Here is a 72089-nt window from a genome sequence, read left to right as displayed (position 1 = left end):
GATCACAGCACCCCTGAGATTGCAGAAGACACTGCACCTGTCACCTCCACTCCTTCAGATCACAGCACCCCTGAGATTGCAATAGACACTGCACCTGTCACCTCCACTCCTCCACATCACAGCACCCCTGAGACTGCAATAGACACTGCACCTGTCACCTCCACTCCTCCAGGTAACACAAACAAGCAGTGTGCAGGCAGTGCACTTGATGTGTCTCTTGCTTAAGATGCAAGGTGCATAATTAAGTCAGTGACTATGAAACATTCATCTGCAGGAACCTCAGAGCAGAGCGTGCCAGATGCATCAACAGCTGATGAGAGGACACAAGAGACTGAACTCCAGGCAGAGGGTCTAAATCCCACTCATCCAGGTAACCATATCCCAGAGATTACAGCAGACTCTTCCCCTGTCCCCTCTGCTGCTCTAGGTCACATTATCCATGTAAGGGCATACAGAGAGATACATGGTACTAGTCCACGCTGTCCCTCTCAGCCAGGCCTCTGTTTGGAGGAGTGTTTTGAAAGGTACTGCACAGTAAGTGAGTACTGGCAGGACTAAATAAACCCCAGAACAAACCACCATGACACGTGCTATACCAGTACCTGAGGTAACAGAACCAAAGTAGAACAAATCACTTGTCTGTAGTCACGCTACAGCATTACCTGGGGCTCAAGAAGGATTATGGGTAGAAAACCATTAGAGCGAGATGTTATGATACCTATTCATGAAATCCTTATTTTGTGCAGATTAAAAAAAAAATGTATACTTGTGCCAGGGTATCTCATTCTGTGATGGTGTACTGGACACAGGAAATTAAGGTTGGTGATATAGGGACTAAATGTGATGTAGCTGTAATACATTTTATGAAAATGTAGGATTTTGATTACAGTAATAGCTGTATTCTGTGGCCACATGACCACAACCCCCCCCCCAACCACACAAACTTTGTACCAATGAAAACTTTAGAGGCTGAACAAAAAAGACAATATAGTTTGCCTGGGGTACCTGAAAGAGAACATATAGTAATGTTGATGTAAAACAGCCGACTCCCAAAATCACAAAATTCCTGCATCACAAGAGCCTCAGCAGAGAAGGGGTTAATAATAATAATAATAATAATAATAATAATAATAATAATAATAATAATAATAATAATAATAATAATAATAATAATAATAATAATAATAATAGGAGGCTGTGTGGTCTAGTGGTTAAAGAAAAGGGCTCGTAACTAGGAGGACCCCAGTTCAAATCCCACCTCAGCCACTGACTCACTGTGTGACCCTGAGCAAGTCACTTAACCTCCTTGTGCTCCGTCTTTCGGGTGAGACGTTGTTGTAAGTGACTCTGCAGCTGATGCATAGTTCACACACCCTAGTCTCGTATCTTGTAAAGCACTTTGTGATGCTGGTCCACTATGAAAGGGGCTATATAATAATAATAATAGAACAATGAAGCCAGCTCCCAGTTGCTGTTTTATACATGCGGCCAGTCCCTAATTGTTACCCAGCTAATCAACTAGAACCTGACCACATTCTGCATGTTTTAGGAATGGAAATTTTAACACTATCCCTGCCAAATGTAACTAAACACCTTCAGAAACTTTATTTACAAAACGAAAGCAAACTGTAACAAACTCGGTGCTGTATTTGAACCTAGGCCTGCAATTGACACCAGCTTTATTTCTTTTTTCTTTAGGAAAGGAGCATGTGGATGATAAAGACATGATCAATAAAGAGGTTTGTCTTCATTTAAACAGCATTTAAAGGGCTGGTAATCAATTATTTCAAATTTATTTTCATGCCTCTTATTAGCATGGCTGTATTTTTATTTTTTTCACGGTTATCGCAGATTTCACGATGTAGTTCCCCATGAAAATTCAGATTTCTGAAAGAATAGTGTAAATATACATATTTTATATCACTTGAAAATAAATACACCAAACGTTACGCTGCATTTAGAAACCTGGCAGGCAGTAAATGATTCCGGTAAATGATTGAACACACAGAGCTGCACAATTTCTTTCAAATGTAAAAGACACCAACTGCAGCAAAGATTGAAAATATTTCCATTAAAGATCACTCTGTCCAGTCCAAGAAGGGGACATTTCACGCATCTGTTATCTTTATATTTATTTATTTATTTATTTATTTAAAGAATGTCTTTAAAAGGTGGACATATAAATAGAAATATTCTACAGCTTTGTTTTTTTAGCAAAGAATTGAAATATTTACATTTGTTATATAATTACTAGAGAAAATTATCCATTTTGAACGTGACCTTGCTACTTTTTCTGCTTTAATAATGTTTAAATCGTGAACTATCTTGAAATACCTATTTTTAGACCTTCAAATAAGTGAAAAAAATACAGCCCAACTTATGAGTTATGTGTGAAGAAGTGTCTCCTACCTTCTGTTTTAAGTCTAGTGGTCCAGTGGTTAAAGAAAGGGGTTTGTTACCAGGAGATTCCTGCTTCTAATCCCGGCTCAGCCACTGACTCACTGCGTGTGACCCTGAGCAAGTCACTTCACCTCCTTGCGCTCCGTCCTTCGGATGAGACGTAGAACAAACGAGGTCCTATTGGAAGTGACTCTGCAGCAGCAGCAGCAGTTGTGATGCATAGTTCTCCCCCTAGTCTCTGTAACTTTCAGTAGGGAAAAAATCATCTACTAAATGACTAAATAATAATAACAATACTGTGGTGTCTCACCTGTGCATTATACAACCTCCTCATAACCTCCTTGGATTTGTACTCTACACTTTTCACTATATTCACACGTATTCTGTTGGGCTGAAGAAGAAGACATTGTTAAGATAGCTGTAACATACCCATGGGCAGCAGTGTGGAGTAGTGGTTAGGGCTCTGGACTCTTGACCGGAGGGTTGTGACTCCAATCCCAGGTGGGGGGGACACTGCTGCTGTACCCTTGAGCAAGGTACTTTACCTAGATTTCTCCAGTAAAAACCCAACTGTATAAATTGGTAATTGTATGTCAAACATAATGTGATATCTTGTAACAATTGTAAGTCGCCCTGGATAAGGACGTCTGCTAAGAAATAAATAATAATAATCCCTAATTGGTTATGAGGTGATTAGGCTAGGCAGTGTGGATGTCATTCTGTTGCCACAGTCCTGCTCACTATTTTAGTGACAAACTTCAACACGGTAAAGCCAGGAATGGGTTTGGAACAAGAAGAACCTGTTCTTCTAGTACTGTACTTTCAGAGAATGTTCAAAGACTGCTAATTGAGAGAGCGGGTAGAGAAGGAGGCTTGTTTGTTACCGGGAGGTTTCCAGTTCAATCCCAGCTCAGCCACTGACTCACTGTGTGACCCTGAGCAAGTCACTTAACCTCCTTGTGCTCCGTCTTTCGGGTGAGATGTAAAACAAGCAAGCTCCTACTGGAAGTGACTCTGCAGCAGCAGCAGTTGTGAAGCATAGTTCACCCCCTAGTCTCTGTAAGTCACTTTGGGTAAAAGTGTCTGCTAAATGACTAAATGGCTAAAGGGCAGCAGTGTGGAGTAGTGGTTAGGGCTCTGGACTCTTGAGAGGAGGGTCGTGGGTTCAATCCCAGGTGGGGGGACACTGCTGCTGTACCCTTGGGCAAGGTACTTTACCTAGATTGCTCCAGTAAAAACCCAACTGTATAAATGGGTAATTGTATGTAAAAAATAATGTGATATCTTGTAACAATTGTAATTGATAAGGGCATCTGCTAAGAAATAAATAATAATAATAATAATAGACTGTGGATTACTGCTGCCTTACAATACTTTAAATAAATCTCTTCTTTCTTCAACAGAATAATGATGGTTGTTGCTACGCTGACGAAGGTGAGTTATATAAGAAGAAAAAAAAAACGTCTTATAAACGGGTCTCGCGACATCACCATGTATAATAAAACTGTAAAACTCAGCAGTTTATAGGGGGAAAGTGTTTTGCAAACCATTGTGCATTGTGTGAGCAAAATCGTAATCCAGTGTATATTTTAGTATTTCCTCTAGGTGTCACTGTTGCCTCATTTGCTTTCATATCAACGTTTTTATGAATAATGTAAGTTGTGTGTGCATTATGCTGTTCAAGAGTGCTGTTAAAGAACTCAACAGCCATCCATAATGTTTATAAAAGTCCATTTGAATCATAATAACCCGTGAATAGGGATTATTGCGTGTGGCTGTGTGTTAAACAGTCTTTGTTAATATAGGATGGGATGACTGCAATTCGAATGAAGTTCTCACCGAGGAAGAAGAAATTAAGTAAGTTTTTACCTCGGCTGCTTTTTATTTTGAAATTTTGAAACTATTTAAGTTCTCAAAATAAAACACTGCATGAAAACGAATACAGATTTTGTTTATCGGTAAATGGCACTTGCTGAGAGATTTCACACCCTTATCAGTAACAGCACCCCATTAAACAAACCCCTGTCTCTCTCTCTCTCTCTCTCTAGACAAAATATCAACACAGTCTGCAAAGTCTACAAAGGCATTAACCACTTCCTGGAGCTGTACATGGACCGCGATGAAAAGCTGCAGAAGCACGTGAATGAGCTGCAGAGGATCGCAGATGGAGTCGACCGTTTCCACAAGGGGGCGATCATTGGCAGCATCACCGGAGGGGCAATAGGTGTGGCCGGGGGAATAGCCACCATCACCGGCCTCATCCTGGCTCCCTTCACATTCGGGGCCTCGGTTATAGTGACCGCAGTGGGGCTGGGGGTCGCCTCAGCCGGGGGGCTTACCAGCGCATCGGCCAGCATTACAGACACCGTGAAAAACAACTCGTACGACCGCAAACAGGTGGAGGAAATCCTTGCAGAGTACCAAAAAGACATGGCCCCCATTACGGAGTGTTTAAACTACATTCAGACTGGGATGGAGAAGGTGAAAAGCTTCGACATCTCTTGCAAGGCCTACTCCAAAGTGGAGGGCGTTTTCCAAGCCGGGGCACGAGCTGGTAAAGGGTTGTCCAATATCGTCGAGATCGTAAGAGTAGTGCAGATGGCTAAAGTAGCAGGAGGGGCGGTGAGGGCGGTCCGCATTGCGGGAGTGGCCACGGGGATACTGTCGGGACTGTTTCTGGGTCTGGACGTCTTCTTCATCGCCAAGGATGCGATGGAGCTGCGGAAGGGCGCCAAGACAGAATTTGCAGCTAAAATCCGTGAAGGTGCAAACGAATTGCAGGCAGGATTAGATGAGCTGAATAAAATAAGAGATGAGCTCCAGGAAACAGTGGAGCGGAATTAGCTAGTCATCTGCTTCTTGAATGTTGTTGAAGCTGACACCCTGGGATCCTTCAAGAAGCTGCTTGATGAGATTCTGGGATCAGTAAGCTACTAACAACCAAACGAGCAAGATGGGCCGAATGGCCTCCTCTCGTTTGTAAACTTTCTTATGTTCTTATGTGTCCTAGAACTTTACCGTTGGTTTATCTGAACTTGCATCCAGCACCAAACTGAAGCGGGATAAGATCACATGGCGAATACATCTGGCACTGAAAGATTTGAATATTTGCAACAGCAATAAAGGAAAAACGCATCTGGTACGTCCTCAAAAACGCTCGCGCAGTGCTGCCTAACTACCAAGTACGTCCTAATTAAAAACATGTTAAAATAAATAAATAAATACCTTCGATGTGACACAGCTGGTAGACCTAATTTACAGCTTGCTTGAACACTAGCGCTGGCCAGATGCCAGATGATGCATCCAAAGCAAATTTAAAACAATCTGCGTGTAACTTTTGTTTCTCTGCAATGAGGTTCGATGATAAAAAAAAAAGAAGTTCTGCTTTGATTAGGATCTGTTACCGGCTTGTGTTTCATGGAATTGGCTGCATTTCTCTGCACTGTACTGAATTCTCTTTTGTTGATGTGACGATACAGAAAGAACCTCCTGCTTCTGTGGTTGTCATGTCGACATTATTGAAACTACAGGGAGGCACATGAAACACGTGGCCAAAGATACTCCATGACAGAGTTGCCAAGTCCGCTTATAATAAGCAGGATTGGGCATGTTTTTCTGAGGGTCGCGTTTGGAATTTGCATAAACACCCATTCTCTAACATGGGTTGCGCTTGTTTTGAAGAACGAGATCGCTATTTTTCTGTCACAAATCTGGCAACGCTGCTCTAGATGTGGCTTCATTTTTTCTCCAGTGACATTTGAGGTCAGTGATCAGAGGCTCAAAGGAACCAACGGTGCTGAAGTTGATTACTTATTCGCCAGCTTCTTATTTGCATTCCATCTTCTTATGGGCATTCAGAACAGAAAATAGGAGGCACTTTTTTACACAGAGAATTGTGAGGGTCTGGAACCAACTCCCCAGTAATGTTGTTGAAGCTGACACCCTGGGATCCTTCAAGAAGCTGCTTGATGAGATTCTGGGATCAATAAGCTACTAACAACCAAACGAGCAAGATGGGCTGAATGGGGCCTCCTCTCGTTTGTAAACTTTCTTATGTTCTTATGATATTACTTGAAGCTAAAACAATATACTTATCCGTTAGTCGGACACATTAATGCTTAGTGTGTTAACTATGCAACCAACCTGTTATGTAAACAATTGTGCTGATTTGAAAGTAGCCTTTTTAATATATTTTTGGATTTCAAAACTTGAACGTAAATAATCACGGAAGTTTTCTAATGAGTAATGTGAGAATTAATTTAATGTTGGGGCTCTGTGCCTCGTGCTATATGTCTAGAATAAACAGGAGTCATGTAAATGATATTAAAATGCATTATCTATTAGATATAATGTTATTGTTTACAGATATTTGTTTCTATGTTTATTTTATATACAGTGCACACACAACACACACAAGATTGATATTGGATGTATATACAGTAAGAAACATGGAGATACCAAATTAGACAGCTGACAATATCATAGTCTCCGTTATTGAATCGTATTTTGTCATATACTTGTACCTGCTAGAACTGAAGTGATTGTATTTTATCTTGCTCTTAATTGTATTAATACTTGTACTGTGATTCTTGAAATGTATTTTTGTTTACGACTGTAAGTCGCCCTGGATAAGGGCGTCTGCTAAGAAATAAATAATAATAATAATAATAATAATAATAATAATAATAATAATAATAATAATAATAATAATAATAATAGTCTATGGCTGTATTATTTGGTACCCCCTATATATTCCATGCAGTGGTACTGCTAACTCACACAGTTATGTTACAAACTCACACAGTATGTCTATCTATGCCCCATTGTCACACACATGGTTTGATTGACATTGGGTGTATTTATAGGGAGAAACGCAGGGGATTTTCCAGTTAGCCAGAATTGAATGTGTTGATTCCTTAATTATGCTTTTGATCAGTTATACTGGAGTGGCTACACTGACATCTGGAGGTTTAGGACTGAATTGCAGGTTAGTCACATATTGGATAATAAACTGACAAATTAATACATGAATCACAAGCCCTGTATAAATAAGACAAATACTGGCTAATGACCAAACACGCTTGTCTTGAAAGTGTCACCGCTAGACTTCAAGACACATATAGAATTTGATAATATTTTGAATGCCTTTTTTTAAAAAATCTCCATAGGATTATTATTATTATAGATTTGCAGGTGCCTTTATCCCAGGGGCGACTCACACAGGTGTCGCAGGGCAGCACAGGGTTACAATGCAAGCTTCATATTTAAACACAGTGGAGTTTACAGCAAGGGCTAAATCACAATACTGCTAGAATACAATATGAACTAGGATAGCAAGTTTATAACAAGTTATATCTACAATGACAAAGTGCAAGGATAGCGCATCAGCGGGCAGCAGTGTGGAGTAGTGGTTAGGGTTCTGGACTCTTGACTGGAGGGTTGTGGGTTCAATCCCCAGTGGGGGACACTGCTGTTGTACCCTTGAGCAAGGTACTTTACCTAGATTGCTCCAGTAAAAACCCAACTGTATAAATGGGTAATTGTATGTAAAATAATGTGATATCTGTATAATGTGAAATAATGTGATATCTTGTAACAATTGTAAGTCGCCCTGGATAAGGGTGTCTGCTAAGAAATAAATAATAATAATAATAATAATAATCAGCTGAGGGTCCAGTAACGTGGTGCTGAATTATAAAAAGTAAAAACTATTACAATAAAAAAAAACTAAGAAGAAAAGAGAACTGATAATCGGGGGCACAGAATTCATGTCTAATAAATACTGTTTGAATTCTCAATCATTAAGATTTACACAGAGGTGTCTTCTTGCATGGCTTTCACTCTGTTCCACTCAAGATCACACAACACAACCACCAACGATATCAATAAGGCTACCAGACGTCCCGGGAAAACTGGGATTTTCCCAGTTGTCAGACTTCATTTGTCCCGGTCAGAAAAAGTTCCTATTGTCTCCGTTTTGCTATTTTGTATTCACTGTAGCAGTGTGTGCTGAGCCAGTAAACAGCAGAGTAATGGAATTAATGGAGGCTTGGTGGGCCCTTGGTTAAGAAAGGGGCTTGAGACCAAGAGATTCAAACCCAGCTCAGCCACTGACTCACACTGCGTGTGACCCTGAGCAAGTCACTTCACCTCCTTGTGCTCTGTCCTTTGGATGAGGCGTAAAACAAACAAGCTCCTATTGGAAGTGACTCTGCAGCAGCAGCAGCAGCAGTTGTTGATGATGCAGAGTTCACCCCCCTAGTCTCTGTAAGCCTCTTTGGATAAAAGCGTCTGCTAAATGACTGATTAATGATATTAATAAAGATCGGAGTGTGAGAGGATGTGTCGTGGGTATGGAGAGACAGCGGCTCCAGTATTTCAAAGCAGCAATTTACACTTCCGGGCTCTATTCCTGTTCCAATGCTCCTGGAAGCTGGGGAGACCGCGACAGTGAAGAGGAACCTGCTTACCTGTTCACTGAATCCCAGAGAAATTAAGTGTGTTCCTGTCGATTTGTTTTTTAAACAGATGGACGTTGAAGGGGGCAGAGAGTTCATTGGGAGGAATAAAGTTTCAATCACTGGTCTGTTTGAGAGATTGCAGAGGAAGAGTTGAATTTATATGATAATCAGAGAGCAGCTTCGAGACAGAACTGAAGGGAGGGGGGGTGAGAGGGGGGGCGAGAGGGGCAGGGATGAGGGCTTTATCAGAAAAGAGTTTAGTTTCATTAAAGCTGCAGACAGACAGACAGACAGACAGACAGACAGACAGACAGACAGAGCCCCACAATCCTGTTCAGTTTGACGCTACAATATAATCCCTTCTTCTTGGGGTCTGTGTTAGTTTACTACATTCTGAAAAGAGTTTAGTTTCATTAAAGCTACATTATCACTGGTCCCTTTTTACAGGAGTGCTAACCAGGAGTTAATTATCACTGTAACTTTTAAAATCCAATGTACGCCTTGTAATATCTGCACCAAGACCTCAAGCTGTAAAACTAAGTGTAAGTAAATGTTTTTTCCCATTAGCGTTGTAATGACGTAGTCCTGGAGAGAGGCTGAGCTTCCACTGGACATTCAGAAGGACTGTCAGAGGGAAGGGAGAGCAAGTGTTAGAGCGAGCATTGTTAATGTCATCTTACCAGACAAAGGGAGGGTTAAGTTAGATAGTTAGCCACAGAAGGTAGTTTATGTAGGGCAAGTTCATTACTAAATATTAAAGTTCACCTCAACAGGCGCACAGCGTGCTTAACTGGACACGTCCTTCTATCCTAGACACCACGAGGAAGAAGGCAAGATACAGCAATTATTATGATGATGATGATATTTGTTCTTGGTGACTTATTTTAAGATGCAATTCCCACTTCAAGCACTAGATGGCAGCGCTGCACTACACAAATATTGTGCAGTTCCCATTGAAGCCACAGTGTGTCAGTGTTGAGTTGGTAGAACCAGGTTCCCTTCTAATGTTAAACTGCACCACGCAATGATCTTAAAAACGAGATCAGGACTCTTACTCTATTATTAAATATATAATCACTGCAATACGGACAATACACGATACAGCAAGTAATGCATTTCTTCTCACTTTCACTAAAGCTGCAGACAGACAGACCCACAAACCAACAGGTGAAGAAACAGACTCTTACAGTATCTCACACACACACACACACACACATACACACACACACACACACACACACACACACACTACACTACACTACACTGATGAAGGCATTCGTAGAAACGCTGGGCTGCTGCTCGACTTTCTCAGTTTCTTCTAGTTTTTACCTGCATACGTATTTTAAACTTCAGTAAAGAAGTTGACTTATTTGAAGAGCAGCGCTCTGTCCTTGACTCGGAGGTTAGTGGGGTGAGGTCACTGTAGACCTGAGGTTCAAACGCAGTCTTTATCGAAATAATTAAACGCGGCGCGATAAGCTCCGAATCTCATTAGCGCCGAACAAAGACGTCAATTAACTCACCGTCTTAACATTATGATAGCATATCGGACAGCGACTCTCCTCCTTCTCTCTCTCTTTCTCTCTCTCTCGCTCTCTCTCTCATTCTGTCTCTCTCTTTTGTCTATCTTTCTCTCTCTCTCTTTCCGACTCTACCTCTCTCAGTCTATCTCTTTCTCTACCCTAATAAAAGTTTCCCACAGTAAAAGCACAGCAAAGTGTAATAAACGACAGTGAAAGCTAAACCATAGGGAAGCATTGTAAAGCACAGAGAGGTCTGGTAAAGCATAGGGAAGCACTGTAAAGCACAGAGAGGTGTGGTAAAGCATAGGGAAGCATTGTAAAGCACAGAGAGGTGTGGTAAAGCATAGGGAAGCATTGTAAAGCACAGAGAGGTGTGGTAAAGCATAGGGAAGCATTGTAAAGCACAGAGAGGTCTGGTAAAGCATAGGGAAGCATTGTAAAGCACAGAGAGGTCTGGTAAAGCATAGGGAAGCATTGTAAAGCACAGAGAGGTGTGGTAAAGCATAGGGAAGCATTGTAAAGCACAGAGAGGTCTTGTAAAGCATAGGGAAGCATTGTAAAGCACAGAGAGGTCTGGTAAAGTATAGGGAAGCATTGTAAAGCACAGAGAGGTCTGGTAAAGCATAGGGGAGCATTGTAAAGCACAGAGAGGTCTGGTAAAGCATATTAAACATGGCAAGCCAGGGTAAACTGTGATATGTGCATTGTATAACCTTGGGGAAAGAAGTCATGAAATAGAATATTTATATTAAAATCCAAAAATGTCAATATGATACGAAATGTAAGCGAGACATAGAGACGGAAGCATGAAGCGCAGAGAGAGACGAGAGAGAGGAGAGACAGGGTTAAGAAATCTCAAACTGTACCATTTCAACAATGAATACAATGTCAGAGAGGGGAGAAGGGGAGAGAGTAGGGGAGGAGAGGGGAGAGAGAGGAGAGGGGGAGAGAGCAGGGGAGAGAGAAGAGGGGGAGAGAGTAGGGGAGGAGAGGAGAAAGGAGAGAGGGGGGAGACGAGAGAGGGGGAGGGGAGAAGCAAAGTAATTTCAAATTCCTCTAGCTGGAACCAAAGCTTCTGAATATTTATACCAGCTGGAAGCTGGAAGCTGGGCTGCTGAGTTTTAAGCTGAGTGTCAGTGACTGGCCAGCTGCTGATTCGAGGGGGGGGGGGTCTCCTGAGTGCTACTGAAAGGTGTTACTGAAATTAATGAAGTTTCATTGCAGAGGAGAGGAGAGGAGAGTAGGGGAGAGGAGAGGAGAGGAGAGGAGGTGAGGAGAGGAGAGGAGGGGAGAGGAGAGGAGAGCAGGGGAGAGGAGAGAGGAGAGGAGAGCAGGGGAGAGGAGAGGAGAGAGGAGGGGGGAGGAGAGGAAAGGAGGGGAAAGGAGAGGAGAGAGGAGGGGGGAGGAGAGGAGAGAGGGGAGAGGAGAGCAGAGGGGAGCCGGGGGAGAGGAGAGGAGAGGAGAGAGAACAGATTTACACAGGAAACTATCACAAGAAAACTAACGGACAGAACTTGAAAATAATTTACTGGTAATGGAATTTATGAAAGAAAAACAAACAAATTGCTTCCTGCTCCCCTCTCTCCCTCCTCTCTCTCCTCTCTCTCCACTCTCCTCTCCTTTCCCCTATCTCTCTCTCTTTCTTCCTCTATATTGTAAAATAATTACTCTCCATTTTCTCAGTGGCCAGCAAGACATTTTAAACACAGAGAGGACTGGGTGGGGGGGGGGGGGGCGGGGGCGGTGGGGGGGTCTCCACAGTCTTACTGCAAGAAAATACAGGGAGAGAGAGAGGAGAGGGACAGAGGTGCTAAACTACACAGACACCAGGAAGAAGGAATCATATTTTAGTGTAAAACTGAACAGGATTGTGGGGCTCTGTCTGTCTGTCTGTCTGTCTGTCTGTCTGTCTGTCTGTCTGTCAGTCTGTCTGTCTGCAACGTTAAACAAAACTATTTTCATAATGTAGTAAACTAACACAGACACCAAGAAGAAGGGATTATATTGTAGCGTCAAACTGAACAGGATTGTGGGGCTCTGTCTGTCTGTCTGTCTGTCTGCAGCTTTAATGAAACTAAACTCTTTTCAGAATGTAGTAAACTAACACAGACCCCAAGAAGAAGGGATTATATTGTAGCGTCACACTGAACAGGATTGTGGGGCTCTGTCTGTCTGTCTGTCTGTCTGTCTGTCTGCAGCTTTAATGAAACTAAACTCTTTTCAGAATGTAGTAAACTAACACAGACCCCAAGAAGAAGGGATTATATTGTAGCGTCAAACTGAACAGGATTGTGGGGCTCTGTCTGTCTGTCTGTCTGTCTGTCTGCAGCTTTAATGAAACTAAACTCTTTTCAGAATGTAGTAAACTAACACAGACCCCAAGAAGAAGGGATTGTATTGTATTCTCTTTCTTTCTTTCTTTCCCTCTCCCCCTCCTGTGTCGCTGATAAAGCCCTCCTCCCTGCCCCTCTCGCCCCCCCTCTCACCCCCCCTCCCTTCAGTTCTGTCTCGGAGCTGCTCTCTGATTATCATATAAATTCAACTCTTCCTCTGCGATCTCTCAAACAGACAGGTCAGGAATGTAAACTTTATTTCTCCCAATGAACTCTCTGCTCCCTTCAACTTCCATCTGTTTCAAAAACAAATCGAGGAGAAAAATACTAAACAGAGACCAGAGAATTGGGCCCACAGTGTGCTAACTACATGATCTTCAATGGCAGATAGACAGACAGCGGCACTGCAATAGCAATAATGGTTCTGTATTACACTGAGGGGCGATGGTAGCACAAGTATAGGGCAGCTGCAATGGGGTGAGGCTGGTAGAATGGGACCACAGTGTGCTGACTATACCCTACATGATCTTCAATGGCAATGCAGACAGACAGTGGCACTGCAATGGCAATAATGGTTCTGTATTACACTGAGGGGCGATGGGAGCACAAGTATAGGGCAGCTACAATGGGGTGAGGCTGGTAGAATGGGACCACAGTGTGCTGACTATACCCTACATGATCTTCAATGGGGTGAGGCTGGTAGAATGGGACCACAGTGTGTTATTGTGTTGAAAGTCAGGGTTCAACTTTGTTGGGGGGTCCGCAGCAATGCTGTAGCAATGCTCCCTCCCTCTCTCTCTCCCTCCATCCCCCTCTCTTTCCCTGCCTTTCCCCTCCCTCTCCCATTCCACTCTCTCCCCCTCTCTCCAACCCCCACCATTTCTCTCTCTCTCTCTCTCTCTCTCTCTCAAATTCAAAGGTTGCTTGGCATGACAACATTGGTGGTGTTGCCATTCCAGTTACAAGTACAGTATAATATAAACATGACAAACATTTTGAACACCAATATAAAAAGTAAATGATGAGGGGGCTCCCGAGTGGCGCATCCAGTAAAAGCACTCGCTAGAGTGCAGGATGCGCTCTATAGCCTGGACGTCGCCGGTTCGAGTCCAGACTATTCCACAGCCGACCGTAGACGGGAGCTCCCAGGGGGAGGCGCTCAATTGGCCGAGCGTCGCCCGGGGGGAGGGAGGATTAGGTCGGCCAGGGTGTCCTCGGCTCACCGCGCACCAGCGACCCCTGTAGTCTGGCTGGGCGCCTGCGGGCTTGCCTGTAAGCTGCCCAGAGCTGCGTTGTCCTCCGACGCTGTAGCTCTGAGGCGGCTGCACGGTGAGTCTGCAGCGTGTAAAGAAGCGGGCGGCTGACGGCACACGCTTCGGAGGACAGCGTGGGTTCATCTTCACCCCTCCCGAGTCAGCGCAGGGGTGGTAGCGGTGAGCTGAGCCTAAAAAATAATTGGGCATTTCAAATTGGGGAGAAAATAATAAAAAACTAATTGGCAACGACTAAATTAAAAAAAAAAGTAAATGATGAAAAGGAATAATTAAGGAGGTCGGAATGGAACATTGGAACACTGGTAAATAACCAAACTACCCCCCCCTCTCTCTCTCTCTCTCTCTCTCACTCTCTCTCTCTCTCCCTCCATATGTAATTTTTTCTTCCCAGTAAAAAATGTTTTTTTTTTTTTTTTTCTTCTTTCTGTATATATTTTTGTATTGGCTCATGCAGCTCAGGGCCAAAATGGACAGAAACACAGAAAGAGTCGATTGAACTACTGCTGGAGCTCTCCATCTGTCGAGGAGAGAGGAGAGAGAGAGAGAGAGAAAGAGAGAGAGAAAGAGAGAGAGGCATCAAATTACGGGTTTAGATGTTGTATTTCAATACAGAAGCTGTGTGTGTGTGAGGAGGGAGGGAGCGAGGAAGCTGTGTGTGTGGAGAGGGAGGGAGTGAGGAAGCTGTGTGTGAGGAGGGAGGGAGTGAGGAAGCTGTGTGTGTGTGGAGGGAGGAAGCTGTGTGTGTGAGGAGGGAGGGAGGGAGGAAGCTGTGTGTGTGAGGAGGGAGGGAGCGAGGAAGCTGTGTGTGTGATGAGGGAGGGAGGGAGGAAGCTGTGTGTGTGAGGAGGGAGGGAGTGAGGAAGCTGTGTGTGTGTGGAGGGAGGGAGTGAGGAAGCTGTGTGTGTGTGGAGGGAGGGAGTGAGGAAGCTGTGTGTGTGAGGAGGGAGGGAGTGAGGAAGCTGTGTGTGTGAGGAGGGAGGGAGTGAGGAAGCTGTGTGTGTGTGGAGGGAGGAAGCTGTGTGTGTGAGGAGGGAGGGAGGGAGGAAGCTGTGTGTGTGAGGAGGGAGGGAGTGAGGAAGCTGTGTGTGAGGAGGGAGGGAAGGAGGAAGCTGTGTGTGTGGAGGGAGGGAGTGAGGAAGCTGTGTGTGTGAGGAGGGAGGGAGTGAGGAAGCTGTGTGTGTGATGAGGGAGGGAGTGAGGAAGCTGTGTGTGTGTGGAGGGAGGGAGTGAGGAAGCTGTGTGTGTGAGGAGGGAGGGAGTGAGGAAGCTGTGTGTGTGTGGAGGGAGGGAGTGAGGAAGCTGTGTGTGTGTGGAGGGAGGGAGGGAGGAAGCTGTGTGTGTGATGAGGGAGGGAGTGAGGAAGCTGTGTGTGTGTGGAGGGAGGGAGTGAGGAAGCTGTGTGTGTGAGGAGGGAGGGAGTGAGGAAGCTGTGTGTGTGTGGAGGGAGGGAGTGAGGGAGCTGTGTGTGTGTGGAGGGAGGGAGTGAGGAAGCTGTGTGTGTGAGGAGGGAGGGAGTGAGGAAGCTGTGTGTGTGAGGAGGGAGGGAGGGAGGAAGCTGTGTGTGTGAGGAGGGAGGGAGGGAGGAAGCTGTGTGTGTGAGGAGGGAGGGAGTGAGGAAGCTGTGTGTGTGAGGAGGGAGGGAGGGAGCGAGGAAGCTGTGTGTGTGTGGAGGGAGGGAGGGAGGAAGCTGTGTGTGTGGGCAGGGAGGGAGGCAGGAAGCTGTGTGTGTGAGGAGGGAGGGAGCGAGGAAGCTGTGTGTGTGGGGAGGGAGGGAGGGAGGAAGCTGTGTGTGTGAGGAGGGAGGGAGTGAGGAAGCTGTGTGTGTGATGAGGGAGGGAGGGAGGAAGCTGTGTGTGTGATGAGGGAGGGAGGGAGGAAGCTGTGTGTGTGAGGAGGGAGGGAGGGAGGGAGGAAGCTGTGTGTGTGAGGAGGGAGGGAGGGAGTGAGGAAGCTGTGTGTGTGAGGAGGGAGGGAGTGAGGAAGCTGTGTGTGTGAGGAGGGAGGGAGCGAGGAAGCTGTGTGTGTGAGGAGGGAGGGAGCGAGGAAGCTGTGTGTGTGAGGAGGGAGGGAGGGAGTGAGGAAGCTGTGTGTGTGAGGAGGGAGGGAGCGAGGAAGCTGTGTGTGTGAGGAGGGAGGGAGCGAGGAAGCTGTGTGTGTGTGTGGAGGGAGGAAGCTGTGTGTGAGGAGGGAGGGAGGGAGTGAGGAAGCTGTGTGTGTGAGGAGGGAGGGAGTGAGGAAGCTGTGTGTGTGAGGAGGGAGGGAGTGAGGAAGCTGTGTGTGTGAGGAGGGAGGGAGTGAGGAAGCTGTGTGTGTGAGGAGGGAGGGAGTGAGGAAGCTGTGTGTGTGAGGAGGGAGGGAGTGAGGAAGCTGTGTGTGTGATGAGGGAGGGAGCGAGGAAGCTGTGTGTGTGTGGAGAGGAAGGGAGTGAGGAAGCTGTGTGTGTGAGGAGGGAGGGAGCGAGGAAGCTGTGTGTGTGAGGAGGGAGGGAGGGAGGAAGCTGTGTGTGTGTGAGGAGGGAGGGAGGGAGGAAGCTGTGTGTGTGAGGAGGGAGGGAGTGAGGAAGCTGTGTGTGTGGGGAGGGAGGGAGTGAGGAAGCTGTGTGTGTGAGGAGGGAGGGAGTGAGGAAGCTGTGTGTGTGGGGAGGGAGGGAGGGAGGAAGCTGTGTGTGTGTGTAGGGAGGGAGTGAGGAAGCTGTGTGTGTTGGGAGGGAGTGATTGGAGTTCTGATTAAGTAAGAGGTTTGTCCCCAGTCCTTTTACCTTCTCCTTTAATTTTATTTTTTCCCTTTCTATGGTTGTTTTGTTTGACTGTTACTTCTGATATAAAATGTGTGGAAGCAGAGACGGCCGTTATGGCCACAGCAGGGGGAGTCCCAAGAGGGCAAAGCTCCTGTTTTGACAACATCACACGCAGACACGGCATTAAAATCATACTTGATGCTATTGTGAGTGTTGAGAAATGTGCAATTGAGCTTGGAAAAGTAGGATGTCAAAATATACCATCGGCTTCTCGAATGAATAAGGCAGTGGTGGTGTCTCTGAACAGTGAAGATTTAGTTCAAGAGGGTTTAGTAAGCAAGGATGTTTTGCTCTCTATTTTGCCTCCCGCCATTTTATAAAGAATGAATTACTAATCAGAGACTTGAATCTTTCAGGTTTCGGGTAGATGGCAGTGACTATGTAGTGTTTGCCACCTCAGAATAAATGAAGTAATGAGTTCTGGTTGTAAATCTCCCTCCCGACCTGTGAGGGCGCTAAGCAGCGAGGACAGAGTTCTTTTGACGGGCTGGACTGACAGTTCTTTCCCGGGTCGGGGAGTTGGCCAGTCTGGAAGAAGGCGAGTCTCTGTTGCAAGAACGTATTGACCCGGAAGGTAAACTATGTAGCAGCCGCTGATTGTAAAGGCAGCTGCATTAGTTTACCAAGGGGTCATGCGTGCCAGCATAAAAAGGGGACGGAGACTCATAACCAGTTCCTTCGCTTGAGTTCAGAGACGCACGGAACTGGAAGGACCAGGAGAGTTATCAAAAAGTTTAAAAGTATTCGTGAGTGTTTTGTTTGTTTGTAGCACTGTTAGTAATTGTCTTTTTTATATATATATATATATAAATTTAGTCGTTGCCAATTATTTTTTATTATTTTCACCCCAATTTGGAAATGGCCAATTATTTTTAGGCTCAGCTCACCGCTACCACCCCTGCGCTGATTCGGGAGCGGTGAAGATGAACCCACGCTGTCCTCCGAAGCGTGTGCCGTCAGCCGCCCACTTCTTTACACGCTGCAGACTCACCGTGCAGCCGCCTCAGAGCTACAGCGTCGGAGGACAACGCAGCTCTGGGCAGCTTACAGGCAAGCCCGCAGGCGCCCGGCCAGACCACAGGGGGTCGCTGGTGCGCGGTGAGCCAAGGACACCCTGGCCGACCTAACCCTACTAGCAACACTCGACCAATTGAGCGCCGCCCCTTGGAAGCTCCTGTCCTCGGTCGGCTGTGGAATAGCCTGGACTCGAACTCGCGACGTCCAGACTATAGAGCACATCCTGCACTCCGCGTGGAGCGCCTTTAATGGATGCGCCACTCGGGAGCCCAGTAATTGTCTTTTGTTTGTAAATTCACTAGACGGCTAACACGTCTCCGGAGCTGTCGCCTTGGGCCAGCACTACCCGGAACAACAACACCACAGTCACTGTTATTTGTTATCACCCACCTTGAGCACGGCTGCACGCACCCGGACTGGTGATTTGTGTTCGTAGTATTGTGGGAGCGGATAACGTGTTATTTGTTTTGTTTACAAATCATTATTATTATTTTCCTGCCAAGCTTTACACCTGGGGTGCATTGCCAGAGGATTATTGTTTGGTCGCCAGACCAGGATTTGTATCATAATGAAAAGAACATTTCCAAATTGGATTACAGTTTTTCACTTGTGATTATTTCTGCACTGCATCACCTCTGCATCTGTTGTTAATCAGCAGCCGCTTTGCCGCAAGGGCATATAGCAAAACATTGTAAAAGATCTAGGCAAAAGCGTGCAGAGGGAATCGCAGAAGAAAGTACCGCTGAGCCGGTGTACTTTCAGAATATGCCTCCCGCCAGAATTTGCTGCCAGTAGTAATTTGTGAAGATATAATTGCCACCCGTGTATATGTTATAGGAAAGGAAGGTAGTAAAGATGGTAAATCATACTGCAGTGTCAGAAAATACCACACCTCCATATTTTGTAGGGAAAATTAGGTAGTGATTTGGCGGGGCGGTGGGGTGGGGAGGGGGGGGGAATTTGCCACGACACACAACTTTATAAAACACTGCCATTTTCTTCTCCATTTTTAAATAAACAAAAAAAATTAGGTTTAAACTATTTATAATATCAAACCGGGGGCACGCAGGACTGTAACCTTCAGACCTCTCTATATCTTTGCCCACACTAGCCCCTCGCCCAATAGCCATAAGCATTTTCAGTTCCCCTTTAGACTGAAATTCCTTATTTTAAAACATTTGGGTTACTTCAACTTATTTAACTAATGCATGCATTGCAGATCACATACACCATGATTTCATTACACGAGAGTAGATGTTAAAACTTCATGCTGATTTGAACTCGGCTCTCGCCAAGATAAGCACCAACTAAGATGTAGCTTTACAGTAAACTAATGTGATCCATCTGTGTCTCCATCCATTTGCGCTTCCTTCCATATGATGATGTAGATATCCTTCTGTCTGGTGTTAATGGCTGAAGTGTAATGCTGGCTAAGTTTTCATTACCTCATGTACTTGTATTGGGCAGGCTCCTGGCTAGATGAAAGCCTTATGTTATCACTAAAGCTGTATTTAAAAATATTATCCAGCGATTTTAACCTTTTCCTTTAACCTAATATTATTATGAGCTTAAAATGTATAAACTTGCTTGTAACTGATTGTGTCATTGCCAAGCATATGTGTAGCTGGTCTCAGCATGAATTGAGATTAGATAAAGGGGCATTCAGAACAGAAAACAGGAGGCACTTTTTTACACAGAGAATCGTGGGAGTCTGGAACCAACTCCCCAGTAATGTTGTTGAAGCTGACACCCTGGGATCCTTCAAGAAGCTGCTTGATGAGATTCTGGGATCAATAAGCTACTAACAACCAAACAAGCAAGATGGGCTGAATGGGGCCTCCTCTCGTTTGGAAACTTTCTTATGTTCTTATGTTTCTTTTTACAGATTTCAGTCAAACTGGAGTGGGTTTCATTCCGGGCAGATTCTCCATCACACGGTTGCAGAATTTAAAGTATCTTACCTCTTAAATCTTTTTCGTCTCTTGGTTAGCTGTTTCTGGCATAGTAAATGCGTTGAGCGTGCGCATTGTGCACAGGTAGAAAAGAGCACGCGCTGAGCATGCACAGTTCCCAAAGGAAGCAAAAAGTGGCAAGTGGCAAAAAAAGGCCAAACACTGCCCAGCCAGGAATCTGGACTTTCGAATGCTAACATTACTGGGGTGATGTGACAGAGACAGAATGATTCTTGGAGATAAATCTCCATCCCGACCTGTGAGGGCGCTGTGTAAATGGAACAGAGTGCCCTGGACTGGGTGGCCTGACAATTCATTCCCAGGGTTAGAAGGAAGTCGGTCATCTAGAAAGGGGGTGGAGCTACAAATCGTGTAATGGCAGACAACAGATTTGTTTTTTTTACCACATTGTAGTACTTTGCAACTTAGCAGTCAAATTAACAATGTTGAATCTCCTTTCAAATGAAACCACAGCCGTACTGGTGTGTGTTCCCTTTCTGTTGGACGAGCTGCTGACATCGAGTGAGCGTTGAACGCACATGGCTAAATTACATATTTAATCAGCAGGGCGGTGCTTCTGCAGTCTGTAGCCTAAAAACAGGATGCTGTGTGGTCCAGTGGTTAAAGAAAAGGGCTTGTAACCAGGAGGTCCCTGGTTCAAATCCCACCTCAGCCACTGACTCACTGTGTGACCCTGAGCAAGTCACTTAACTTCCTTGTGCTCCGACTTTCGAGTGAGACGTAATTGTAAGTGACTCTGCAGCTGATGCATAGTTCACACACCCGAGTCTCTGTAAGTCGCCTTGGATAAAATCGTCTGCTAAATAAACTAATAATAAAAAGAAGGAAAAAAATAATTGTATGATGTTGCTTCTTTAAAAAATGTGTAGTATTTTGGTACATTTATGGAGTTGAATCAGTTCAGAGTTTTCACTGTGACTAATTCGTTGACATCCTTTGTTGAGTGATCGCATTAGCCTACATGTGTACGCCGCTAATTATTAAGCTAATAAAAAGCAAAAGCATGGTATTATTATTATTATTATTATTACAAAAATGTAATCGCAGGATTAAAAATTTAAAAAATCAATCCCTAACTCCTGGGACTGGGAAGTGTCTGGAATTGGATTCCCTGCTCCAGACCTATTGAGTGTGTTTATATCATACAGCGAGTGCCCATCAACAAGCTGTCTGACAGCTGATTCACATGAACAGACGACTGCACTAAACACAAGCATAGAAGCATTTTGCTAAAAGGCATTTTTGACTGCATGATATAAATGTCACCTTTCTACTTTCATCAAATTTAGCGTTTGGAAATATTCACTTCAGAACAATGTGTTTATTCTGGCTGGATACTGCACAAGACACACACAGCATTTTAAATATCCAGCTCAAGGGTTCAACGATAACATTCGAGTTAAATAAATAAAAAAACACACGTATTCAATGTGCTGTTCAATATTCACACAGTTCTGCATGCACCTGATTTTTTTAAATGCCTGTATTTGTAAATTTTAAATGGTTTTTATGCAAAATGCCCCATGTTTTATTTCTACACTTCTGCATTTGTTGGAAGAAATGCAAGACTTTTGTTGAGAATTGCTTTCTGATTTTGTTTTTAATTAGAACCCTAGGTTTGTTTTTCAAACGCATAACCTGTTTTTGGACTCGTTTTGCCATAGTCTGGATTTTGAAAAATTTTACATATCATTTTTTGTTTTAATTTAATTCAATTTTATTAGTATAACAGCATTTTTTCATTAACAGTAATTGGCTGAACTCTAGCCCCTCCTCCTTCCCTGTGCGTCTTCTGAGCCAGCCAATCAAGGCTTGTTTAATTTTTTTTTTAATGATCCACTTAATTTATTTTGTAACTTGAAGTCCTATTGGTTCATTTTAAAATACAGACTAACATACCCTTGTGTATGGGTTGCATTGTTTACTAATCAGGGTGTAGTTTTACTGAAATCTGTGATAAAAAGCCGGAACATCTATCACATTGGTAGGTAAGCATTTTTAAAAAATATATATTTTCAATTAACATCAGTAAGTACTTAAGCTTAGTAATTAGAAAATACCATTTTTTTCTGTTTTCATAGGCATATTATGACCCTATCTCAGATGGGGTTACGCAGTAGACTAGATTTTTTGTAAAGGGGTACGGGGCCTAAAAAGTTTGGAAACCACTGCACTAAATCATCGACCCGGAAGTGAAACGACGTGGCAGCCGTAGATTGGAGGAGCGGTTGCACTCGGTAACCAAGGGGTCATGCTTGACGGTACAAAAGGGGTTGTAGTGAGGTAATCTGTTCCTTTGAACCGAAAGGAAACCTGTGTTATTAAAAATACTGTTTGTTATTACACATGGGACAGCACATATCCGGACATCACGATAAACTGTATTTGCACCGCGAGCACTAAATCACTCACTGTGAACTTAAGAACATAAGAACATAAGAAAGTTTCCAAACGAGAGGAGGCCCCATTCGGCCCATCTTGCTCGTTTGGTTGTTAGTAGCTTATTGATCCCAGAATCTCATCAAGCAGCTTCTTGAAGGATCCCAGGGTGTCAACTTCAACAACATTACTGGGGAGTTGGTTCCAGACCCTCACAATTCTCTGTGTAAAAAAAGTGCCTCCTATTTTCTGTTCTGAATGCCCCTTTATCTAATTTGTGACCCCTGGTCCTTATTTCTTTTTTCAGGTCCCCTGGGTCGACATTGTCTATACCTTTTAGGATTTTGAATGCTTGAATCAGATCGCCGCGTAGTCTTCTTTGTTCAAGACTAAACAGATTCAATTCTTTTAGCCTGTCTGAATACGACATGCCTTTTAAACCCGGGATAATTCTGGTTGCTCTTCTTTGCACTCTTTCTACAGCAGCAATATCCTTTTTGTAACGAGGTGACCAGAACTGAACACACTATTCCAGGTGAGGTCTTACTAATGACTTGTGTTTGTGTTTTGTGTTACATGTGAGTGTTTAGGACCGGGAATGTTATTATTACAGGAACAACCCAGGGATTAATAACATAGCAATACATGCCGCTGTATTGCCTGTTTTCAATTTTAGTCAGTCAAGAAACTGGTCTCAGTTTGAACTGCCAATGATCTTTAGCAGTACACATGGGCGCTGGGTAGCGCTGGGGATATTTACTTCACTAGGCTGGATTCATTCTACATTTGTAATCCCTTTTTAAACCTATTTATTAGGTCAGAGAGTACTCCCAATGGATTCTCAGACCACAGCATGGTTGTTTTAGACATTCCCCAATTGAAAGTTCATTCCTCATACTGGCTTTAATACCAAATTGCTGCAGGATGCCCATTTCTTCAAATGTTTTAGATTCTTTTGGGAAAGGTGGAAAGGAGAGAAAAAAATAGCTTTTTATTCATTTAGAAAGTGGTGAGATGTGGCTATAGTTCAGATCAAAAAGCTGTGTCAGCAATACACTAAGCACATAACACAGAGCACTAGTGTAGCGATGAAAAAGATGCAAGCAGATATCGAGTCTTTAAAATTGATGATTAAAGGTTACCTATAAAACCTGCTGGATTGTGGCTCTCCAGGACCAGGGTTGGCCAGCCCTGGGCTACAGCAACAGGCTGGTTGAAGACCTGAAAACGAAGAAAAAGAGATGAGCTGGTCTGTTGGACACACAAGTACAGGGGCCACTGGTACGGTCAAGATTTCCGAATCTTGCTCAGATGGATGCATCAACAAAACATTTCTTTGCTCTTGAAAAGAAAACAGCTCAAGGGTAAACCGTTCCGTTGTCTGCAGACAGTGACTGGGCAATTGTTATGTGAGCCTGGGCAGATCCGGAGGTGCGCAGTGGATTTCTTTTCAGAATTGTTCACAGCGGAGGGGGTGGATGAGTCTGAGGAGGCACAGCGTTATCCTCAAGGAGCTGACTCAGGTTCGAGAAGATGAGAAAGAGCAGCTTGAGGGAGAGCTGACATTGCAGGAGCTGTCTGAGGCTCTGGCTGGGCTGAATACTTGAAAAAGGCACCAGGCCTTGACCACTCAATTTTACAAAATGTTGACATTACTGCCAAAAACAGGAGGCCCGTGTAACTTTAAGAACTGGCGCCCCGTCAGTCTCATCTGTTCAGATGACAAGATTTTAGCTAAGGCCTTGTCAATCAGTTTGTGTTCGGTCATTTATTTTATTGTACAGCCCGAGCAAACGTACTGTGTGTCCAATAGGTCAATTTTTGACAATATCTTTTTAGTTCAAGATCTTTTAGACGCTTCCAGACTTTTAATGCAGGTCTTATTTCCATGGATCAGGAAAAAGCATTTGATAGAGTAGACCATAAATATCTATTTAGAGTGGTGAAGGCATTTGGCTTTGATCCCAGTTTTCAGGGACGCATTCAGTTGCTTTATAGCAATGTGTTTAGTGTGTTGAAACTCAATGGTGTGCTTAGCTCTCCTTTTTCAGTGCAGAGGGGTATCCGTCAGGGCTGCCCCCTGTCTGGAACGCTGTACCCTCTTTCTATTGAACCCTTTGTGAATAAATTACACACTTTACAAACTGGTTTGTCTATTCCAGGTGCGTCTATGGAACCTGTGAAACTGACGGCCTACTGTGACAGAGAGCGAATGAATCCTAGTCAATAATCTCCCTCCTGACCTGTGGGGGCGCTGTGTAACAGGAACAGAGTTCATTCCAGGGTCAGCCGGAAGCCAGCCAGCCAGGAAGGGGGCGGAGTCACAATGCCCTAAAGCGGTATGCAATGTGTCAGTCATGGATTGGAGGAGACGTGACTGGACTAGCTATCGCAAGGGGGCGTGACTAAGGGTATAATTGGGGATGTGACGATGTAATCTGTTCCTTTGATGTGGTTATGAGAATGACCAATAAAGGAAACGGACTGTGCAAAGAGTATCGTGAGAGTTAAGTGTTTTGTTTCTTTATGGAAACTAACTGTCCGTGTTTGTCACTGCTAGACGGCTAAAGCGAACCGGGAGCTGTCACTACAGGCCAGCATCAAGCCCAGACTACACTGCACGACTGTCACTGTGATTACCTTTCACCGCACCTGCACTCAGAGCACTCACTGTCGGGAGAAGCGCCTGTGTTGTGTGTTTTTCTTTGCATTATTATTGCAAGACTGAACCCTGTGGTTTATACGCTGGAAATACATTGTTGTGTAGAGCCAGCATTATTATTTAACGGTCTCAAGCAGAAAAGAGAAAATAAAGAACTGTTTTGAACTGTGAACTTTGCATCTGTCGTTGTTGAGACCTGCATCACCTGTACACCTGCGCACTGCAAACTACACGATCACACTTATACAGATGATATCACAGCGACTGTGACAAACACTCAGGACGTGTTAAATGACTGCCAACGAAAGGGTTTCCTCTTCAAAAGTAAACTGGGCCAAAAGCAATGCTTTCTTAAAGAAGCCTGCAGTGGAATTGGCAAGTTTTTAAACATCTGGGTGTTTGTTTTTCGGAGGAGAGGGGGTGGCAAAGGAAAACTGGAGTGGGGCTATTGAACAGGTAAAAGGAAGGCTGCAGAGCAGGAGCTGGCTAATCAACAGCCTGTCACGTCAAAGCTCAGGTGTGTCGACCCCCCCACCGTCGCTGGTAAAGGAGATCCAAAGACCTAGCAGGTTTTCTGGGACGGTATTCACTGGGTTAGTGTCAGGATGTGGGGGGTGATGTGGTGTAGGTGCAGTCCAAACAAACAAAAGGTCTCAAAATACGTTTTTAACCCACAGGGCCTTTTGGGTGACGTGCGGGTCGGGGTGGTGAGGTAGGGTTGGGTGGCGTGCGGGTCGGGGTGGTGAGGTAGGGTTGGGTGACGTGCGGGTCGGGGTGGGGAGGTAGGGTTGGGTGGCGTGCGGGTCGGGGTGGTGAGGTAGGGTTGGGTGGCGTGCGGGTCGGGGTGGTGAGGTAGGGTTGGGTGGCGTGCGTGACGGGGTGGTGAGGTAGGGTTGGGTGACGTGCGGGTCGGGGTGGTGAGGTAGGGTTGGGTGGCGTGCGGGTCGGGGTGGTGAGGTAGGGTTGGGTGACGTGCGGGTCGGGGTGGTGAGGTAGGGTTGGGTGGCGTGCGGGTCGGGGTGGTGAGGTAGGGTTGGGTGACGTGCGGGTCGGGGTGGTGAGGTAGGGTTAGGTGACTTGCGGGTCAGGGTGGTGAGGTAGGGTTGGGTGGCGTGCGGGTCGGGGTGGTGAGGTAGGGTTGGGTGGCGTGCGGGTCGGGGTGGTGAGGTAGGGTTGGGTGGCGTGCGGGTCGGGGTGGTGAGGTAGGGTTGGGTGACGTGCGGGTCGGGGTGGTGAGGTAGGGTTGGGTGGCGTGCGGGTCGGGGTGGTGAGGTAGGGTTGGGTGACGCGCTGGTCGGGGTGGTGAGGTAGGGTCGGGTGACGCGCGGGTCGGGGTGGTGAGGTAGGGTTGGGTGACGTGCGGGTCGGGGTGGGGAGGTAGGGTTGGGTGACGTGCGGGTCGGGGTGGTGAGGTAGGGTTGGGTGGCGTGCGGGTCGGGGTGGTGAGGTAGGGTTGGGTGGCGTGCGGGTCGGGGTGGTGAGGTAGGGTTGGGTGACGTGCGGGTCGGGGTGGTGAGGTAGGGTTGGGTGACGTGCGGGTCGGGGTGGTGAGGTAGGGTTGGGTGGCGTGCGGGTCGGGGTGGTGAGGTAGGGTTGGGTGACGTGCGGGTCGGGGTGGGGAGGTAGGGTTGGGTGGCGTGCTGGTCGGGGTGGGGAGGTAGGGTTGGGTGACGTGTGGGTCGGGGTGGTGAGGTAGGGTTGGGTGACGTGTGGGTCGGGGTGGTGAGGTAGGGTTGGGTGACGTGCGGGTCGGGGTGGTGAGGTAGGGTTGGGTGGCGTGCGGGTCGGGATGGTGAGGTAGGGTTGGGTGGCGTGCGGGTCGGGGTGGTGAGGTAGGGTTGGGTGACGTGCGGGTCGGGGTGGTGAGGTAGGGTTGGGTGACGTGCGGGTCGGGGTGGTGAGGTAGGGTTGGGTGACGTGCGGGTCGGGGTGGTGAGGTAGGGTTGGGTGGCGTGCGGGTCGGGGTGGTGAGGTAGGGTTGGGTGACGTGCGGGTCGGGGTGGTGAGGTAGGGTTGGGTGGCGTGCGGGTCGGGATGGTGAGGTAGGGTTGGGTGACGTGCGGGTCGGGATGGTGAGGTAGGGTTGGGTGACGCGCGGGTCGGGGTGGGGAGGTAGGGTTGGGTGACGTGCGGGTCGGGGTGGTGAGGTAGGGTTGGGTGACGTGCGGGTCGGGATGGTGAGGTAGGGTTGGGTGACGCGCGGGTCGGGGTGGTGAGGTAGGGTTGGGTGGCGTGCGGGTCGGGGTGGTGAGGTAGGGTTGGGTGACGTGCGGGTCGGGGTGGTGAGGTAGGGTTGGGTGGCGTGCGGGTCGGGGTGGTGAGGTAGGGTTGGGTGACGTGCGGGTCGGGGTGGTGAGGTAGGGTTGGGTGGCGTGCGGGTCGGGGTGGTGAGGTAGGGTTGGGTGACGTGTGGGTCGGGGTGGTGAGGTAGGGTTGGGTGACGTGCGGGTCGGGGTGGTGAGGTAGGGTTGGGTGGCGTGCGGGTCGGGGTGGTGAGGTAGGGTTGGGTGACGTGCGGGTCGGGGTGGTGAGGTAGGGTTGGGTGACGTGCGGGTCGGGGTGGTGAGGTAGGGTTGGGTGGCGCGCGGGTCGGGGTGGTGAGGTAGGGTTGGGTGACGTGCTGGTCGGGGGGGTGAGGTAGGGTTGGGTGGCGTGCGGGTCGGGGTGGGGAGGTAGGGTTGGGTGACGTGCGGGTCGGGGGGGTGAGGTAGGGTTGGGTGGCGTGCGGGTCGGGGTGGTGAGGTAGGGTTGGGTGACGTGCGGGTCGGGGTGGTGAGGTAGGGTTGGGTGACGTGCGGGTCGGGGTGGTGAGGTAGGGTTGGGTGGCGTGCGGGTCGGGGTGGTGAGGTAGGGTTGGGTGACGTGCGGGTCGGGGGGGTGAGGTAGGGTTGGGTGACGTGCGGGTCGGGGGGGTGAGGTAGGGTTGGGTGGCGTGCGGGTCGGGGTGGTGAGGTAGGGTTGGGTGACGTGCGGGTCGGGGTGGGGAGGTAGGGTTGGGTGGCGTGCGGGTCGGGGTGGTGAGGTAGGGTTGGGTGACGTGCGGGTCGGGGTGGGGAGGTAGGGTTGGGTGACGTGCGGGTCGGGGTGGTGAGGTAGGGTTGGGTGGCGTGCGGGTCGGGGTGGGGAGGTAGGGTTGGGTGACGTGCGGGTCGGGGTGGGGAGGTAGGGTTGGGTGACGTGCGGGTCGGGGTGGTGAGGTAGGGTTGGGTGACGTGCGGGTCGGGGTGGTGAGGTAGGGTTGGGTGGCGTGCGGGTCGGGGTGGTGAGGTAGGGTTGGGTGGCGTGCGGGTCGGGGTGGGGAGGTAGGGTTGGGTGGCGTGCGGGTCGGGGTGGTGAGGTAGGGTTGGGTGACGTGCGGGTCGGGGTGGGGAGGTAGGGTTGGGTGGCGTGCGGGTCGGGGTGGTGAGGTAGGGTTGGGTGACGTGCGTGACGGGGTGGTGAGGTAGGGTTGGGTGAAGTGCCTCTTGGTTCCAGCTGCAGTGGTTGTCCGTGTATTTCAGTTCCAGCTCCAAGGGCTCCCGCTGCCATCTGTGTACAAGGGATAAGAGAACAGCTTCCAGCCAGTTACGCACCAACCTCCCAAAGGACAAGAGAGATATTCAGCAAAACTGTGTTCCCTAAATACTACCAGACTCCTCCCTGTGATCAGCGTGTCACAGCCTCCAGTCCAATCGCTGCAAACAACACAGCTGACCACAGTAAAGAAATCCGGGTTCTCCACAGATTTGCCCCTACGGTGACCTTTGAACCGGTACATCTCCTGTTGGGGATACCTCTAGCCTTGCCTAGCGCCCTCTCAGGTCGGGAGGGAGATTTGCAGCTCAGATTCATTTTCTCCCTGTCACAGTCAGACAGAGTGTGCTGTACCTGCCTGTACAGGAGGGTGGGCAGGGCTTGATGGATGTGTATAGCAGGGTTGTAGCATTTAGACACCAGTCTCTGCAGAGGCTGCTGTTTGCCCCTGAGTCTCTCACTGGTGTTTAGCTTCCTTCATAAGGTGGAGAATCTGCACTTTGACAGACAGATGTTTTTAATGAACACTGAAAAGCTCAACCTGCCAGTTTTACCTGGTTTTTATAAGTTGGTGCTGATTGCATGGAGGTGGCTTAGGATCCAGCGAGATTTTAGCAAGGCGGTTTTTAGAGGAACCGCTGGTATATATTCAGGCTTTGACCTGTCTAATTTTAGAATCGTTTTATACAAATTTGAATGTCTAGAGGAGTCGTCAAAATTTGGACAGGCGAGTCTGGAAAAGCCCTGAGTTCCTGTCGGATCAGTTGGGGGGGGGGGGGGGGGTCCATGAGATTTATCGATGTGTTTTTAATGCAGCTGTCAGGAGAGGGTCTGGCTGTACCGAAATCATTCTTGACAGGTCAGAGCCCCCAGGGTTTGAGTTACAGGCTAGACCAGCTGTAGAGCAGAGCCCAGGGAAGCTTTTACAGTTTGGGGACAACTATACCATACACTCCAGTGCAAATGACAAGTAAGAACTATACAGACTGTGTGTGAAAATGAAACACTTTAAAAACATCAAGTTGGTGTGAAAGGTTAAACACAGACGAGACCATTGTTCCAGCCTGGAGGGCTCTGCATAAGCCAGCGCTGCACAAGCAAGCAGGAGACTTACAGTGGAGAGTGTTACACACTAGCTCGTTCCTTACAATTATCCAACAAAGGGTTTTCTGATAAGTGTATTTTCTGCAGTAGCAGAGAAACCATATTCCATTGTGATTTGCACTGTTCAAGGCTACTGCCTCTCAAGGTTTTTAAAGCAACAGTTCACTGGTCTGCAGTTAACTTTTTCTCAGTCTGTCTTTATATTTGGGGTTATGTCCTGCAAAGGTAAGAACTATAGAGTGTAGCTGGCCAGTTTCCTACATTACCAAAGAGCCGGAAAAACCGGGAGAGAGGGGTGCTGACAGGGGATGTGGTGCTGGTGTTTAACATTACTTGTACTGTAACACTTGAAATGTATTTGCTTACGATTGTAAGTCGCCCTGGATAAGGGCGTCTGCTAAGAAATAATAATAATAATAATAATAATAATAATAATAATAATAATAATAATAATAATAATAATAACATGCTGGTGTTGTCTCGAGTCAGACTCCTATTATAGACTGGTGCACCAATTAAAAATGCTTCAGAGGGTATATATATTGTAAGATAGCAGGGAGGGGGTTAATATCCTCCCTGCATGGGTTTGATTTAATTGTTTAATTTAATTGGTTTATTGTTTTGTTAATTGTTGTATTAGTGATTATCCCCTGCACCTGGTGATTATTGTAAATTAGAGCCAGGAGCAGGGTATAACAGGAAAGCAGCCAGTCTGTTCTGGGCTGCTGTGTGGAGAGCCCGCTGGTTAGTGTGCATAAGAGTATCAGAAGAATGGTAGTGTAAAGCCTTTTTGTGTTGGTTGTTTAAAAACAGTTAAGAAGATAAGAACATAAGAAAGTTTCCAAACGAGAGGAGGCCTGTGGCAATGTGCTCCGCCCCTGTGTGCATGTGTGTGTTAAGTGTTGTATGTTGCGTGTGTTAATGTTGGTGTATAGGCATTGGTACACGGGATATAAACGGGTCTGTGTTTCACGCGTATTTAAAAAGGTATAATTGTATTTAGGCACGGGGATTGCACATCACTGCACGTGCATTTAAAGTAAGTAATATGCGTGCACGAGGTTGCACATAATTAATTCACGTGCTGGGATTCAAGTGAATAATTAATTAGTAATTGAATCCCAGCACAACAGTATAAATAGATGCACATTTCATTCACTCGGGGTTGGGTGTTCGTGAGTGGAGAACGGGTGAGAGAGAAGGAGAAATAAAAGCTAAAGTAAAGAATAACAATTGCTACAGCGTGCTGGAAGTGCCAGCACGGTACTTGTTTAAACGTTCGTCCGCTTGTTTTGTGTGTTAGTGCGTTTTGTTTATATATTTATTTTGGCGTAAGTGCCGTGTCCTGTTTTGTGTTTAAAACCTTTTTATTTTGCAATAAACCTTCTGAACGCTACCATTGCGTCTCAGTTTCACTCACCACTACTGTCTGTCTGTGTTTCTTCCAGGTCTGACGTGTCACCACTCAGCCAGCCTTGTGACAAGGCCCCATTCAGCCCATCTTGCTCATTTGGTTGTTAGTAGCTTATTGATCCCAGAATCTCATCAAGCAGCTTCTTGAAGGATCCCAGGGTGTCAGCTTCAACAACATTACTGGGGAGTTGGTTCCAGACCCTCACAATTCTCTGTGTAAAAAAGTGCCTCCTGTTTTCTGTTCTGAATGCCCCTTTATCTAATTTGTGACCCCTGGTCCTTGTTTCTTTTTTCAGGTCAAAGAAGTCCCCTGGGTTGACATTGTCTATACCTTTTAGGATTTTGAATGTTTGAATCAGATCACTACGTAGTCTTCTTTGTTCAAGACTGAATAGATTCAATTCTTTTAGCCTGTCTGCATACGACATGCCTTTTAAACCCGGGATAATTCTGGTTGCTATTCTTTGCACTCTTTCTAGAGCAGCAATATCCTTTTTGTAACGAGGTGACCAGAACTGAACACAATATTCTAGGTGAGGTCTTCCTAATGCATTGTAAAGTTTTAACATTACTTCCCTTGATTTAAATTCAACACTTCTCACAATATATCCGAGCATCTTGTTGGCCTTTTTTATAGCTTCCCCACATTGTCTAGATGAAGACATTTCTGAGTCAACATAAACTCCTAGGTCTTTTTCATAGTTCCCTTCTTCAATTTCACTATCTCCCATATGATATTTATAATGCACATTCTTATTGCCCGCATGCAGTACCTTACACTTTTCTCTATTAGTTTAGCTGTCCCGTTTGTTCGTTTAGGTTCCTGTGCTGTGTTTTAGTTTAGTGTTTGTTTTGTTTATTTTGTTTTTGTCTATTAAAAAAAAATAGTGGAAGAGCGTTTTAAAAACCTCCATTTCAGGATGCTCCCGAGTGGCGCATCCAGTAAAAGCACTCACTAGAGTGCAGGATGCACCCTATAGTCTGGACGTCGCGAGTTCGAGTCCAGGCTATTCCTTTGCTGACCGAGGACGGGAGCTCCCAGGGGGGCGGTGCTCAATTGGGCGAGCGTCGCCCGGGGGAGGGAGGGTTTAGTTCGGCCAGGGTGTCCTCGGCTCACCGCACACCAGCGACCCCTGTGGTCAGGCCGGGCGTCTGCGGGCTTGCCTGTAAGCTGCCCAGAACTGCGTTGTCCTCCGACGCTGTAGCTCTGAGACGGCTGCACGGTGAGTCTGCAGCGTGTAAAGAAGCGGGCGGCTGACGGCACACGCTTCGGAGGACAGCGTGGGTTCATCTTCACCCCTCACGAGTCAGCACAGGGGTGGTAGCGGTGAGCTGAGCCTAAAAAATAATTGGGCATTCCAAATTGGGAAAAATTATACAAATAATGTTACCGACAGGGGGAGCTATAATGCACCCTGGAGGTAACAATAGTCTTCCTTAGGGGTATTGCTTACGATTGTAAGTCGCCCTGGATAAGGGCGTCTGCTAAGAAATAAATAATAATAATAATAATAATATTTCATTTTCCACTATGGCTGAGTCTCAGTACATATTTCATAAATGAATCAGTCAAGAAAATAAGTGAGGCAAGGTTGGGTAGTAAATACAGCTTTATATATTTGCTTACATCTAGCCGAGACAGCATAAGTAAATAACAGAAAATGTTTTGGAAGCTCAGTTATCAGTTTTTTTGGCACACAGCTCTCCGTCTGGTTTGCTGGCTGCTGCATAATCCTGTTTAAATCCTGGCCGTCCTATTCGTTTACATCGTTGAGTTGAATTTGTTTGAATTTCAGAAAGTCAGTAAACAGTGCCAGTGACATTTCAATCACCGTTTCAGTGTTTGGAGCATCTTTATTTTGTAGAATGTTCTGTTTCTTCACATTCAGCCGTTTCCTCTTGTTGGGAGGAGTGGAGATGAAAGGAGTTCCTTTGAAAGGGGGCGGGACTGACAGTGATGTGAACCAATCACGTGACAGAGGGAGACTAGAGCCCTGTGGTGTAAGGATGTTAGGGCAATAATTCAATCTATTTTTGCTCCTATGATGAGGTTCTAACCAATCACATGCCAGGATTTCTAACCACTGATTCATATATATATGGCAGCAGTGTGGAGTAGTGGTTAGGGCTCTGGACTCTTGACCGGAGGGTTGTGGGTTCAATCCCAGGTGGGGGACGCTGCTGCTGTACCCTTGAGCAAGGTGCTTTACCTAGATTGCTCCAGTAAAAACCCAACTGTATAAATGGGTAATTGTATGTAAAAATAATGTGATATCTTGTAACAATTGTAAGTCGCCCTGGATAAGGGCGTCTGCTAAGAAATTAATAATAATAAAGTAAATAATAATGATTAAATTTATTATTTTCAAACTCCAATATAAAAGCATTACATACAACACAACATGACAAGTTAAACTAATTAGCCACAAATTATACACTCGCGAGTGTACTGAAATTAGCTAGCTGCTTAAAAAAAAAAAAAAAAAATGATAACACTAAGTGTGAGAGGATGGCTATTAAAATAGCCTATGTTTAACAGATCTAATTAGTCTTATCAAATATTTAACAATGTGTCCCGGTTTTGAGCTTTGAAAATCTGCTCACCCTAAGTGTTTGAGATGTGGCAGTGAAGGGCATATTGTTCTACATTGTGCTGAGAAAGAGAGAGATGAAAGGGGTGAACAATCAGAACAGAGGAAAGTGTGTGTGGGGGGAGGGGGTAAAGGAAAGGAGCCCGATCGAGCTGCTGGAGGTACTAGTAGCATCGAGACACCGGAGGGGGGGTCTCATATGTGGACGTCCCTGTAACCCTGTAATGTATGTGTAAAAAAAAATAATATTTGTATGTAAATATAATCTTGTAACAATTGTAAGTCGCCCTGGATAAGGGCGTCTGCTAAGAAATAAATAATAATGTAGATATAGAAGAAGGGAAGAGAAGAGGAATTTTAAGTACCGAGAAAAAAAGAGACAGAAGAAATTAGGTGATAACAGCGTTACAAAAAAATGAAGTAACACTGCTGTAGAGAACAGCAATGAAAAGATTGAAGTACCGGTTTCAATTCCCTGGAGCGTCTGTGTCACTCCAGAGGGGGGGCTGAGGACAGCTCATCCTCGGAGGGTGAAGAGGGAGATGAAGGCAGTCTCACTGACTCTTCTGTTGCCTCTGAAGTAGTGGATTTGCCTGCAATCAAGGGTGGATACAGTATAGAAAATGTCAAGAGTTTTCTTGATCAGACCAAAGGAAAAATTTGTCAGATTTTTTTACAGACCTCAATCTTTTTTTGGAGCTCTGTAAGTACTTGAATCCCAGCTGGATTAGATAGATTTTCAACACAGGAGCTTGTAAGGCTCAAAAATGTGTCCAAGTAAAGTATGCAAAAGTGTAGGAAAGAAAGTGTCAACATGAATAGTTTCTTACATGAGTAGTTTTTCGGTGGGGAGACTAAACTAAACGGGTGTAGGAATGTAATGAAAAGAACAGCCCTATTTGAACACATATAGATGAAGATAATTATGTTGATTGGAAAAGGGATTGGAAGGGAGAGATTGCAGTAAGCAATATTTATTCAGCGCGTCTCAGGCGCGTCAGTCCAATTTATTTTCACAAGCGCAGTTTATTTTAGACGCGCTGTTTAAAAGTGTTTTTTTCACAGCAAAACAGGTTTAAAAGTCTCTGCATATCAACAGGACACTCAGTACTGCATCTCCAGCCTCGCTCCTTGTTCGCTGTATTTTTCACATACCTCTTCATAGTCGTGCATACCGATAAATCATCTCCTGATCACTCGTTTTATCACCAAACTCCTCAATAATGCGATCCAAGTTGTTATTTTATTACTATAACATCTCAAAAAGCTCTGCCAATGTCTGCGATATTCTTTGAGCCCTGGATGCAGAAGCAGCTATCTTGTTTGTTTATGTTATCTCTGTGGTGTTGGGGCTATCTGTATTCAGCTTGCCTCGGCTCCTATCGGTCTCACTCGGCCATTGAAAAAACGACTAGAGACCGGTTTTTATGTCTTTTTGATGCTGTCGGACAGGGTCCGACATTGGACCGGAAAGGGAAAATTGCAGCGTCGGACCAGGTCCGACATAGGGCCGCAAAGGGTTAATACTTGCTTAAGTGATGAAGGTTTTAAAAAAACTTTTTTTCTGGAAAAGACAGAGAGCACAGAAAGATGCATACTCCTCTCTAAGGCAGTGGTGGGATGTGGGTCAGTAGTACACTAGGGATGCCTGAGTTGGAAGCAGACATTTTAGAATTGCAGCAAGCTACTGAATCAGGCAAAAGTGATGCGCTCATTGGAAGGTTTGAATTTAAAAAGAGAAAGTTGTCAGATCTGCTGGACACAAAAGTACAGGGCACTGTAATAAGATCACGTTACCAAAGTATAAATGGATGCACTGACTCAATATTTTTATTTGGCCTGGAGAAGATCTGCAAAGTAATAGGAGGCACTTTTTTATACAGAGAATTGTGAGAGTCTGGAACCAACTCCCCAGTAATGTTGTTGAAGCTGACACCCTGGGATCCTTCAAGAAGCTGCTTGATGAGATTCTGGGATCAATAAGCTACTAACAACCAAACGAGCAAGATGGGCCGAATGCCCCCCCCCCCCCCCCCTCGTTTGTGAACTTTCTTATGTTTTTATGTTCTTATGTAATGCACTGTTTAAAAACCCCAGAGGGACTGGAACTGCGGGAGCCAGTGGAGATTTGGAGGTGTGCCGTGGGATTCTATAGAGACGTATTCACTGCAGAGGCGGTGGAAGAGTTTGAAGAGTCCAAGCGGTCCTTCCAGGGTCTGCCGCAGGTCCCTGAAGAGGACAATAAAACACTAGAAAGTGTCTTAAGTTTAAAAGAACTGTCTGAAGCCCTGAAAGGGCTTAACAATGGAAAGGCACTGGGAGTTGATGGACTCCCAGTTGAATTTTATAAAGCTTTCTGGGATGTGTTGAGAGAAACCCTATATCAGGTGTATGAGCAGAGTGTGGCAGCAGGTGAGATGCCAGAGAGCTCCAGGATAGCGGTTATCACTCTGCTCCCTGAGAAGGGAGACCTTTGTTCAATCAAAAACTGGAGACCCATGGCTTTGCTTTGCACTGACTATAACATTTTTTTTTTCCAGAGCTTTAGCAAATCGTCTCCGCAGTGTGATCAGACATATTTGCGTGCCTGACAGATCGATTTATGAGAATTTTTTTTTTAATAAGAGATATTTTAGCTGCTTCTAAAATTTTTGGTTTCAACGTAGGGGTAATTTCATTAGACCAGGAAAAAGCATTTGCAGGGTGGATCATGCATAGAGAAAAGTGTAAGGTACTGCACGCAGGCAATAAAAATGTGCATTATAAATATCATATGGGAGATACTGAAATTGAAGAAGGAATCTATGAAAAAGACCTAGGAGTTTATGGTGACTCAGAAATGTCTTCATCTAGACAATGTGGGGAAGCTATAAAAAGCCAACAGGATGCTGAAAGGTGTTGAATTTAAATCAAGGGAAGTAATGTTGAAACTTTACAATGCATTAGTAAGACCTCATCTAGATTACTGTGTTCAGTTCTGGTCACCTCGTTACAAAAAGGATATTGCTGCTCTAGAAAGAGTGCAAAGAAGAGCGACCAGAATTATCCCAGGTTTAAAAGGCATGTCATATGCAGACAGGCTAAAAGAATTCAATCTGTTCAGTCTTGAACAAAGAAGACTCTGCGGTGATCTGATTCAAGCATTCAAAATCCTAAAAGGTATAGACAATGTTGACCTAGGGGACTTTTTGACTGAAAAAAGAAACAAGGACCACGGGTCACAAATGGAGATTAGATAAAGGGGCATTCAGAACAGAAAATAGGAGGCACTTTTTTTACACAGAGAACTGTGAGGGTCTGGAACCAACTCCCCAGTAATGTTGTTGAAGCTGACACCCTGGGATCCTTCAAGAAGCTGCTTGATGAGATTCTGGAATCAATAAGCTACTAACAACCAAACGAGCAAGATGGGCTGAATGGGGCCTCCTCTCGTTTGTGAACTTTCCTATGTTCTTATGTATGTGGGAAACGCTGAAGGCTTTCGGCTTTAAAGCCAAATATATTAAAAAGATCCAAATAATCTATAGTGGCTTATTTGATGTATTAAAGGTTAATGGTGGTTTAAGTGCTCCTTTCCCAGTGAGGAGGGGGATTATCAGGGATGTTGTACTCCTTGGCAATAAAGCCCTATTCAAATCAGCTTAGGAAAGTCCTCACGGGTTTTCCATTACAAAATGCCTCTCTGAGCCTGTTAAACTCGCCGCTTACGCAGATGAGATCACTCTGCTTGTTGTAAGCGAGAGGGACGTAGAGAAATTGAGTGAGACCCAGAGAGAGTTTGAAAAAATATCCTCTGCAAAAATAAACTGGGCAAAGAGCAGTGCTCTTCTTGTGGGAGAATGGAAAGGTTTTTATAAAGCCTGCCCTCCCAGGGAGGGGGTAAATATCTGGAGATTCATCTGGGAGATTGTGGCAGTGTGCCCCGCCCCTGTGTGCATTTCTGTGTTGTATTTTGCGTGTGGTGTGTTAATGTTGGTGTATAGAGATGGCTGCAAGGGATATAAATGGGTGTGTGTGCAGCACGAGTTATTTAAGATGTAGAATTGGATTTAGGCACGAGGATGGCACATCACTTCACGTGCACTTAAAGTATATAATATGCGAGCACAAGGTTGCACAAAATTAGTTCATGTGCTGGGATTCAAGTGAATAATTAATTAGTAATTGAATCCCGGCACAACAGTATATATAGATGCACGTTTCACTCACTCGGGGTTGTGTGTTCAGGGCGAAGGAACGAGAGAGAGTGAGGAGATAATTAAAGTTAAAAAGCAATTGCTACGTGGTACGTGTTTGTTTGTTAGTGTCTGTTCGTTTTGTTTGTCTATTTATTTTGGCGTAAAGTGCCGTGTCCTGTGTTTTGTTAAAACCTTTTTTATTTATAATAAACCGGCGCAAGCAAGCATCTTCATCATTTCATTTCATCTGTCCTGTGTGTTATTCATTTCCTGGATCTGACGGCACCACTCAGCCAGCCGTGTGACAGAGATAAAGATGAACAACAGAAGAACTGGGAAAGAGTGGTAGAAAAAATTTAAGCAAAATATCTTACAGAGGCAGAGTGTTGGTTTTAAATAATTTGGTAGCATCTACATTGTGGCACAAGCTGTTTTGTACAGACCCACCAGAGAATATACTAAAAGAGATCCAGACTATATTACTGGACTTTTGGAGCGCCCGTCCTGCAGCAGGTTGGTTTCACTGCTGTACTCCCCGGAGCGCCCGCCCTGCAGCAGGTTGGTTTCACTGCTGTACTCCCCGGAGCGCCTGTCCTGCAGCAGGTTGGTTTCACTGCTGTACTCCCCGGAGCGCCCGTCCTGCAGCAGTTTGGTTTCACTGCTGTACTCCCCGGAGCGCCCGCCCTGCAGCAGGTTGGTTTCACTGCTGTACTCCCCGGAGCGCCTGTCCTGCAGCAGGTTGGTTTCACTGCTGTACTCCCCGGAGCGCCCGTCCTGCAGCAGGTTGGTTTCACTGCTGTACTCCCCGGAGCGCCCGTCCTGCAGCAGGTTGGTTTCACTGCTGTACTCCCCGGAGCGCCCGTCCTGCAGCAGGTTGGTTTCACTGCTGTACTCCCCGGAGCGCCTGTCCTGCAGCAGGTTGGTTTCACTGCTGTACTGATCGGAGCGCCCGTCATGCAGCAGGTTGGTTTCACTGCTGTACTCCCCGGAGCGCCCGTCCTGCAGCAGGTTGGTTTCACTGCTGTACTCCCCGGAGCGCCCGTCCTGCAGCAGGTTGGTTTCACTGCTGTACGTCCCAGAGCGCCTGTCCTGCAGCAGGTTGGTTTCACTTTCTTGCAACAAGCTGGAGTCTCGGGGCTCAATTTTTTTTCTGGACATGGTTTTGTGCAACTGTTTTGTGATCAATAGTATTGTGATTAATGTATTATTCTGTTGTAAAGAGTTTTGTAATGTTTTTTTTAATAGTGAATAAAGCTATCTATCTATCTATCTATCTATCTATCTATCTATCTATCTATCTATCTATCTATCTATCTATCTACACCAAACTTCAGGTTCGGATGTTGTAGCTATCATAGCTCCTGTCGCTGTGGGTATACTATGCTCCACTATACTCCACAATACTCCAGAGCATACTCACTAGTATGCTGGTCCCTGTCTCTCACTGTCCCATCACAACGTTACTCTGCTATCTGGATTGCTCTCAAATGCAAACCCCTGTTTGAATCAGGAGGTTGGTGTGTGTCGGGGTCTCAGGGCTCTCCTCTTGTGTCTCATTTGAAAAGTGTTGTTTGTTGCTTGATAAATATTTCATCTGATGAAGAACGTTTTCAATTAGAGTCTGTCTGCAATGAAACACCTACAGCACCAAGAACCAAGAACCAAGAACCAAGAACCAAAAACAACTGTCTACTTGAGGAAGGAAAGAACTAAAACCACTCTCTCTCTTCTCTCCTCTCTCCCCCTCTGCCCTCTCTCCTCTCCTCTCTCCTTTCCTCGCCTCTCTCCTCTCCTGTCTCCCCTCTCTCCTCTCTCTCCTCGCTCCTCTCCTCTCCTCTCTCCACTCCTCTTCTCTCCCCTCTCTCTCCTCACTCCTCTCCTCACTCCTCTCTCCCCCTCTGCCCTCTCTCCTCTCCTCTCTCCTCTCCCCTCTCTCCTTGCTCCTTTCCTCTCCCCTCTCTCTCCTCGCTCCTCGCTCCTCTCTACCACTCTCTCCCCCCTCTGCCCTCTCTCCTCTATCCTTTCCTGTCTCTCCTCTCTCCTCTCTGTACCCTCCTTAATTTGACATTTATATTCTACATTAAACTCTACAGTTCCTAATAAGCTGTCCAATTAACTGAACTGGTAATTAATAATAAACGCATTCTCCAATTCTCCAAGTCTCTGCCTACCAAATTATAATTATAATGGGCCACTGTGTATTGGAATAATATATACATATGACATTACTACAGTGCATTTAAACTGCAGTTACAATGTAATTATAATACAGTCTAGTCTAGTGATCTCAAACTGCAGTTAAAATGTAATTCTAGTGCATCCTAGTCCAGCTACACTGCTTCCCTCCCTCCCAGTCCCTCCTCAGCTCCACTAGAGCCACACTGCTTCCCTCCCAATCCCTCCTCAGCTCCACTAGAGCCACACTGCTTCCCTCCCAGTCCCTCCTCAGCTCCACTAGAGCCACACTGCTTCCCTCCCAGTCCCTCCTCAGCTCCACTAGAGACACACTGCTTCCCTCCCAGTCCCTCCTCAGCTCCACTAGAGCCACACTGCTTCCCTCCCAGTCCCTCCTCAGCTCCACTAGAGCCACACTGCTTCCCTCCCAGTCCCTCCTCAGCTCCACTAGAGACACACTGCTTCCCTCCCAGTCCCTCCTCAGCTCCACTAGAGACACACTGCTTCCCTCCCTCCCAGTCCCTCCTCAGCTCCACTAAAGCCACACTGCTTCCCTCCCTCCCAGTCCCTCCTCAGCTCCACTAAAGCCACACTGCTCCCCTCCCTCCCAGTCCCTCCTCAGCTCCACTAAAGCCACACTGCTTCCCTCCCTCCCAGTCCCTCCTCTGCTCCACTAGAGCCACACTGCTTCCCTCCCAGTCCCTCCTCAGCTCCACTAGAGCCACACTGCTTCCCTCCCTCCCAGTCCCTCCTCAGCTCCACTAGAGCCACACTGCTTCCCTCCCTCCCAGTCTCTCCTCAGCTCCACTAGAGTCACACTGCTTCCCTCCCTCCCTCCCAGTCCCTCCTCAGCTCCACTAGAGCCACACTGCTTCCCTCCCAGTCCCTCCTCTGCTCCACTAGAGCCACACTGCTTCCCTCCCAGTCCCTCCTCTGCTCCACTAGAGCCACACTGCTTCCCTCCCTGTCCCTCCTCAGCTCCACTAGAGCCACACTGCTTCCCTCCCAGTCCCTCCTCAGCTCCACTAGAGCCACACTGCTGCCCTCCCTCCCTCCCAGTCTCTCCTCAGCTCCACTAGTCACACTGCTTCCCTCCCTCCCTCCCAGTCCCTCCTCAGCTCCACTAGAGCCACACTGCTTCCCTCCCAGTCCCTCCTCTGCTCCACTAGAGCCACACTGCTTCCCTCCCTGTCCCTCCTCAGCTCCACTAGAGCCACACTGCTTCCCTCCCAGTCCCTCCTCAGCTCCACTAGAGCCACACTGCTGCCCTCCCTCCCTCCCAGTCTCTCCTCAGCTCCACTAGTCACACTGCTTCCCTCCCTCCCTCCCAGTCCCTCCTCAGCTCCACTAGAGCCACACTGCTTCCCTCCCAGTCCCTCCTCTGCTCCACTAGAGCCACACTGCTTCCCTCCCTGTCCCTCCTCAGCTCCACTAGAGCCACACTGCTTCCCTCCCAGTCCCTCCTCAGCTCCACTAGAGCAACACTGGTTCCCTCCCTCCCTCCCAGTCCCTCCTCAGCTGTATAGATTTTTCATGTGTCAAAATATGACTGATGAAAAAGAGATGAAATGATAAATGAAAATCCTGGGCATGTGGGGGAAAAGCAAACCATGCAGCGACAGTTTTTAAAAGAAATGCATTTGTTTCGTTTTTTTTCCAATTCAAGACACCAGGGATGGATTCGGCTGTCGCATTCGGAAACGCATTTGAAATGCAATGTATGATTTTCCACTGCAATACTCCCCGAACAGACATTCATTCCAAGAGCGAGAACAGAAAATAACTCTTGAGAGAGGCGGGTGTCTCAGTCACAGCGAGGGGAAGAAACTACTTTAAGAAACTGTTCGAGAAATGTAATGTAAGTTCAGAGAGTTTCTGTTAAATTGTTAAAAACAGGAAATCACCTCTTATAAAAGTGTACCGCCGTATTTTTGGTTTGCCATGTTTATTAATATGCTTGACCTCTCTGTGCTTTACAATGCTTCCTTATGCTTTACCAGACCTCTCTGTGCTTTACAATGCTTCCCTATGCTTTACCAGACCTCTCTGTGCTTTACAATGCTTCCCTATGCTTTACCAGACCTCTCTGTGCTTTACAATGCTTCCCTATGCTTTACCAGACCTCTCTGTGCTTTACAATGCTTCCCTATGCTTTACCACACCTCTCTGTGCTTTACAATGCTTCCCTATGCTTTACCAGACCTCTCTGTGCTTTACAATGCTTCCCTATGCTTTACCAGACATCTCTGTGCTTTACAATGCTTCCCTATGCTTTACCAGACCTCTCTGTGCTTTACAATGCTTCCCTATGCTTTACCACACCTCTCTGTGCTTTACAATGCTTCCCTATGCTTTATCGTTATACAAAAATAAATAAATAAATAAGATGAGAATTTATTTATAAAGTGCTTATTTATTTATCATTTGAAAGCATCCTCCAACATTATAATTATTGTTATTTGTAATTATTCTTATTACATCAATGTAGTGTTATCACTTTATCTTAAGAAACACAGTATAAACTTTAATACAATATTGCACAACATTTGCATTCAAAGTCTTTTTCATTATTTTCTCCAAAATAACCACACCCCTTCGACACAACCCCGCCCATCGGTGTCTATTTACATGCCGATTTACATAAACACGCCCCCTTTTCACCATCCCTTCCCCTGCATGTAAACCACACCCTCTATTGCTTTTAGCTCCTCCCATTTCCATATCTTTTGAAAATCTCTATACACACAAACATACATGTAGCCTTCTTCCAGTTCTTTATTCTTCTCTTCCCTCTTCCCCTCTTCCCCTCTTCTCTCTCTTGGGGAAGTAGCTAATTCAAATGGATTTCGACCTTCTCTGTAACTGGGCAAATGTGTGGCAAATTAATTTTAATGTTCAAAAAAATGTATTGCATATTGGTTAACACTTTAGGTAGCCATTATAAGTGATCATATCTATAAGCATGTTACTAATTATGCCATTAAGAATTATAGAGTATGATTAGAAATACTAAAGACTATTATTATAAAGTTTTGCCATTGATTCTTTCGTTTCTATTATTTGTAATGAGTTATAATTGATATTGTCTGTCTGTCTCCCTGTCTGCCTGTCTGTCTGTCTGTCTGCCTGTGTCTGTTTGTCTGTCTGTGTGTGTTAGTCTGTCTGTCTGTCTGTCTGCCTGTCTGTGTCTGATTGTCTGTCTGTCTGTCTGCCTGTGTCTGTTTGTCTGTCTTTGTCTGTCTGTCTGTCTGTCTGTGTGTGTCTGTTTGTCTGTCTGTCTGTGTCTGTTTGTCTATCTGTCTGTCTGTCTGCCTGTCTGTGTCTGTCTGTTTGTCTGTCTGTCTGTCTGTGTGTGTTTGTCTGTCTGTCTCTCTGTCTGTCTGTGTCTGTCTGTCTGTCTGTCTGCCTGTCTGTGTCTGTCTGTTTGTCTGTCTGTCTGTCTGTCTGTCTGCCTGTGTCTGTTTGTCTGTTTGTCTGTCTGTCTGTCTGTCTGTCTGCCTGTCTGTCTGTGTGTCTGTTTGTTTTGTGTGTCTGTCTGTCTGCCTGTGTCTGTCTGTCTCTCTGTCTCTCTGCCTGCCTGCCTGTCTGTCTGTGTGTCTGTCTGTCTCTCTGTCTGTCTGCGTGTCTGTGTGTCGGTGTGTCTGTCTCTCTCTATATGTCTTTTGCAGTACACTTATTCAATTTTGTTAGTTTTTTTTTGTGAGTGTTTGTTTTTTTGCTGTTGTTTATAACCACTTATAACGAATCCCTAAACTAAAGTGTTTCTGCGTATTGGGTGTAATAATCCAAGTTATAAATATAAAATGGACAGGATGGAAATAGAGGACTTCAGAATTAAAAGTATCTCGCCAATGTTGGGAGGCAATTAAAAAAGCATGTTGGGGTATATTGCGAAAAGCGTGGAATACAAGATTAGAGAGGTTATGCTGAGAGTATGCAAGGTCCTAGTTAGACCCCACCTAGAATACTGGGTGCAGTTTTGGTCAAAACAGAAATCAACGCCATGGAGAAGGCAGAGAGAAGGGCAACTCAGCTGACCCCAGGGCTGAACGACATGAGGAATTAAATCTCTTCAGCCTGGGAGACAGAAGGGGAAGGAGGGACTTGATTGAAAAGTCTATAAAAACCCTAAATGATCTAGATAAAGTGAACTCAATAATATGACTTCAAGTTTAGCACAGAGAGAACAAGAGGGACTAAATGGAAGCGGTCGAGTTTAGAACAGAAGGGAGGAAGCATTTTTTTTTTACACAGTTATAAATGCATGGACTAGCCGACCAGGTGAAGCGGTAGGATCTGAAACACTGGGAACATTTAAAAAAACATTCTGTGCTTTTAAATGAGGGACGCGACTTGATGGGCCGAATGGCCTTGTCTCGCTCCCAAACTTAATTGTAAAGGTGAGGGAAGGACAGCCTCTCCTCCTCTCCCTTCCTCCTCCTCCTCTCCCCTTACTCCCCATCCCCCTTTTCCTCCTCCTCCACCTCCGCCTCCACATCCCCCCCTCCCCCTCCCTCTCCCTTCCCCCCCGCTCCGTACAAATCCGCCAGCTTCTCAAACCGGGGCCCCCAGTCCTCGGGCCCCCCCTCCCCCGCCCCCCTGCTGCCCTCCGACCCCAGGGAGCTCAGTGACCCCGCCAGCGACCCCTCACCCTCATAGCCATACACCTGGATCGAATCGTATGGGGTCAGGGAGGGGTCGCAATCCGCCTGGACCAATCGGAGCCTAAGGAACTCGGAGACGCTCAAACACAGCTCCCCACCCCTCCCGTCCAGCCCCCCCGGGTTCAACCCCCTATCTGGGGGGCGGCCGACCAGACAAGGGGGGTTGAGAAACCCCCCCACCTCCAGCCTCTCCCCCCTGTTGCAGGCGAACCCCAGAATCTGCCCGCTGAACCTGCGTCCCGCCACATAAAACTGTGCAGGCTTCACATCCTGCCTCGCTAGGAAGTACCCACCCCCCATCCCACCGCCCCCCCCGGGGTAGGTACAGGACAGGTAGGAAGGAGTCCCGGCTGTGCCCATTGATTCAGGCGGCCCTGACTGCGCACTCAGGTCTGGCTGTCTCCTCACCCCCGCTGTTCCCTCCCCTGGCGCGCTGCCCTCATTCCTCAAGGTGCCAGCCTGGGAGTTGGCTGCAGAATTGTCATTTCTCATAGTGCCATTATTGAAGCCCATAGAGCCATTATCCTCTCTCATAGTGCCAGTAATGAAGCCCATAGCACTGCTGTCTTTTCTCATAGTGCCAGTAATGAAGCCCATAGCACTGCTGTCTTTTCTCATAGTGCCATTACTGAAGCCCGTAGAGCCATTATCCTCTCTCGCAGTGCCATTATCGTAGCTGGCTGGCCCGTTCTCCTTCCTCACGCTCCGGGTTTGGTATCCCATGGTGCTGCTCCCGTAGGAGACTCCCGCTGGCTCCCCCTCCTTCCGGGGCCACCGGGTCTGTGTTCCGGGGCCGGCCCCGTCTGGGTTCTGCAGGGCCGAGATGTCGAAGGCCTCAGTGTCCTCCTCGCCCCCCCCCTCGTCATCGTAGGTGATGATGTTCTCCCGCACGTCCTCGTCCTCGAACACTGACAGGGAGTCGTGCTTCTGCCGGCGCAGAGAGACGAAGAGGCAGGCGATAGCTGGGGAGGGAGGGAGGGGGAGAGGGGGGGGGGGGAGTCAGTATAATAAAGACTGTTTCAATTTGACAGACAGGAGATTGTACTGCATTGAAATACAACATCTAAAACACACAGACAGACAGACAGACAGACAGACAGACAGGAGAGTGTACTGCATTGAAATACAACATCTAAACAGATAGACAGACACACAGATAGACAGACACACAGATAGGAGAATGTACTGCATTGAAATACAACATCTAGATAGATAGACAGACAGACAGACAGACAGACAGGAGAATGTACTGCATTGAAATACAACATCTAGACAGACAGACAGACAGGAGAATGTACTGCATTGAAATACAACATCTAGACAGACAGACAGACAGACAGACAGGAGATTGTACTGCATTGAAATACAACATCTAGATAGACAGACAGACAGACAGGAGAATGTACTGCATTGAAATACAACATCTAGACAGACAGACAGACAGACAGACAGGAGAATGTACTGCATTGAAATACAACATCTAGATAGATAGACAGACAGACAGACAGGAGAATGTACTGCATTGAAATACAACATCTAGATAGATAGACAGACAGACAGACAGACAGGAGATTGCACTGCATTGAAATACAACATCTAGATAGATAGACAGACAGACAGACAGGAGATTGCACTGCATTGAAATACAACATCTAGACAGATAGATAGATACTTTCATCAGTCACAATTCACAAAATTCATCAGTCACAATTCACAATATTACATATTTACAAATAAATATTGAGGATTCCTCCACCAGTCTCACAAAGAGCACCACCAATACACCAATTCAAAACAAACATATCTAAACCATTTATCCTGCTGTAATATTTTAAATCCAGCTTAATCCTGCTAATCACAAGCATTCTAAAAACAGTACTAACATCTGTTTCACCCACATTAGCAATTTGAGCTGTTCTGCTTTTTCAAATAGACAGCTTGGCTTGCCCTAAAAGAAAATTTGCCATCTGACACACATATTTCCTTCTTTCAGTGTACGATACACCAAAACTAAAAATACAGTTAGAAACGCTCAACCCCAACTTATCAAAAAGGCTCGTCATTAACCCTTTGCGTTCCTATGTCGGACCTGGTCTGGCATTGCAATTATTCCTATCCAGTCCATTGTCGGACTGGGTCCAACATCATCAAAAAAACGCAAAAAAAGGGTTTCTAGTCGTTTTTTCTCCGGAAAAAGCCGAGAAAACCACTCAATGGCCGAGTGAGACCGACAGGAGCCGAGAGAAGCGAAAAAAGAGATGGATCTGAGCAACACACATAGCCCCTGCACCACAGAGATCACACAGCCATAAACAAACAAGATAGCTGCTTCCGCATCCAGCGCTCAAAGAATATCACAGACATTTGCAGAGCTTTTTGAGATGTTATAGTAATAAAATAATGACTTGGATCGCATTATTGAGGAGTTTGGTGATAAAACGAGTGATCAGGAGATGATTTATCGGTATGCACGACTATGAAGAGGTATGTGATAAATACAGCGAACAAGGAGCGAGGCTGGAGATGCAGTACTGAGTGTCCTGTTGATATGCAGAGACTTTTAAACCTGTTTTACTGTGAAAAAAATACTTTTAAAAAGCGCGTCTAAAATTAACTGCGCGTGTGAGAGTAAATTGGACGTGACGCGCCTGACGCTCGCTGAATAAATGGACCACTAAGGGCTAATATACAATTATTATCTTCCCCATCCGGGCTGATCGATGGGGAAATCAATAAAGAGGGAAAAGGGGTCTCAAGCGGGTTGAAAATGCTTTCAGAAAAACCTTTTGTTATGACCTCCTGCTGCTCACTGGAGAGGGCTGTACGCACCTGAGAAAGCAACATCCAAGCTACGCTGACCCCAGGGTTGAGGATCGGTCCTGTGGACTTCTCCATTTACAATGCTCCACATCTATGAACTCACGCAGCTTTGTAACCCCAGCTTTCACCGTTAATTTTATGAAAGTCTCAGACTCTAATGACTGGACTTTAAAAGCAGGATTAGAAATGACAGGATCCTCAAACAACCAGTATAAATCAAGACCTTCTTCACCTATTTGCACCCTCAAACCCTGCCACGCCCTCAGCAGACTCTGGTAGAAAGGGGGCAGTTTAGAGGAGTCTACCTTGGCAGTATCCAGGAGGAAAAGCTGTTTGTCTAAACCCAGCCCCCAGGCCTGACGCAGAAAGAGCAAAGCCAAGTCTGTCCAAGGAGGTTTCTCGCTGTTATATAACAGCTTCTTTATAGTTTGCAGCCTGAATGTTATACTGGACAGGTCCATCAATCCTTGCCCCACTTCCTGCAGAGGCAGGTACAGCACGCTCTGCTTCAACCCATGTAACCCATCCTGCCAATTGCCTACTAAAAAAGCTTCACTTTTTTGCCCAGTTTATTTTAGCTGATGAAATTCTCTCAAAACTTTTCTGGCTTTCGAACAAATTATTTACATCTGCCTGATTATTTACAAAAACTGAGATGTCATCTGCACAAGCAGATACTTTTATTGGCTGGGTTCCCTGGGATTGAGAGCCCTGTTAAAACCTGTCTAAGTCTGTTAATAAGAGGCTCAATAGAACGAGAATAAAGCATATCTGAAAGAGGACAGCCTTGCCTGATACCCCTGTGGACTGGGAAAAGTGCACTCAGCACCCCGTTGATCTTCAGTAAACTGAAAATGTCACGGTACAGGAACTACATGTGCGATATAAATCCCGGGCCAAATCCGAAGGCTTCACATACCCTCCATAAGTAACTGTGGTTGACTCTGTCAAAGGCTTTCTCTTGATTAAGAGAGATAAGCCCTGCAGGGAGAACAAAAAGTTTGGAGACAGCCAACGTGCCTCGAATTAAAAAAATATTATCAAAGATGCATCTATTGGGCACACAGTAGGTTTGGTCAGGATGTATAACACAGTGCTTAGTCTGTTTGCAAGTGCCTTTGAAATTATGTTATAGTCCGTACACAGCAACGACACAGGCCTCCAGTTCATTATGCTGCACAAGTCTCCTTTCTTTGGCAATAGGGTGATTATTGCTCTCCTACAACTTTCCTTTCTCTAAGCTTTCACAGTAGACTGCATGCAGATCATTTCTTAAGAGTCCTGAAAGTTTTAAAAAATTCAACTGGCAGCCCATCCATTCCTGGAGCTTTTCCAGCTTTCAGCCCCTGGAGGGCGTCAGAGAGCTCCTTCACCACCTCAAAAACATCTCCAGTCTCTAGCCCAATCTATTTGATTTTTAATATCAGTGTGCGCTTCTTGTAAAAAGCCCACTTTTTTACATTTTTCTGACCAAGATACTCAAATAAAGCAGCTCTCTTCAGCTTCTCTCTACCTCCGTTAATGTTTAAGGATCCGATTGTAATAGAATTCATAAAAATATTTTCCAATCCATTTTAAAAAGCATTATTTTTTCAACTGTTTATAACGTTTGCGATCACATTTTTCAAGCGCCAGCGCTCCTGTTCGGTGAGGTTAGAATCGGACGCTTTTTGTAAAGTGAAACGTGCCGATAGTCCTCAACATTAACTCCTCCTCTGCCTTTTGTAATCTCTAAAACGGTTTTATGCTGCTGATGCTATGGCTGCATTCACGGTACTTTTTTGACAGCTAGAGTGCAGACGGGAGTCACTGTCTTTGTAGCCGGAGCTTGGACACGATTTGGAGGTTAGCTGCAAAGCACAGAGAACAAACATGGAAGCCGATTTCGTTGTGATTTGTATTGCAGAGGAGGTGGATGCGATAGAAGTTCAGTACCCTTAAGTTAACTAATAATTTGCTTCATTTGACCTTTTGAATAGTTCAGCTTATAAAATGTTGGAGGATTCAAGTTCCTTATACCATGTTATACTTAACTTGAAACCCCAACTGTTTAAAATGATTTTAAGGCTCTGATTAGGCAAATTATTCCTTAAGGGTTGAATGAAGTCATTGAGAGCAGCTCGGTTGGATCAAAAACCAGCAGAGGCACAGAGTACATTGGGTACTCCAAGACCAGGGTTCAAAACCCCTGAGTTATATAATAGTGATAACTTATACAAGCTCCTTTTCTGTGTTATTCACACCTCCAGCCCATGCTACTCCACTACTCTGCTTACTCCACTGGCTCCCAATCACCGCTCGCATCCAGTTCAAGACTCTTGTACTAGCCTACAGATGCCTTGACCAGACTGCACCCAGCTACCTCCAGACCCTCATCTCTCCCTACACCGCCACTCGACCTCTCCGCTCCGCCTGCACTAGAAGACTGGCTCTACCTCCGCTATGCTCCTCTGCCTCCAGAGCCCGCTCCTTCTCCACCCTTGCTCCGCAGTGGTGGAATGACCTTCCTACAGATGTCAGGACTGCCCAGTCCCTGACCACATTCCGGCGCCTCCTTAAGACTCACCTCTTCAAACAGCACCTGTAGAACTCCTCTGTTGTATCCTGGGACACTATCACCCTTCATTTAAATGTGCTTTATTTTGCTCTTATCTGCCCCCTATTTTACTGCATTTAATCCTGTACTTCAGAATATTGTAATCTGCCAAGTGTTTAACCTGTAGTATTTTGTACTTAATCATATCCTGATGTAACTATCACTATTTAATCATATCCTGATGTAACTATCACTATTATCTGCTGTATTATTGAATTGTGGTTTGTCACACTTGAACAAAAATTATTGTATTTCTTGCTCTTATTGTATTACTTGTATTGTAACGCTTGAAATGTATTTGCTTACGATTGTAAGTCGCCCTGGATAAGGGCGTCTGCTAAGAAATAAATAATAATAATAATAATAATAATAGGTGGCAGTAGCACGTAGAGTGAGGACCGGGTTTGGTTGCAGACACACTTCTTTGTCAGCTACCACTACTCTGTTGTTTGAAGCCGTGGCTGCTCCAGGAGATGCGCGATCTGTGCTCGGGAGATGCGTGACCTGGTGACGTCTTTTCCCGATGAGTTCACGCAGATGGCGAACTTGGAAGGGTTTTGCACAAAATCTGCACAGAATCTGCGCAGCATTAGGAAAATATGCATATGTAGCGTTCTCGGTTCCCGCAGGCAGGCGCATCACACAGGGCGAGGCAATCCACACACAGGCGGAGGGCGGGCGCGAACCCGGGACCTCTCGCACTGAAGCATAGCGCCGATACCGCTGTACAAAAGAGCCGGCTCCTTTGCTAGGAGCGTATATCGGGCTTATGTCTTTGTGTGTGATTACGTCACCTACCAGCCCTACTGCTGCCTTCCCCCGTGCACGCTACACGTACGTGAACGCAGCCTATACCCTGCTCCAGAAAGAGATGAATCTGATGTCTGAGAACAGTCAGTCACACTCGCCTCCTCCTCACTGTCTATCCCTGGGCTCTCCTGTGGAGCCCTGCAGGCAGCACTAATACTCCACAGCATGTCGCTTCACTCTGCTTAAGCTGAGGAGCTGTATTCAGCTCGGCCGCACTATCATTTGACACATTTCCTTTTTTATTTGCAGCTCCATCAGCTGTCCTTTTCCTCTGCCGTTTCTTTATAGGAGTTTTTAAATTCAAAATCTGACCCTATTATGTCCTTTGAGTCGCTCCTGGCTTCCTGCACCTTTGTCTGCCCAGTTTCCTCTCTCTCTCTCTCTCTCTCTCTCTCTCTCCCTGCCTGCGCTCACTCTCTTTTCCTTCCTCCTTTTTTCCTTCATCATTATCTTGCTCGGGGCAAGTCCTAACAATACAGATACTTCATTGCATCCGTGGTTGCAAAAATGACGCATTGAGTTTCCTCTATTTTAGAATCATAGAATTTTAAAATCTGACTGCGATATGCTTCAGCTTTGGGGATTGATTGCTTAGCATGATTCTCTTGGGACTTGAAACGATCTGACCGTATCGAGAAAGTGCCTTCTGTATCAGATCGTTTTTTTAAAAAAAGGAGGAACATTTGAAAGAATGACCTTTCTGGAAGGTAAAGCCAGCGTTGACACTGTAACAAATGTATCTTTTACCACAATTCCTTTCTCCAGATCTTCAGCAACGAGATCAGTCTCGCTCAGAAAAGCTACAATTGGTCCATTCATTCTTGACTCAAATTTAATATTGCCACAACCACACACAACAACCTAACGCCAGAACACACTGCTCTAAAGAAGCAAACCCCTCCGTCACTATCTTCACCCCGTGACGGCTTTCAAAAGAAAAGTTTGGGGGTGCTCCCCTCCCCCTCGAATTGGCCATTCAGACCTAAAGCTGACAAAGTCCAGATTATTATTTATTAGCAGACGCCCTTATCCATGGCGACTTACAATTGTTACAAGATATCACATTATTTTTACATACAATTACCCGTTTATACAGTTGGGTTTTTACTGGAGCAATCTAGGTAAAGTACTTTGCTCAAGGGTACAGCAGCAGTGTCCCCCACCTGGGATTGAACCCACGACCCTCCGGTCCAGAGTCCAGAGCCCTGACCACTACTCCACACTGCTACTTTTAGTTATCACACAAAAACACTTTAGTATCACAAATAAATAAATAAACGATGGTAACCAAGTAAAGTGGGGCTTGCTTTAGGAAAAGTGGTCAAAATTTCAGTTGTTTGTAAAAAGTTAGAGAAATTTTAGTTGACGCGGTTACTAAAACAGCTGTACCTCTTGACTGGTAAAAGTTATTTCTGTTTTGATTTCAGATTTGAATAGCAGAGAAGTAGAGGAAGATTCCATATGCTCAAACTTTTTGTCTTACTTGTTGGGAAAGTGGTCAAAGTAGCTGATTTATGTCAAAAGTCACATCGTTTACAGTAAATAGAAAGTTGGAAGTCTGGGAGTTTTTAAACAACCATTAAAGTGAATGAAGATGGACAAAAAAAGGACAAAAAGCTTAATAGTTTAAAAAGTATAAAAGTTGTATACTTTTAAAGTTTGAACAGCGTTTCTAGCTTAAACGGTGTAAGAGGAGTAGCGTGCCAAAGAATAAGAAGAAGAAGAAGAAGTATGTCAAAAATTTAAAGTGGAGACTCTTGCTTCGCAAGCCCCACTAATAAATAAATGAACAATAGAAAAAAACGATGCTCCCTAATCACACCGCAAACCTCTCCACTCTCACAACAGCATCCACTCAATCCTCATACTCCCAGCATGCACCATGACACAGAATAGACAGACAGACAGACAGACAGACAGACAGACAGATAGATAGATAGACAGACAGACAGACAGACAGATAGACAGACAGACAGACAGACAGACAGATAAACAGATAGACAGATAGACAGATAGACAGATAGACAGATTGACAGATAGACAGACAGACAGTGTAGCGTCATGGTGGGTCATAATATCATTCGGTGTATGAAATTAACAGAATTGAAATATACAGAAGGGGGTCTTAAGCCATCGTTCAGAAACAAGGACCAGGGGTCACAAATGGAGATTAGATAAAGGGGCATTCAGAACAGAAAATAGGAGGCACTTTTTTACACAGAGAATTGTGAGGGTCTGGAACCAACTCCCCAGTAATGTTGTTGAAGCTGACACCCTGGGATCCTTCAAGAAGCTGCTTGATGAGATTCTGGGATCAATAAGCTACTAACAACCAAACGAGCAAGATGGGCTGAATGGGGCCTCCTCTCGTTTGTAAACTTTCTTATGTTCTTATGTTCTTATATTCTCTGTGTCTACTTGGTTTCTGCTCACAAACTCCCTCACTGACAAAGAATGCTTTTAAAAAGAGTTGTAAGCTAACTGCTGGACGCGAGTTTTATCTTTCCCTATCACTGAATGAATCATTTAGGCGCTGGCAGTATCTTGCAGAAGGCAAGCCAGACAGTTACTTTTGACACCTCGAACAGAGAACAGTACCTCTCCTAAATACAACGCTCCAGGCAAGAGACAGAGAGAGCTCCCCACACAAAGAGCTAGCCATAAGTGCTGCCCAAATGCACTACCCACACTAATCAAGTTCCCCACAGAACGAACAGTGCTCCAGGCAAGAGAGAGCGCTCCCCGCACGAGGCACGGGTCTTTGAACTTTGACAATCAGTTGGAGCACTGAAATGGAAGCTAGACTGCTCTGAAGAAAGTTGCTGAAATCATGGGAGCATAATTGGCAAGGAAGACCCAATGTTCTGAATAACAGTTAAAATCATCTCTGAGGAAGGGCCTCAGAGACTGAATCAGTAAGCGGGATATGGCATTAATCAGCATTAATGTCTCTCCACTTAGCCGCACGAAACGAACTGAGGCAAAGCCATCAAGTTCTGCTTTTGGAAGATCCAGAGAGAATCACAACAAGTCTTCAGATCCACAGAGCTGCAGTGTTCATCAACACAGATTGACTTCTTTATATGGAAATCGATAAGTATTCAACATATCTAACATGAAAGAGAAAGTAACTGAAGCATATCAAGTTTAGTGGATAAACTGTTATGGGAATATTATTATTATTATTATTATTATTATTATTATTATTTATTTCTTAGCAGACGCCCTTCTCCAGGGCGACTCACAATTCTTACAAGATATCACATTATTTTTACATACAATTCCCCATTTATGCAGTTGGGTTTTTACTGGAGCAATCTAGGTAAAGTACCTTGCTCAAGGGTACAGCAGCAGTGTCCCCCACCTGGGATTGAACCCACGACCCTCCGGTCAAGAGTCCAGAGCCCTGACCACTACTCCACACTGCTGCCCCAATAGAATATAACTCCGTGTTTTAGAGTGTGTAAGAAATGTATTTATTTTGTTGAAATGTGCAAAGGAGTGACGAGGCTGTGTGGTCCAGTGGTTAAAGAAAAGGGCTTGTAACCAGGAGGTCCCCGGTTCAAATCCCACCTCAACCACTGACTCATTGTGTGCCCCTGAGCAAGTCACTTAACCTCCTTGTGCTCCGTCTTTCGGGTGAGACGTAGTTGTAAATGACTCTGCAGCTGATGCATAGTTCACACACCCTAGTCTCTGTAAGTCGCCTTGGATAAAGATGTCTGCTAAATAAACTAATAACAATAAATGCTCATTGATCATGCCCCATTTCTGAGTAAATTTGAAAATATAATCAACTGAGGTTGATAACATATTATAAGTTTGGTAGATCACGTCTAAACTTAATTAACACGGTCTAACGAATTTGCTAAATGAGGTACCGTTCCATCCTGAATGGGAAGCTTAAGAAGATTAATTCTCGTGCTTATTGATATGAATTACAACGAGAGACGGGTATTGAAAATACTAATGCAAAGTAGACACGTTGTGTGATCAGCCAGATTTAATATTAGTAGATTAACCATGTACGCTAATGATGTTATGCTTGTTGGAATCGTTTGACTATGCAATCAAGAGAATTGTGAGGGTCTGGAACCAACTCCCCAGTAATGTTGTTGAAGCTGACACCCTGGGATCCTTCAAGAAGCTGCTTGATGAGATTCTGGGATCAATAAGCTACTAACAACCAAACGAGCAAGATGGGCCGAATGGCCTCCTCTCGTTTGGAAACTTTCTTATGTTCTTATCAATGAACTGTATGCTATTCATGCATATCTCTAACCAATAATCTTTCCTTTCTCTAATATTAGATTACTTGTGCACCCCTGTTTATTCCTAAATAAACTATTGTTTTATATTTCTGACAGGTTGTGTGAATGGCGGTGATTGCCCAAGGGAATTTAAATATGTCTCATTTCTTACATTTTGATGTTCTCAAACAGGGCGACTAGAGACTAATTTATATTTAAATAAATTGCATGCATAATTCACTACAACACACACGCATGTATCTCCCAGTGCCTCACCCAGTAGAGTTGCGATGCAGGCCAGTATAGCGAGCAAGGCCCCAGTGCTGAGTCCCGTCGCTGGAGAGGCGAGCTGGAGGGGGCGACAGGAGCTCAGACCCGGATGGACACTGTCCTGCTGGACACTGTCCCTGCCCTGTCCACACTCACACACCGACACAGTCACCGTCCCCGTGCTGGACAGAGGGGGCTGTCCACTGTCCCACACCACCACGGGGACAAAGACAGGGGACAGGTGGGGGCGAGAGGGGAAGGGGGAGAGGAGGAGGAGACTGGCTGTGTTATCTGTAAAGAGAGAGAGAGAGAGAGAGAGAGAGAGGGAAAGAAAGAGAGAAGGAGATATTCTACTGATTAGGGCTGTGCTGAAACTCCTAATCGCCTTTAAGAAATATTTATTTATTAATTAATTTATTTATTTATTTATTTATCGTCCGGTATTCAATAAATTCACTCGTCATCGTGTTGATTACAAAACAAGAGAACCTGTCCTTCCCTCACCTTTACAATCAAGTGCTTTTAAAAGCCGATTAGAAGAGAATTTCATCTCATCCGGAGCGCTGTCTGTCTGTCTGTGTGTTTCAGGGCGCTGTCTGTGTGTGTGTGTGTCTGTGTGTTTCAGGGCACTGTGTGTGTGTGTGTGTCTGTCTGTGTGAGTCTGTGTGAGTGTGTGTGTGTGTGTGTTTCAGGGCACTGTGTGTGTGTGTCTGTCTGTGTGTCTGTGTGTGTGTGTGTCTGTGTGTTTCAGGGCGCTGTGTGTCTGTGTGTGTGTGTGTGTGTGTGTGTGTGTGTGTGTCTGTGTGTCTGTGTGTTTCAGGGCGCTGTGTGTGTATGTGTGTGTATGTGTGTGTCTGTGTGTGTGTGTCTGTGTGTCTGTGTTTCAGGGCGCTGTGTGTGTATGTGTATGTGTGTCTGTATGTTTCAGGGCGCTGTGTGTCTGTGTCTGTGTGAGTCTGTGTGAGTGTGTGTGTGTGTGTGTGTGTGTGTGTGTGTGTCTGTGTGTTTCAGGGCGCTGTGTGTCTGTGTGTGTGAGTGTGTGTGTGTCTGTCTGTCTGATGTTGAGGTTTTTGTTGATAAGTCTGTGTTGATGTTCCTCTCATCCCGGGCTCTGACATTTTTATAAAATGTTTTCAATGTCGGTGAAAATGCCAGCGCCCCAGATGAGAGAAAAATAATCTCCAATCGGCTTTTAAAGTTAACTGACATTTATTATAATGAATTAACTAATTCATTAGTTAATAGTTAGATCGATAGACACCCAATAATGACTTCCCCTGCTGACACACACACAGACAGACAGACAGACAGAGAATTGTGAGGGTCTGGAACCAACTCCCCAGTAATGTTGTTGAAGCTGACACCCTGGGATCCTTCAAGAAGCTGCTTGATGAGATTCTGGGATCAATAAGCTACTAACAACCAAACGAGCAAGATGGGCTGAATGGGGCCTCCTCTCGTTTGGAAACTTTCTTATGTTCTCATGTTCTTATGACAGACAGACAGACAGACACACTGACACTGACAGACACACACACACTCTCTCTCTCTACCTCGGTTGTCTTTCACAGTGAAGTTCTTCTCCGTTGCAGAGTCGGGGAGCAGTTTGAAATGAATCCGACTGTCGTCTCCCTGCTCATCCTGATCGACCGCACCAATCACCTGGACCAGCTGAGAGAGGGAGGCATGGAAAAGAGAACGAGAACAACAGGGACTTAACATGGACCTCGGACACACACACACACACACACACACACACACTGACACACACACACACACACACACACACACACACACACACACACTGACACACACACACACACACACACACACACACACACACACACTGACACACACACACACACACACACACTGACACACACACACACACTGACACACACACACACACACACACACACACACTGACACACACACACACACACACACACTGACACACACACACACACACACACTGACACACACACAGTGACACACACACACACACACACACACACTGACACACACACACACTGACACACACACACACACACACACACACACACACACAGACACACACACGCAGGCACACACACACACACACACACACTGACACACACACACACACACACTGACACACACACACACACACACAGACACACTGACACACACACACTGACACACACACACACACACACTGACACACACACACACTGACACACACACACACAGACACACACACTGACACACACACACACACACACTGACACACACACACACACACACAGACACACAAACACACACGCACACTGATACACACACACACACACACAGACTGACACACACACACTGATACACACACACACACACACACACACAGACTGACACACACGCAGACACACACACACTGATACACACACACTGATACACACACACACACACAGACTGACACACACACACACTGACACACACACACACAGACAGACACAGACACACACTGACACACAGACACACATAGACTGACACACAGACACACACACACAGACACACAGACAGACACAGACACACACACACACACACACGCACACACACACACACACAGACTGACACACACACACACACACACACACAGACTGACACACACACACACACACTGACACACACACACACACACAGACACACACAGACTAACACACAGACAGACACAGACACACACTGACACACAGACAGACACAGACACACACACACAGACACACACACACTGACACACACACTGACACACACACACAGACACACACACACAGACACACTGACACACAGACAGACACAGACACACACACACACACACACTGACACACAGACACACACACACACAGACACACACACACTGACACACACACACACACACACACACACACACTGACACACAGCCTGACACACAGACACACACAGGCTCCCCTGTGTGAGCTACGCTGTGTGCGCCTTCGTTCTGCAGCAATACCCCTCTGCATTGCACTGGCAAAAACCTGATACAGACAAAGTCACCTACCTCTGGGTCAGGATCAGGGAAACATTTTAAATCAAAATATATAATACTAGGAGTGAGAGGATGGCTATTTTAATAACCATTAAACAGCATATATATTGAAATGGTTTAATTAGTCTTATCAATTATTTAACAATGTGTCCCAGTTCTGAGCTTTGAAAATCTGAAAATCACCCAACAGAGAGCCGGCCGCTGCTAAATTATCTTACCCCCCATAGAGTTTAGCGTTTTGTGTTTCAGTAAATCTCTCCTGGGTGGGGGTGTGTGTGGGTGGGTGGGTCATGTGACTACTCCAGACCCAATGAGAAGCGATCATCATCTTTGACTCCAGAACGGAGCGTTGCTGTCTCTATCGGAGGTTTCTAGCACCCTGGTCCCAGGTTCACTCCCCCGGGCCTCTGTAACCCTCACCTGCCCCGGCTTGGCGTTGTCACAGACTGCAACCTGGAACCCGTGCTGCAGCTCGGGGGGGTTATCGTTCAGGTCCAGGGTTCGAATCGCCACCAGAGCTCGAGAAGACTGCGCTGGGCTGTCTGAGGAACACAGAATCCGCATTTCAAAGGGTAAAATAATCACAGAATACACCAAGAATACAGTACGTCATAATCAAAGAGTATAAAGAACATACCAATTAACCCTAACCCTAAATACACACTGCGGATTCTATAAGAAAGAATTAGACACTCACACAGAGACACACACACACACACACAGATGCACACACGCTGCTCTGCTCTACTTACTCATTTCCGTTGCTATGACGGTGATGTTGTGCCAGTCGCTGCTCTCTCGGTCCAGTTCTGTGGTGGTTCTGATGGTCCCGTCTCGTGGGTCGATACTGAACAACCTCTCCGGGTCTGAGTGTGGGTCAATAAAGAACCTGGAAGAGAGAGGAGAGAGATGAGAGAAGAGAGAGGAGAGATGAGAGATGAGAGATGAGAGATGAGAGAGGAGAGGTGAGAGAGGAGAGAGGAGAGAAGAGAGAGGGGAGAGATGAGAGGAGAGAGGAGAGATGAGAGAGGAGGCCAGAGATGAGAGAGGAGAGGTGAGAGAGGAGAGAGGAGAGGAGAGAGAGGGGAGAGATGAGAGGAGAGAGGAGAGATGAGAGAGGAGGCCAGAGATGAGAGAGGAGAGGTGAGAGAGGAGAGAGGAGAGGAGAGAGAGGAGAGGAGAGAGGAGAGAGAGGAGAGATGAGAGAGGAGAGGACAGAGAGGAGAGAGGAGAGAGGAGAGAGAGGAGAGATGAGAGAAGAAAGAGGGGAGAGAAGAAAGAGGGGAGAGATGAGAGAGGAGAGATGAGAGATGAGAGAGGGGAGAGATGATAGAGGAGAGCAGTGATGAGAGGTGAGAGAGGAGAGAGGAGAGAGGAGAGAGGGGAGAGAGGAGAGATGAGATGATAGAGGAGAGGGGACAGGAGTCACACACAGACTGCCCCTCCTAACACTCCCAACACTGACACACACTGTGCAGAAATTATCATCCTGAGCGACTCGAATGGGAAGTATCTGAATGAGATGCTCCTCTTCCCTGGAGTAAAGACGATCTGGTACCCAACAACACAGACTGCCCTGGACTGAGCAACACCAAGCACATCCTGATACACACCGGGACCAACGACCTGAGCGCACGCAGGGGCGACGTGACCGATGGGGATGATGTGACACGACGTGTGTGTGTCTGTAGAGGTATGCATGTATGTGTGCACAGGTGTGTGTATATATAATAATAGAGGCATGTGTTTGGGCGTGTGCATGATGTATATATGTGTGTATGTAATGTATGTGTATGCATATCTGTACATAACATAATACCTTCTCATCTAAATAATTATTGAAACTACATGGATATACATAGTACATATAGCTAAGTCTCCTATACAGATAATCCCATGGATATTTATCATTATTAAATAAATAAATAAATATATTAACGAGGGGTGAAGATGAACCCACGCTGTCCTCCGAAGCGTCTGCCGTCAGCCGCCCGCTTTTTTACACTCTGCAGCATCACCGTGCAGCCGCCTCAGAGCTACAGCGTCGGAGGACAACGCAGCTCTGGGCAGCTTACAGGCAAGCCCGCAGGCGCCCGGCCAGACCACAGGGGTCGCTGGTGCGCGGTGAGCCGAGGACACCCTGACCGACCTAACCCTCCAGACTCTGGGCTCTGTGCTGCTGTGTGGCGAGTTCAACGCCAGGACTGGCAGAGAGGTCGACCACATCGGCACAGAGGGGAACAGCCCCCTATTTGGAGACACCCCTCTGTACCGCACACACGTCACCACACACAGGCACAACCACGACAGTGTGGAGAATAGTGGGACGCAGAGAGTGCATCTCTGCAAAGGCCTGGGTCTGTACACCGTTAACGGCAGGACCAGGGGGGACTCTCTGGGTAGATTCACTTATAGCTCAGTGTTAGGCAGTAGTGTGGTAGACTATGCCATTACAGATATGCAGTGTGGAGTAGTGGTTAGGGCTCTGGACTCTTGACCGGAGGGTCGTGGGTTCAATCCCAGGTGGGGGGGGGGACACTGCTGCTGTACCCTTGAGCAAGGTACTTTACCTAGATTGCTCCAGTAAAAACCCAACTGTATAAATGGGTAAATTGTATGTAAAAAATAATATGATATCTTGTAACAATTGTAAGTCGCCCTGGATAAGGACGTCTGCTAAGAAATAAATAATAATACCAGTACAATAATAATGGCCATACAACTTTTGAAAAAACATATTTGAAAAATTGGCAATAAAATTGAAACTCAAAAAACAAACCCAAAGAAAAATGGTTTGACAACAAATGTGCATCAGCTGGAAAGCACCCGAGGCAGCTGTCAAACCAGAAACACAGGGAGCCCAGTCATAAGGAACTACGCCTCAGCACCACCAGGCTCTGAAGCAGCACAAACACCTCCGAAATAAGGAATCAGTGCAGGTCCAAAGAACTGACCCAAACTGAAGACGCTTATTTGGGGAGCTGTGGGAAAAAAAATGAAACGCCTCAAAAATAACACCAAAAAAAAACTGACAATCCAAACTGGCAACATTTGGAAAAAAAACTATTTTCAAAAAATAGAATACATAAACAATTCAAAGAATTAGGAACAACACTCAAAGATAACCAAAACCCACTGGACACCCCGATCACTCTGCTAGAGCTCTCAAAGAAACTGCAGATCCTCAAGCCCAGGAGAGCCCGTGGGCCTGACAGCATCAGCACTGAGATGCTCAAACACAGCAGCCCTAAGCCCTCCTCAAGCTCTTCAACCTAGTCCTGAGAGCTGTCTGTCTCCCTGAGAGCTGTCTGTCTCCCTCAGAGCTGTCTGTCTCCCTGAGAGCTGTCTGTTTCCCTCAGAGCTGTCTGTTTCCCTGAGAGCTGTCTGTCTCCCTGAGAGCTGTCTGTTTCCTTGAGAGCTGTCTGTCTCCCTCAGAGCTGTCTGTCTCCCTCAGAGCTGTCTGTATCCCTCAGTGCTGTCTGTCTCCCTGAGAGCTGTCTGTCTCCCTGAGAGCTGTCTGTTTCCCTCAGAGCTGTCTGTCTCCCTGAGAGCTGTCTGTTTCCCTGAGAGCTGTCTGTCTCCCTGAGAGCTGTCTGACTCCCTGAGAGCTGTCTGTTTCCCTCAGAGCTGTCTGCTTCCCTCAGAGCTGTCTGTTTCCCTCAGAGCTGTCTGCTTCCCTCAGAGCTGTCTGTCTCCCTGAGAGCTGTCTGCTTCCCTCAGAGCTGTCTGTTTCCCTCAGAACTGTCTGTTTCCCTGAGAGCTGTCTGTCTCCCTCAGAGCTGTCTGTTCCCCTCAGAGCTGTCTGTCTCCCTGAGAGCTGTCTGTTTCCCTGAGAGCTGTCTGTTTCCCTCAGAGCTGTCTGCTTCCCTCAGAGCTGTCTGTCTCCCTCAGAGCTGTCTGTTTCCCTCAGAGCTGTCTGTCTCCCTGAGAGCTGTCTGTCTCCCTGGGAGCTGTCTGTTTCCCTGAGAGCTGTCTGTATCCCTCAGAGCTGTCTGTCTCCCTGGGAGCTGTCTGTTTCCCTGAGAACTGTCTGTATCCCTCAGAGCTGTCTGTCTCCCTCAGAGCTGTCTGTTTCCCTGAGAGCTGTCTGTTTCCCTCAGAGCTGTCTGTCTCCCTGAGAGCTGTCTGTCTCCCTGAGAGCTGTCTGTTTCCCTGAGAGCTGTCTGTTTCCTTGAGAGCTGTCTGTCTCCCTCAGAGCTGTCTGTCTCCCTGAGAGCTGTCTGTTTCCCTGAGAACTGTCTGTCTCCCTCAGAGCTGTCTGTCTCCCTGAGAGCTGTTTGTCTCCCTCAGAGCTGTCTGTTTCCCTCAGAGCTGTCTGTCTCCCTCAGAGCTGTCTGTCTCCCTCAGAGCTGTCTGTTTCCCTGAGAGCTGTCTGTCTCCCTCAGAGCTGTCTGTCTCCCTCAGAGCTGTCTGTTTCCCTGAGAGCTGTCTGTCTCCCTCAGAGCTGTCTGTCTCCCTCAGAGCTGTCTGTCTCCCTGAGAGCTGTCTGTCTCCCTCAGAGCTGTCTGTCTCCCTCAGAGCTGTCTGTCTCCCTCAGAGCTGTCTGTCTCCCTCAGAGCTGTCTGTCTCCCTGAGAGCTGTCTGTCTCCCTCAGAGCTGTCTGTCTCCCTCAGAGCTGTCTGTTTCCCTGAGAGCTGTCTGTCTCCCTCAGAGCTGTCTGTCTCCCTCAGAGCTGTCTGTCTCCCTGAGAGCTGTCTGTCTCCCTCAGAGCTGTCTGTTTCCCTGAGAGCTGTCTGTTTCCCTGAGAGCTGTCTGTTTCCCTCAGAGCTGTCTGTCTCCCTCAGAGCTGTCTGTCTCCCTGAGAGCTGTCTGTCTCCCTCAGAGCTGTCTGTTTCCCTGAGAGCTGTCTGTTTCCCTGAGAGCTGTCTGTTTCCCTCAGAGCTGTCTGCTGGCCTCATTACCCCAATCTATAAAAGTAGAGACAAATTCAACCCCAATAACTCCAGAGGCACCTGTGTGAGCAGTAACCTGGGGACGGTGTTCTGCAGTATCAGATACTGGCCTTCCTTACCAAACACAGTGTCTTGAGTAAGAGTCAGATTGGATTTCAAACTAATGAAGGAAAAATATTCGCCTGCTTTATAGACTTTAAAAAGGCATTTGATTCAATTTGGCATGAAGGGCTATTTAATAAAGGTCTTCAAAGTGGTGTAGGGGGTAAAGTCTATGACGTCATAAAATGGATGTACTCGGAAAATAAATGTTAAAAGTGGCGACAAAAGAACAGAATTCTTCACACAAGGGTGTGGGGTGAGACAGGGCTGCAGTCTGAGCCCAACATCTATATCAACGAGCTGGCCACAGTGCTGGAGCAGTCTGCAGCCCCTGGCCTCACTCAACATGACAAAGAAATCAAATTCCTGCTCTATGCAGATGACCTGGTCCTGCTGTCACGCACAGAGCAGGGGCTGCAGCAGAGTCTGGCACAAAGCAATGTCACAAAGAAAACACACTACAAATTCAACCCCCTCAATAAAGATCTGGCTACCCGTTGAAAAAAGACAAATTCTGGGCCCATCTGAGCCAGGCTGAGCCACACTCTGCTCAGAGAGACCCCCAGAGACAACTAGCAAGGAAAAAACGGTGCCAAATGACAGCAATAACATCGAAACAAAATGACATACATTGAGCTTTGGCATATGAAACAAAATTAATTACCAAATTGGGATATTACCCTGGCACAGTATCTCAGGGTAAAAAGACCTAGAAAAATGACCATAGCCTGGCCAAACAGAACAGACTGTGCAGTCACTGTGATCAGGGGGGGGGGGGGGGGGGGGAGACGAAAAAGAGGCGCACCTCCTGCTGTCCTGCTCCAAATACTGGCAAATAAGGGACACATATCTCCCGAAATGATTGAGTCAGTTGACCCAGTTTTCACACCTGTCTGACTCTGAGAAACTGCGGATCCTGCTGAGAGAGGAGGCTCTGACAGCACAGCAGGCAGCCCAGTACGTGTCTCTGTGTCCCAGCCTGAGGGACAGTGTGGAGACACTCAATAGAACTACACTGTTTATTGCTAAATTAATTTTCTTAGCAGATGCCCTTATCCAGGGCGACTTACAATTGTTACAAGATATCACATTATTTTTACATACAATTCCCCATTTATACAGTTGTTTTTTTTACTGGAGCAATCTAGGTAAAGTACCTTGCTCAAGGGTACAGCAGCAGTGTCCCCCACCTGGGATTGAACCCACGACCCTCCGGTCAAGAGTTAAGAAGGAGGGAGGTTGATATTATGTGTTGTTAACTTTGTATTTTATTTTATGTAGCGTTTTGTGTTGAAATGCGTTCGCAACACTGGATCACTCCTGTCATGCTAATACAGTCAATTTGAATTTGAATTTGAGAGGAGATAAGAGAGGGGAGAGAGGAGAGTGGAGGAGGGAGGAGAGTGGAGGAGGGAGGAGAGGGAGGGGAGAGAGGAGAGAGGAGAGGGGGAGAGAGGAGAGAGAGGAGAGAGGAGAGAGAGGTGAGATGAGAGAGGAGAGGGAGGAGAGAGAGGGGAGGGAGGAGAGGAGAGAGGAGAGAGGAGGAGAGAGGAGAGGAGAGGAGGGAGGAGGAGGAAGGAGAGGGAGGAGAGGGAGGAGAGAGGAGAGGGAGGGGATGGAGGAGAGGAGAAAGGAGAGAGAGGAGAGAAGAGAGGAGGGAGGTGAGGGAGGGGAGAGAGGAGAGGAGAGGAGGAAGGAGGGAGGAGAGAGAGGAGAGGAGAGGAGAGAGGAGGAGGAAGGAGAGGGAGGGGATGGAGGAGAGAAGAGAGGAGATAGAGGAGAGAGGAGAGGGGGAGAGGGAGAGAGGAGAGGGAGGAGAGAGGAGAGGGAGGGGATGGAGGAGAGGAGAGAGGAGCTAGAGGAGAGAGGAGAGGGAGAGAGAGGAGAGAGGAGAGGGAGGAGGAAGGAGAGGGAGGGGATGGAGGAGAGGAGAGAGGAGAGAGGAGAGGGAGGAGAGAGGAGAGGGAGGGGATGGAGGAGAGGAGAGAGGAGAGAGAGGAGAGAGAGGAGAGAGAGGAGAGAGGAGAGGGAGGAAAGAGGAGAGATGATTACTTCAACAGCGTTCAGCCCAGAGGAGCTGGTCCGGTTCCGAGCAGCTGATTGATCTCAGAACTTTGTCAAGTCGGGTCTTAAAAGGATCCCAGTGATTCAGCAATGACAACAGGGCCAGGAAACCATTGGTAACACATTCCATCCCCTCCTCTCTCTCTCTGTGTGTGAAGAAGTGTCTCCTTCCCTCTATCTCCTCGGTTCATGTCCCACAACTGTGTGTCTCTGCTCCTGGTGTCTGGCTATCAGGTTAACTGTGTCAGTGATTCAATGTGAATAATACCCATACTGATATGAACGTGTTTAATCTGTTTGAGTCGACCCTGCTGTGGTTTGAAACGTTTCGAAGGCTTTGTCGTTTGACGCTCGGGAGTGCCAGATCCACACTCTCAGTGATATTGTAAGTGTAGCGACTGGCACTAGCTTCCAATGTGGACAGGATTTAAGTGTTTCTAAGTGTGGGGTGTGTCTCCCTCTGATCGTGTTGAGAGGGTGTTTCATTATCTTGCACTGTTTGCTGTGTCAGGAGTGGTCTGTCATACAAGCAGTGCAAGAGACTGAAACACCCTGAGAAAGACTTCTAGTGGAAACGTTTTGCCATTGAATTTACACTGAAGACACTGAGAAAGACTTCTAGTGGAAACGTTTTGCCATTGAATTTACACTGAAGACACTGAGAAAGACTTCTAGTGGAAACGTTTGCCATTGAATTCACACTGAAGACACTGAGAAAGACTTCTAGTGGAAACGTTTGCCATTGAATTTACACTGAAGACACTGAGAAAGACTTCTAGTGGAAACGTTTGCCATTGAATTTACACTGAAGACACTGAGAAAGACTTCTAGTGGAAACGTTTGCCATTGAATTAACAGTGAAGACACTGAGAAAGACTTCTAGTGGAAACGTTTGCCATTGAATTTACACTGAAGATGCTGAGAAAGACTTCTAGTGGAAATGTTTTGCCATTGAATTTCTGAAGTGCCCCCCTCCTGCCCCCCCCCCCCTCGCCCCTCGTTTCTCACCGGATGGGCATGGCCCCCGCAGTGTCGGGGGTCCCGGGCTGCCACGCGCCCCCACAGCGGTCAGGGGGGGGGCTGTTCTCCTGCACCCCCATGCTGTAGTGCGGACTCTGAGAAGCGGGGGGGGGCTCGTTCGCGTCCAGCACGGCCACGCGCACGGTCGCCACGTCCTTGAAGGGGGCCGCGCCGCAGGAACAGGGGGGTCGATGTACGTGTTCACAACCTCCACCCGAAACACAAAGGACTGCCTCCGCTCAAAATCCAGGGGCTGAGAGAGAGAGAGAGAGGGGGGGAGAGAGGAGGGGGGGGGAGAGAGAGAGGAGGAGAGGGGAGAGGGAGAGAGGAGAGAGGAGAGAGGAGAGAGAGAGAGGAGAGAGGGAGAGAGGAGAGAGAGAGAGAGGGAGGAGAGGAGAGGAGAGAGGAGGGGGGGGAGAGAGAGAGGAGAGAGGAGAGAGGGGAGAGGGAGAGAGGAGAGAGGAGGAGGAGGGAGAGAGGAGAGGAGAGAGGAGGGGGGAGAGAGAGAGAGGAGAGAGGGGAGAGGGGAGAGAGGAGAGAGGAGAGAGAGAGGGGGAGAGAGGAGAGGAGAGAGAGAGGGGGGAGAGAGGGAGAGAGAGAGAGAGAGCGGGGAGAGAGAGGGGGAGAGAGGAGAGAGAGAGGGGGGGAGAGAGGGAGAGAGAGAGAGAGGAGAGCGGGGGAGAGAGAGGGGGAGAGAGGAGAGAGAGAGAGGGGGGAGAGAGGGGGAGAGGAGAGAGAGGAGAGAGAGCGGGGAGAGAGAGGGGGAGAGAGGAGAGGAGAGAGAGAGAGGGGGGAGAGAGGAGGGGGGGAGAGGAGAGAGGAGAGAGGGGGAGAGGGAGAGGGGGGGAGAGAGGGAGAGAGGAGAGGAGAGAGGAGGGGGGAGAGAGAGAGGAGAGAGGGGAGAGGGAGGAGAGGGGGGGAGAGAGGAGAGAGGGGGAGAGAGGGAGAGAGAGAGAGAGAGAGAGGGGAGAGAGAGAGAGGGGGGAGAGAGGAGGGGGGGAGAGAGAGAGGAGAGAGGGGAGAGGGAGAGGGGGGGAGAGAGGGAGAGAGGAGAGGAGAGAGGAGGGGGGGGAGAGAGAGGAGAGAGGGGAGAGGGAGGAGAGGGGGGTGAGAGAGGAGAGAGGGGGAGAGAGGGGAGAGAGGAGAGAGAGGGAGAGAGAGGGGGGAGAGAGAGGAGAGGGGGAGAGAGGAGAGGAGAGAGAGAGGGGGGGGTTGGAGAGAGGAGAGAGGAGGGAGAGAGAGACTGCTTTATAACCAGCATTGAACAGACAGACAGACAGGCAGGCAGACAGACAGACAGACAGACAGACACAGACACAGTCACACCCACAAACAGACAGACACAGACAGACACAGACAGACAGACAGGACACACATACAGACAGGACAGGACAGACAGACAGACAGACAGACAGACACAGACACACCCACAAACAGACAGACACAGACAGACACAGACAGACAGGACAGACAGACAGACAGACAGACAGGACAGACAGACACAGACACACAGACACACAGACAGGCAGGCAGGCAGGCAGACCAGACACAGACAGGCAGACAGAACAACCCCCCCCCCCCCTCCCCACCCCCCCCCCCCCCCCCGTACCTGGTTCAGGGTGAGGGACTCCCTCCTCCTCCTGTGTGGTGAGGTTGAAGGCGACCCCCCCCCTCTCCATCGAGGATAGAATATTCCCAGCGCTGCGTTCTCCCCCGACATCGGGGTCCAGAGCGCTAAGACGCCCCACCTGAGCACCGGGGAGGGAGAGCTCGGGAGACAGCGAAGGAGTACATGCCTGCAACACGCCAAGAACACGGGCTGAATACAAACTCATCAACACGGGTTTTATCGCTGCCATTTACTTTGAGTTAATAACTTATTTGAATCTGTTTCTATTCATTTCCATATATCCTGCGGTTTAGCATTGTGAGTCAGTATTCATTGTTGAATTCAAATCAAGGGAAGTAATGTTAAAACTTTACAATGCATTAGTCAGACCTCACCTAGAATATTGTGTTCAGTTCTGGTCACCTCGTTACAAAAAGGATATTGCTGCTCTAGAAAGAGTGCAAAGAAGAGCAACCAGAATTATCCCGGGTTTTAAAAGGCATGTCGTATGCAGACAGGCTAAAAGAATTGAATCTGTTCAGTCTTGAACAAAGAAGACTACGCGGTGATCTGATTCAAGCATTCAAAATCCTAAAAGGTATAGACAATGTCGACCCAGGGGACCTGAAAAAAGAAACAAGGACCAGGGGTCACAAATTAGATAAAGGGGCATTCAGAACAGAAAATAGGAGGCACTTTTTTACACAGAGAATTGTGAGGGTCTGGAACCAACTCCCCAGTAATGTTGTTGAAGCTGACACCCCTGGGGATCCTTCAAGAAGCTGCTTGATGAGATTCTGGGATCAATAAGCTACTAACAACCAAACGAGCAAGATTGGACTGAATGGGGCCTCCTCTCGTTTGGAAACTTTCTTATGTTCTTATGTGAGTCATTATTAATTGTGCATCATTATTAATTGTGAGTCATTATTCTGCCAGCTCTGAGCAACAACAGTATTGTCATTAGCTGCTTGGTTCAGTGTGTCAGATTGATTGAATGCAGTATTTAAGCCCCGTCCCCTTGTCATTAAGCCCCGCCCATGTATTTAAGCCCCGCCCCTTGTGGTTAAGCCCCCACCCATGTATTTAAGCCCCACCCCCACTGTACCAACCTGCCCCCCCGCCCCCCACAGTGAAAACATAGCCCAGGAAAGAGCAATGTGACGTGTGCTGTGTATTGCGATCGCTTGATGATCAAACAAAATGGCAGCATCAGTGATAAAGATGGATGGGCAGCAGTGTGGAGTAGTGGTCAGGGCTCTGGACTCTTGACCGGAGGGTCGTGGGTTCAATCCCAGGTGGGGGGACACTGCTGCTGTACCCTTGAGCAAGGTACTTTACCTAGATTGCTCCAGTAAAAACCCAACTGTATAAATGGGGAATTGTATGTAAACAATAATGTGATATCTTGTAACATTTGTAAGTCACCCTGGAGAAGGGCGTCCTGCTAAGAAATAAATAATAATAATACAGTTAAGGCATGAAAGATGGCGAGTCCCCCGGGTGGCTCATCCAGTTAAAACGCTGTCACTGGGAGCGCAGGATGAGTCATCGCACAGCAGCAAACCCTACTGGCCAGGACACCGAGTGGATAAGAGGCAGGGCTGATCTCTGTCATCTGGGAGTGGTAGCCACGCCCACTTTTGCTCTGTGTAGAAGAGATTCCGTTTTAAGAACATAAGAACCATAAGAAAGTTTCCAAACGAGAGGAGGCCCCATTTGGCCCATCTTGCTCGTTTGGTTGTTAGTAGCTTATTGATCCCAGAATCTCATCAAGCAGCTTCTTGAAGGATCCCGAGGGTGTCAGCTTCAACAACATTACTGGGGAGTTGGTTCCAGACCCTCACAATTCTCTGTGTAAAAAAGTGACTCCTATTTTCTGTTTTGAATGCCCCTTTATCTAATCTCCATTTGTGGCCCCTGGTCCTCGTTTCTTTCCTTGTTTAGGCTTGTGAGATCGTCTGTGCTGTGTGGGGACTCGCTGTGTGATCCAGGAGGCAGTGTGATCCAGTGGTTAAAGTCCAGGGTTCAAATCCCACCTCTGCCACTGACTGACTCACTGTGTGACCCTGAGCAAGTCTCTTCACCTCCTTGTGCTCCGTCCCACAGATGAGATGTTAAATCAGTGTCCTATTGCAAGTGACTCTGTATATAATGCACAGTTCACACCCCTGTAAAGCGCTTTGTGATGGTGATTATGAAAGGCGCTATATAAAGATATTAAAATTGGTAACTCTAACGTAAAAAAAAAAGCCGCAATGGTAGCATAGGATTCATTTAAACGGTCAAGAATTATTTCTGCAGAAACCGCCACCCTTTTTAAAAAAAAAACCTGCCCACACAGGACCATGATTCCGCAAACTCTTTAACACCTCTCCCTCCCCCACCACCCCCCTCCTGCTCCAACCCCTACACCCACTACATCCCCTACTAACTCGCCCCTCCCCTCTCCACCTTCTTGCCCCTCTCAGACTCTGACCTCTCCTCCCTGCTCCAGGGTCACAAACCCACCACGTGTGCCTTGGACCCCCTCCCCACTCACCTCTTTCAAGCTGCTGCTCCTGCTCTACTCCCCTTCATCTCCTCCCTCCTCAACACCTCTCTACTTTCTGGCATCTTCCCCTCTGCCTTCAAAAAAGCCTCGATCACTCCCCTCCTCAAAAAACCTACCCTCGACCCCACCTCCCTCCAGAGCTACCGTCCTGTCTCCCTCCTACCCTTCCCTCTCCAAAACCCTTGAGCGGACTGTACACCGCCAGCTCTCTGCTTTCCTGTCCAACCACTCTCTGCTTGACCCTCTCCAATCTGGCTTCCGCTCTGCCCACTCCACTGAAACCGCCCTCCTGTCTGTCACCAACTCCCTTAAGTGTGCCCGAGCTGCCTCTCTCTCCTCTGTCCTAATTCTCCTCGACCTCTCTGCTGCCTTTGACACTGTTGATCACTCTATTCTACTATCATCTCTTGCTGACCTGGGGATCTCTGGCACTGCTCTGGCCTGGTTCTCCTCCTACCTCTCCAACCGCACTTACCCAGGTAACCTGGCGTGGAGCAACCTCCACACCCTCACCCTCTCTTAACTGGAGTCCCCCAAGGGTCAGTCTTGGGTCCTCTCCTGTTCTCTCTCTACACCCGCTCCCTGGGCCCCCCTCATCGCATCCCACGGTTTCTCATACCATTTCTATGCTGATGATGCTCAGATTTTCCTCTCCTTCCCCACCTCTGACTCCACCATCTCCTCCCGTATCTCTACCTGTCTGTCTGCTATTTCCTCCTGGATGCACTCGCATCATCTCAAACTCAACCTCTCTAAATCTGACCTCCTTTTCTTTCCCTCCTCCTCCCCCCTCCTCTGATCTCTCTATCTCTGTTCCTCTGGAATCTACCACACTCTCTCCCTCTTCCTCAGCTAAGAACCTTGGAGTCACCCTGGACCCCTGCCTCTCTTATTCCCAGCACATCTCCACTCTGGCACGCACTTGCAGATTCTTCCTGAGCAAACATCCGAAGAATCTGACCCTTCCTCACCAACCTATGCTACCCAGCTCCTGGTCCAGGCCCCTGGTACTCTCCCGCCTAGACTACTGCAACTCCCTCCTGGCTGGGCCTCCCTGCGTCCGCCACCCCGTCCGCTCCAGCTCATCCAGAACTCTGCCGCTCGCCTGGTGTTCTCTCTACCTCGCTTCGCCCACGCTACTCCACTACTTCCGCTCGCTCCACTGGCTCCCGATCACCGCTCGCATCCAGTTCAAGACTCTTGTACTAGCCTACAGATGCCTTGATCAGACTGCACCCAGCTACCTCCAGACCCTCATCTCTCCTTACACCCCCACTCGACCTCTCCGCTCCGCCTGCACTAGAAGACTGGCTCTACCTCCGCTACGCTCCCCTGCCTCCAGAGCCCGCTCCTTCTCCACCCTTGCTCCGCAGTGGTGGAAACGACCTTCCTACAGATGTCAGGACTGCCCAGTCCCTGACCACATTCCGGTGCCTCCTTAAGACTCACCTCTTCAAACAGCACCTGTAGAACTCCTCTGTTGTATCCTGGGACACTATCACCCTTCATTTAAATGTGCTTTATTTTGCTCTTATCTGCCCCCCTATTTTACTGCATTTAATCCTGTACTTCAGAATATTGTAATCTGCCAAGTGTTTAACCTGTAGTATT

The 72089-nt window shown here is 46.9% G+C and overlaps 1 protein-coding gene across 1 annotated transcript; it reads right to left on the bottom strand.

Moving 5' to 3' along the window:
- Positions 1-44244: 44244 nt before the first annotated feature.
- Positions 44245-68035, bottom strand: LOC117398045 (cadherin-24-like). The gene is given in 8 exon segments (XM_059016869.1): positions 44245-45419; positions 55210-55494; positions 56757-56874; positions 58658-58779; positions 58990-59126; positions 66304-66500; positions 66503-66568; positions 67925-68035. Coding segments are annotated over 8 exon segments (2211 nt in total).
- Between the last annotated feature and the right edge of the window lie 4054 nt (positions 68036-72089).

The sequence above is a fragment of the Acipenser ruthenus genome, chromosome 54 (genome assembly GCF_902713425.1).
Source record: "Acipenser ruthenus chromosome 54, fAciRut3.2 maternal haplotype, whole genome shotgun sequence".
Classification (NCBI taxonomy): Eukaryota; Metazoa; Chordata; class Actinopteri; order Acipenseriformes; family Acipenseridae; genus Acipenser; species Acipenser ruthenus.
Note: the sequence above shows the minus strand (reverse complement) of the source record. Positions and strands in the feature narration are given on the sequence as shown.